This window comes from Populus alba, chromosome 14 (genome assembly GCF_005239225.2).
Source record: "Populus alba chromosome 14, ASM523922v2, whole genome shotgun sequence".
Taxonomy (NCBI): Eukaryota; Viridiplantae; Streptophyta; class Magnoliopsida; order Malpighiales; family Salicaceae; genus Populus; species Populus alba.
The window spans coordinates 8,656,012-8,726,589 of NC_133297.1; the positions used below are offsets into that span (position 1 = coordinate 8,656,012).

Here is a 70,578-nt window from a genome sequence, read left to right on the forward strand (position 1 = left end):
AATATTAAAAAAAACTAATTTTTAAAAATGAAATACTTCGTTAGCAGATAGAATGCTTAATCCAGGCACTCCAGTTGAAAATAATAATGATATTTCGCAAATCTAGTTACCCTACTTATCCATCACACTGCCAAGTAGTTACTGTTACAAGCTGCACGGCTGCAGCATGCTCCCCCTCTCATATGGTGCCACGTGACCCTCACACAACAGAGACGTCACCAATCCCGCGAAAATAACGGCTGGGTCTTCTCTCAGGTACTTGTAATTATATTCTGGATCCGTCCCATCTCTAGTCTCCTAGTCTTTTTATTTATTTATTTATTTATTTTCTAACAAAACAATACAAATACCTCTCGTTGAAAAGCCTATTCAACTACTACGCTCACAATATCTACTTTGTTTCTCCCTCTCTGTCGTTTTACTCATGGATAAACAAGGCCGTGAATTGTTGTTCTTCCACTCCGGTGACTTTCTCCGGCAAAACCCAGGTGTTTCCGATCACTCAAATGACCGTTCGAGTGATCATACCAGGCCCATAATCAAAGAAGTTGACTTCTTTTCTACTGATAGGACTATCGAATTGCCAGGTACTGATCAAGAGAAGAAGATTACTACTATTGGATCATCAAGTCTAGTTGGTTCTAGCATAAACGTAAGGTTTTCTTTATTATGTTTATCTAGCTCTTGATTTGTTTCTTTCCTCCTACTTTTTTCACTCGCTTTTAACATGTCACTTGCCAAAGGCTAGGTTTTGAAGGCCATGGCCATGGCCATGATGCTTTATTTACTATTTACCAACATGTGTGTGTAGGAGGTATTTCATACTTGTGTTTACTTGTTATTGACTCAATTTAATGCGTTACAGACCGGATTGAATCTGCTAACTTCAAGCTCCGGGATTTCAATAATAGCAAATATCAAGAACCCCGATAATAATGAAGTGAGTTTTCACTTTAATACTCTCAGAGTCTTTTGTGTTTCCGATGCCATTAATTCAAAGGATCTTGGATTTCTTAAGTAAGCGGATTTGGCTTTGCAGCTGAGTGGATTGCAAGGAGAGTTAGAGAGACTGCATGATGAGAATAAGAAGCTGAGAAGCTTGTTGGATCAGATTACCAAGAATTACAAGGACCTGCAAGCCCAATTAATCATGGCAACGCAAAAACAGACACAAGGGAATCGGATGGAGCAGGTGATTGATTAATTTGCTTAAATCAGTTACGTGTGTGTATATATATACAAACACACACACACACACGAACTCCTAGAATGGTGAGATAAATAATTAATCAGCTTGCAATTAATTAAGGGCCCGTTTTATCTATAAAAAATGAGTAACGTGCTTCCCTTAATAAATTGGAAATATATCAAGTGCGATTACTTGATCCAGTATCACCTTCTCAATATCTCAATAGACATGTTCTAGCCCATTTCTGTTCCAAAACCACCTAGCTGGATAGGTTGATAACGAGACAGTTCCAAGTTTCTTCACACATCTTAAATAGGTAATTTCTATTTGCCAATCATCGAACTTGCTTCCATATGATCATGTGTTTGCAGGGGTGATACGCTTTAAAGATTTGTCCCAGATCTTTTTGATACTGCGATCACCAGCCTCGCGGTGATTGCAGTTGATTATATATATATATATATATATATATATATATATATAAAGAGAACACTACTGCCTTTTCTTTTCTTTTTTTCTTTTTTTCGCTTGGGCAACTCCCCCCCACGCTAGTTAAGAAGCATGGCATTCATTGGATGCAACCAGATGGTCCAAAACTTGAATCTCTCGCTAATTTAGATATCGAGATATTTATCTTCAATTAATGGGATATGAGCAAAATATGAGGATCAGTTTTTTTTTCGTAAATGGTTGGCGGAACTCTTTGATATCTTTTTCATTGCATTGAATCATTTTAATGATTGATGCAGAAAGGGGAGCTAAATGACACACCAGGTTCCATAATGTCAGCTCAACATTTAATGGACCCACGGCCACGGCCATCTGTCGCTTTAGATGTCAATGATCCTTCGGTATCCGACGACAAGACGCAAGAAGTGTTGGTCTCTTCAACAAATACAGCGGGAACGACGTCTCAAATGTTAGGGAAACGAGCTTCAGTTGAGGATGGCCTTGATCAAACATCCCAGAGCTGGGGATCCCCTAAAAGTCCTAAACTAGAACATGAGAAGCCCGATGAGCAAGTACCTGAGGTGCCTTTCAGGAAGGCTAGAGTGTCCGTTCGAGCAAGATCGGATGCCCCTTTGGTGAGCATTAATTTACATTTATTAAAAAAAATTATTGTACATTTCTTTGCTGCAAAGTAATCACAATTTAAATGAATTAATCGGATCAGTGAATTTTTTGGGTTTAAATATGTAGATAAGCGATGGATGCCAGTGGAGGAAGTATGGTCAAAAGATGGCCAAAGGTAACCCTTGTCCCCGTGCCTACTATCGTTGCACCATGGCTGTTGGATGCCCAGTCCGGAAGCAGGTAAATAAGTGTCAACAACAAATTAATTAATACAACGACTTTCAACTTTCAATAATTAATTAATGTTATGACGGTGCGGGTTACTTCATAGTGTTCACTTATTGGTCAATAAATACTGATGGTCGGCTTTGGTAAGCTGTATTTTCTTTTAGTATAAGATAAATTACATTTCTTGTGGGCTTAATAACTAATGGAGGACCATCTAATTAAATGGATTTTTTTTTTCAATTTTCCCATTTCCTTCTAAATTAAACAGACCATAAAGTGAAGAATACAATTTTTTTTTTTGGTGCTCTAGCTATATTCTGACCTCAATTAAATATTGATCAACCGTTTAGGTTTGATCGCTGGTTTACTGATATTTTTCATGTTTTTATTTTAACAGGTGCAAAGATGTGCAGAAGACAAGACCATTCTCATTACGACATATGAAGGGAACCACAACCACCCTCTTCCCCCAGCAGCTACAGCTATGGCAAGTACTACCTCAGCTGCAGCAGCGATGCTCCTATCAGGTTCAACCACTAGCAAAGAAGGCCTGTCCTCAAGTAGTAGCTTCTACCCTTCTTTTCCCTACGCATCAACAATGGCTACCCTATCTGCTTCTGCACCATTTCCCACTATAACCCTGGACTTGACACAAGGCCCAAACACTACAATGCCATTTCACCGCACCTCTCCTTCTCCAGCCACGTTCCCCCTTCCTCTACATGGCTTCCCACAACTCCTAGGGCACCCAATGTATGCCTCTCCTAAGTTACCTGCAATTCCATCCGTGCAATTAGGGCAGCGGCATGCTTCAATGGTTGAGACAGTTACCGCAGCCATTGCTTCTGACCCAAATTTCACAGCAGCCTTAGCAGCAGCTATCTCAACATTTATGGGTACACCAAGGAGCAGTGATGGAGCTAACAACCTTAATGCACCTAGTGGAATACCTGGATCTCCACAGCTTCCTCAATCTTGCACAACCTTTTCCACCAACTAGGGCTACCACCGTCTGCGGCTATGGCCTTCAGTAAGGTGCATGCCCTAGCCTGTCATTTCACTTTTTCCCAAAATCTTATGAGTTATGCTCGGCTTTTGAGAGGATTGAGGAAACAGTGAGATGTTAAAAAAAGCTTGAAGTCATGGGTTGTCCAACAAATTACTAAGAATGATGTTTTCCAGCAACCTTGGATGTGCATTTTGAGAAGCTTCTAGCTTTGGTTTTAAGGTATCGCTGATTCAGCTTGTTTGGAGTGTTGTTATGATGAATTAGTACTTTATTGTTACTACAAGTTGGGCTTATAGATAAATTTTGACATATACAGACAAGCTGAAAAAGGAGATAAATTAAAATAGGATATATATATATATATATATATATATATATATATATATATATATATATATATATATTATTTGTGTAAAGTAATCTATACCTTGATTAATCTATTAATTGTCGGTGGAGATAAATTTTTAGAGTGCTGTTACTTGGAGTTGTGAGCTTTGAAAAGCTTAGAGTGGGGTGTAAGAATGAATTTGTGTACATGATGTGAATGTGATGTATTTGAAGATTAGGATAAAATATATTTATGATTATGTACAAAAACAAAGCTCAATTAATGAAGATTAAAATACAGCTTATGATGGAGAGATTTTGCATGCTTGAATTTCTGCAGGCTAAGTTCATAATTAGCATGTATAGCTTTTTCCAATATACCATTCTTTCATAAGGTAAGGAATTCATAGTTCCACTCATTTGAGCTGATCAAGGTGTCTCTTTCCTCTGATTAATTGATGGAAGATTGAGGTTTAAAGAGAATCCTACTGTATTAATCTCCCGTGTACTTCGTCTTCGGGAAGGCACTTTAGAGACCGCCACGTTCAAGCTTATAGGTATGGTATGGACCAGCTCCCAGCCGAGAGGTAGTCTCCTAAAAACTGCTCAGTTGTTAGAATTAGGTCTTTATATTATCTAAAATATTAGGTTCTAATCTTAAGATAAGTATATAAGCAGCAACTTAAAGAAATGGGAGAGGGTTAATTAAAAAAACATGGCAGAAGATTATCCTCTGAACGTATTAATGTCCTAAAATGAAACTTTCCATTGACACACACGAAAAATATTAAAATAAAAGAAAACAAATCATGAACTTAATTGAAAACCTTATTTTTCTTTTGAAAGACAATTGATTTATAGCGTTTTCTGAGGAAAGGAAAGTTACGAACAACATCGCACCACTGGCAGGGCATGTTGGAGTCAGAATCCTTTAAACACACAAATGAAGAGAATGGAAAAGCATTTTATTCAATGAAACAGAGCTAATATATATCAGCTATTACAACAGAAAATAGAAAAATATGCAACCCATGTTTAGCACTCCTACAAACGTGGTTTAGTAAACAAGGAATAAATCAAATCTTATATCTTAATCCTAAAGACTAGGACATTTATTAACTGACTTAGTTGCAACAAATCCTCCCTTAAACTGCATTGTGTTCAGCAGCAGCAGATTGATTAGGCTCATTTTCTTCAGTTGAGTTTGTTGAAGATGAATTTGATGAAGACAAACTAATTACTCCAACTGAAGAATTATTTACTTCATGCTGCTCTTGTTCTTGCTCTCCAAACTGCTCTTGATCCTGCTCTTCAATTTCAGCATCAAATTCTTCAGTTACATCGATCTCAGCATCTCCCCATTTGATCAATACATTGATGTCACCTTCTGTCCAGTCCCAAACTTCGTTTTCTTCAAAGATCACATCACGGCTAATCACAATTTTCTTTGTGATTGGATTATACATTCTGTAGCCTTTTGTTTCTTCACTTACTCCCAGTAATACACACTTTGAACTCATTGAATCTAGCTTTGTTCTTTTCACATTTGGAATATGAACGTGACCAATACAACCAAATACACGAAAGTAAGCCACTAAAGGTTTAACATAACTCCATGCTTCTTCAGGTGTGAGATCTTTGACTGCCAAAGTAGGGCTCCTGTTTAGTACATGTACACACCAGTTCACTGCCTCTGGCCAGAACTCTCTAGGAATATGTTTTTCTAACAGCATGCTTCTAACTAGATTCATGATTGTCTGGTTCTTCCTCTCAGCAACACCATTTTGCTGAGACGTGTATGCTGCAGTTAGTTGTCTTTTGATCCCATTCAAAAGACAGTACTCGTTGAATTCTTTAGAAGTAAATTCCCCATCTTTGTCAGTTCTTAAGCACCCTATTAAAGAACTAGCCTCCTTTTCTGCTAAGCTTTTGAATTTTTTGAACATAGTAAAAGCTTGTGTCTTTGCTGAAATGAAATAAACCCAACACTTTCTACTAAAATCATCGATGAAAGTGATAAGGTACCCTTTTCCACTGTTGGATTATGGAGTTACAAGTCCACAAATATCGGAATGCACAAGTTGCAGTTTGCATATTGCTCTCCAATAGCTTTTCTGTGGAATGCTGCTTCTGTGTTGTTTTCCCGCTAAACAATCAGTACACACTTTCATTGGAGCTGAAAGTAATGACAACCCTTCAACCATCTTCTTGGAATGCAATGTTCTTAAACCTTTGAAATTAAGATGAGCAAACTTGCTGTGCCATAGTTGTGTTTGAAAGAAAGCCACAGGTTCCTTTGAAGGCATTACTGCAGCTATGACAAACATTATGTTAGAAGTCATGGTTGTATCCATGATGAGACCTCTAGTTGGATGGAACAATTTGCACGTATTGTTTTGAATAAGTATAGATAAGCCTTTCTCCTGTAGTTGACCCATACTTAACAAATTGTTTTTTAATTCAGAGATATAGTAAACCCCATCAATCTTTTGCATCACTCCAACTATGTTAAGCTTCACACATCCCTTTCCCATCACTGCCATTTTATAATTGTTGCCTAGCTTAACTGAGTGTCTGAACCCTTCATCTAACTGTGTAAACCACAATTTGTTCCCTCTCATATGACTGCTACAACCGAAGTCTAAAAACCATACCTCTTCTTTGGTGGAATTGTTAGGTTCCACGTATGACATGAGCAACATATCATCTTCTTCTTCTAATTCCACATAATTTGTTGCCTTTTCCCAACTAAGACATTCATAAGAAAAATGTCCTAGTTTATGACAACGATAGCACTCAATGAGAGCTTTGTTGAAAGATTGCCTTCCTCAACCTCTGCCTCTGCCTCTAAATCCTCCACGGCTTCTGTTTTTACTCCTAAATCTATCATCCTCCCTTGCTTCAAACCTCTCCCCACCAGTAAATTTTAGAGCTTGCTCTTCCTCTTTGTGGCCCTTCATTCTTTGCTCGTGCACAAGCAAGCTACTTTGAAGTTCATCAATGGTCATGATAGCAAGATTATTTGATTCTTCGATGGAGCACACAATATAATCAAACTTTGCTGTCATGGATCGCAGAATCTTCTCAATGATAACAGTTTGTTCCATGCATTCACCTTGAGATTTCATCTTGTTTGCAATGGTAAGAGTTCTACAGAAATAGTCATCAACACTCTCTCTTGCTTTCATTCTAAGAAGCTCAAATTCTCTCCGTAATGCTTGTAGTTGAGCCCGTTTCACCTTAGTAGATCCTTGATACTTTTGACGCATGGAATCCCATATTCCTTTTGTTGAATCTCTATTCAAGATTGTCTCCATAATGGTACGAAAAGACTAGGAAATTTATTAACTGACTTAGTTGCAACAGGGCAACACGGTAGAGAGCAAAATCAAAATAGACCTATAGTCATTCTGAAGACAAACTATATATACAAATGTAGAAAACAAAGGCCAATGCTTGCGGAGGAATAAAATTGAAGAGGATCATCACTGGAGAAGCTGCAGCCGCGAGATCTAGCAACAAGATGTCGCATGGTAAAAGTAGAGCCCTTGGAAGCAAAGCTGACAGAGACCAATATCCACATGAAGATTAGAACCTAATGAATGGTTTTCTGATTGGACTTGTTCTAGGCCCTCTGTTTAAAAATGAGAGCGAAAAAAAATAATGAACTATAAAAACATCCAACAATCAGGACAATTAATATAGGAGTTTGGCTTGGTCGACATGCATTCATTTTTATTTTAATAAATTTTAGTGTATAGAATTTTACGGGTTGGGGTTGTAAATGATCGATCGTAGTGCAACTGATTTTATTTTATTTTCAGCAGATAGTCTAGCTGAATTAACTCTGTCTCTTTTGGGAAGGTGCCAATATTTTGTATAAGACAAATTCTCCTTGTAGTATGGTGAAATACAATTGTGTTCCTTACTAAAGTTACTCAAGTCCCTTGTTAATGTTTGTTTCCCATGGAATTTAACAAGACCTAAAAGTAACAAAAATACAGAAGAATGATAATGGATACGCTCTTGTAAAAAAGCATAAAAATGAGTTTTGGGTTACTCTTAAAAAAGTAATGCTCTTGTATTTAATTTATATAAAAACATAAACTTGTCACATTTTAGGGTAAGATTTATTTATAAATGCTTTCATTCTCTATATTTTGTGGTCATAAAGAGTTGATAAAAAAATGAGTTTTGGGTTACTTTGAGATTTTAGATGAGAGAGCACTTTTATGTTACATCTTATAATGTCCTATATTTTTATCATGAATCTCTCTAGCCGTCTCGTCAGTAAAGTAGATTTAAGTTATCGAAACACATCAATTCTAATGGAGTTTTGAAAATTTAATTATATTAACACTCAGTTTTGAAAGATGTTGCACACACAAATTGCAAATGTTTATATGGAAAATAAATAAACATTTACAAAGGCTATTTTAAGTAGGTATCCTAGAATTAAAGCTATTAATTACAAAGTAAAAACATAAAATACAATAGTTGTTACACTCTTGAATTAAGGCTAAGGATTTGCAATGTCTTTAGTTGCGTGATTTGAGGATTTTTCATGATTTGAGGATCCTTTTGTTATACACCTCTGTAAGATTGAGCTGCCATCAGATACACCAATCTTATCTCTTGGAATTTTAATTTATCCTTTATCATGAAAGAGGTTATGCTAGGAGATAAGATTAACACCAATAAAGCTAGTATATATTTATGTGGATGTCCAATCATCATAGTTACTCGGCCAATTTGCATTAGAGTATGTAACGAGTTCAAATTTGGATTTTTTGTTGATATAAATTCCATAAAAGATAGTTTGCTTTAAATAACAAAGAAGTTGCTTAGCAGTTGTCCAATGTGTCAATATTGTAGGCTTGTGCATAAATTGTGAAAGTTTATATACTAAGAAAAAGATATCAAGATGTGTGAGTGACATGTATTGAAGGGCACCAATAAAACTTATAAAATTTGTACTATTTATGGGTGAAGACCATCAACCACTTTGAGGGATGTGTTAGTTGACAATGGCGTAGAGATTTTATTTCACCAATCATATTGGTTTTAAGTAGGACATCTTGAATGTACTTATGCTGAGATAAAAAAAAATGCTAGATTTTGTTGAAATAACCTTCATTCCTAAGAAAAAAAAGAGTTGCCTCATATCTTTTAAAGAAAATCAATTGCCAAGTTGAGTAATAATCTTAAACACAAAAGCAAGTGTTATTAAAGCATGTAACATAATTCACATATACTAATAAATAGCATGTAACATAATTCTAAATATATATGAAAATATATAAGTTTGATTTGGAGTTATGAAAGCTAAGACCTATAATTGCTAGTTTAAGAGCTGAATACCAAGCTTTTGGGGCCTGTTTAAGGCCCTAGTTGACTTTACATAACCTGCAAACATGATATGGCTTGGTAAATTTTTAAATCCTAATGGTTGTACCAAGTGTACCGTTTTAGTCAATTTGTCATGCAAAAAGGCATTGTTGAGATCTAATTATCTTTGTTGCTACCCAATTTTTGACCCATGTTTTTGATATATTTTCAAAAAATCCAAAAATAGAGAAAAACAATGAAAATCCAAAAAATATGTTTTTTTAATATATTTTCATCATTTTAGCATTTTTAACGTCGTCTAAAAAAGAATTTAAATTGTTAAAAGATTTTCAAACGTGTTCGACTTTTCACGCATCATTTTTAAATCATTGATTTTCCGCATTTGAGTCGACGTTGATATTGCTCGTTTCAAAAAATACAAAAAAATAAGAAAAATCAAAATTTACAAAAAGAAAGAAGTTGAGGGACCAAGTTGAAAAACCTAGCAACATTTTTGCCTATAAATACTGGTCTTTAACTCAAACAAAGGGGGGGCAATTTTGACACATTCAAAAAAAAAAACACAAAAAAACCCTAAAACCCACCTTTTCTCCCTACTCACAAAAAAAAAAAAAACAGCCGGCGGCGCCCCCACTGGTTTTGAATTTTTGTTCCCCGGGGGGTCCTTGGATTTTGCTCTCCCAGCACCAGAGAGCCAAGGACCCCCACCATTTCTTTCCCAATTTACAGCCGCCGTCTCCCCTGGCTTGGAGCCCGTTGGGGTTTTCCCCTTCGTCACCATTTTCCTTCCTTAGCCGCCAGCCATCAACACTCGGCAGCTGCTCACTCACCCCTCACCCATAACAAATCAGCACCGGCCACCCCCTTTTTCTTTGATTTTTTTTCCAGCCGCTCACCAGCAACACACCTGAACACCCCCCCCCCGCCTTTACATTTGATTTTTTTTTATACCAGCCGTCGCCTCAAGCTTCAATCCGGCGCTCCCCACTGTTTTTGATTTTTTTTCCAGCCATCTGAACCTCCACCAAAACAGCATCAACCCGATCTGACTTTGATCCTCTCCCAAAACAGACACAAGCTCTTCTTCTTTCAGCCGGCCACCATCCTTTTCTTCTCCCTCAGGAGAACCGGCCGCCACCCCCTCACCCTCCTCAGCCACGACTGCTTCCCCTTCGATTTCCTTCCTCAGCGACGGCCGAACAGCAGCGCCGGGGCAACACTTTCGCCCGCTCCACTGCCTTCAACCGGCCACCGAACAACAACTTCAGCAGCCACGGAGCAACCGCCCGATCTGCCACCCGAAGCAGAGGAGAAGAAGACGAAACCCAGCGACCACCGACAGCTCCTCCTCCACGACCGATCTGCCACCGGAGAAGAAGAAGAAACCCATAACAGACCGATCTGTAGAAGAAACAGATCCGAAACCGAGAAGAAGAAAAGGAGAAGCTGATCTGATGAAAAGAAAAAACCGAAGCAGATTTAAAGAAAACGGAAATAAAATCTAAAATCTACTGTGGTTGCGTGTTCTTGACTTTGCAGGTGGCTTTACTTCACACCGCCGGCAACGAAAGGATGATGGGAAGAAGTCGATCCAGCCCCACTGTTGCAGTGTTTTTTCTTGCGGCGGCGCGTGAACCCACGCGCCGCCAGTGGCGGGGGCGCGTGGGAGGACGCGCCGCCACTGTTCCTGCACACTGCTTCGGCTTGCAGAAGGGTTTGCCTGCAAATTTCTGGAGTTTTAAGGACTGTTTTGTAATTTTTAAATTAATTAATGTAATTTTTATTTATTTAATTTGAATTTGTATTTTGTATTTGTATTTGTATAGTGGATGTAAAAGAAAAGAAAAAAAAAAGAAAAAAAAAAGAAAAAAAAATAGTGAAAGTGTATGTGTGTGTTTGTATTTGTTTTATGAATTTGTTATTTTATTTATTTCTTTATGTATTTTTTAGGATAAAATTGCAAATCTATTAAAGAAGAATTTAATATTTTGATCGGATCACGGTTAAGAATTATTAACTTATACGTAAGTGATATTTCTAATTTCCGATGAAAAGACAATTATTAAAACTTCTTTAACACGTCAAAGCCACGAAGCAGCTTACCTCAGGTAGGGTGCGTTAGGGGTGATAATACCTTCCCTAACCACAACCAGTCCCGTACCCGCGAATCTCTGACAAGACCAGTACATCCGGTTTCCTAGTAGCCCGAAATCAATTACTAGGTGGCGACTCCAACGAACCAAAAACGAGCAAAAACAACGAGACTTAAATCGCCAGCCGATGCCGCGCGCTGATATTTTTTTTTTGGGGTGCGACAGAATGGCGACTCCGCTGGGGAAGGTATTTTTTCGATTATTGGACTAAGCTTTGTGTATTTGATGTGTTTAAGTTTTTGCATTTTTATCTTTTTGTTAATATTTATTTCCATGCATTTTATAGAATTGTCTCATGCATCACCTGTATTTATTTTTAAAAGCACACACAAGCTTCTAGGTTAGGTGGGGAACTAGCGATCTGCCCTAAGACTATTGGTCAGGGTTCAGATGCGTGAAACACCCAACTCATATCTGAGTGCCTGCTTGGTAATGGTGGGTATATGTGCCTTAACCATTCCTTGCAACGCCCCCATATTGTCTTTACGAAGAACGTCACTGGGCAGATATGAGACCCTTTTGAGACCAGATAGAAAACCTACTCATGTTCACATAATGAATAGAACCTGTCCTTAGGTTGTATGTGCCATCGTTTTTTTTGCATAAGGGCAAACCCTTCTTGAAGCATCTTGACCTCAAGACTTGTGGGTGACACATTGGCCGTTGCTCCGAAAATTTTCATTGTAGAGTTTGGGCAAAAATCATGATTCTTGTCCATCATACAAGAGTTACGACCATATTGTCACCTCTCGAAGGGTGAGTTCATCATATAGATTACATATTCATACATTTATCATACATGAACCGGGTTGAAAGGTAGGTCCCCCGCACAAGCTGTGCTGCAAGTGATTGGAGAAAAATGATGGAGGTGAAGAAAGATGTCAGATAGAGGCGAATTATCAGATTAAGGTTGAGAGCATTAAATGTGAAGTAGCTGGACTCAGATCTGCTCGAACAAGTGTTGAGCATCAAATGGAAAGAGAATATCTGCACAGTCTTCTGTGGGAACCCTGCTTGTTCACATCTAATTGAAGCTGTATCTCTCCTTTTTCGTCATGAACAAAAGCAACAACGCCTTCAGTCATCAACTAATGACAACTCTGGTTCTTATCCAGTTGCATTGTTAAATGTTCATCGCCTCCACATCATCTAATGGAACCAAACAATTACCGGTCTCCTGTACATGGTGCATTAGTCTTCTTTGAAGCTACCCCAATTATGAGCTCAATTCCATTTCAGCGGCACAAGATGTTGGTCTGAAAAACCATGATAAGACACTGAACTTCTACGTGTGGCACGAGCAAAACTTTGTAGTAGACAGAGGAGTCGAGTTTGGTTTGAAAAACATGAGCAGACATCAAATTTCAACGTAGTAGAGATCTCTCGACCGGAATCTGTTTGTGGATATGCAAATGGGAAATCCAAGAAGGGATGCAGTGGTTTCACATTGTCCATAATTGTTTCCTTCCAATATCGGCATTAAAACACAAAAGGGTTGTTTGCTGCACCATCAGTAAGGAATCAAAGAGGAAATAGAAGATGTTGTAGATTCACCGGGTTCTCTTCCAATTTTGACAACGTGGGACTCCACATGCTTTTGTTCTTTGTGCGCTGCCAAGATTTACCTAGCTATTGAGGGGTTTCCAACAATCCTAAAACAACAACATCGGAAGATTGACATGATGTTGTGAGGATTTATCGAAGAATTGAACATGTTATGAAGAGGGGAAAGATTGAAGGTTCTGTCATGGATTCCATAACAATGATGAGAGGTGAATCAAGAGATGACTTCGACGGTGTGAACCCTTAATTATGTGGTATAGCCGGGTCTCACGGTAGTATCAATTGCTCAAATGTGTTTGCCAAGATGGGACATCCCTCTGCCATTTAAGTTTGTCGACCAACATTTGCCAGATTCTAGAATTTTTGCTTGACTCCGACAAATCCCATGCAACCACCAATTTCTAGGTGGTATAATCCAGATAAGAGATGTGATGTCATGGTGGGGTCCTCAACCATTTCAAGTGAACAGTTTCAAGAATTGCAAGAATGGAGTCTGAAAGTTGGTGAGCAAGAGACAGGTGGAGTCGTTGAAGAAGGGTGTCACTGTCTATATTGTTCCCCGAACAACTTCAGGATCACATGTGATCGAAAATGCTTTGCTAAACACAGATATTGCTAGAAAAGCTTATTCGAGAATGGTGATGAACAATCAATCATATTGTTATGGAATTCTGCATTTTGTTTTGGGATCACCTCTAATCCTTCAACGAAACATGCCTTGCTTTTGTCTCTTTGTTGTTTTGAAATCAACAAATGTTTAGCATTTTATCCTGACAAAATATTTTGATCAAACTCCAACATGCGATAAAGGTTAATCAATCCGGAAGATTAAAAGTGTTTTGATTACAGAAATGACTCTATACTTGAAAATGACATGAGGTGACTAAACAATTTTGAACTCATACCTCCTGAAATTGAACCACACATCATTTAGCTAAGTTTTAGCAGTATGCATAATGACATGTAGTGGATTTGGTAGTTATGGACTCGTGAATCATGATTCTTACAAGTCCCAATCATTACACTGGATGAGGTCAAAATTTATCGGTTTTAACCGACCTTGCTTGAAATGAGAAAAGGCCATCTTTGATATCCCTTCACTTTCTAAAGATTATATCCCTTGCAGTCCCATTTTGAGCCTGGTAAAATATTTTCTTTCAAAAAAGAAACCCTGACTAGGATCACACCCCATACTGGGGGCAAATGAGAGATATTTTGAAGACATTGATATAATTAATGGATAAAGGGGAAGGCTTAGAACAAAGGTCCAATGATTGAGAGAGAGCTAAAAGAAAACACATAGACTAGGGGCATATAAGAAAATTTTGAGGAAGGCTATGAAAAAAAAGAAAGAGAATGGAAAAAAAGGAAGTTGAAATTGCCCTCACTTAAATACAAGTCAAAGATAAAGGAAGGAGAACGCCTATCAAGTCTATGAAGAGCAAAAGAAATTTCAATCAAGGAAATGCACAACAAAAGTCAATACCAGAAAAGACTAAGCTATAAACGTGACTTTTGGTGTCCATTATAAAGCTTTTGATGTTATCAGATGATTAAGGTTGGTTATTCATCAAGGAAAGGTGGATTTGCATTATAACTTATGTTAAGAAAAGTCTGAACTTTGAGGTTAACAAGGTTATATGTCGTTTCCTCTACAAAGACAACAATAGAAAAGAGTTGATGAATAGTTGATGTTGATCCTAGGTCTTTGAAACCCTCAAACACCTTTTGAGCCTGTGAAATTCCTTTCTTTCATAGCCATGAACCATAGCCTGCATTACGTGCTTTTAAAAGCCCTTTTTAATCAAGCAAGCAATTTGAACCGATAAATGGCGCTCTCAAAATTTGAAGAGTTTTTCCATAAGGGTCGTGACTTCATGAATTAAGCTATTGGTTATTATGCATGCTGATAAAACAAGTTATAAGAAGAGAAACAACCTTTCTTGATAAAGCCGGAGTTTTGACTTGAGCATTTTTGTTTTTTTGAAATTCATGCAAAGGTCACCTCATCATAGACTATTAAATGATATACCCAACATCAAGGATTCAAATTGATACAAAGAACCATGGAAAAAAGCCATTCTTAATCCTACATTGGGTCAATTTCTGTTTTCAAAATGCATGACAATCAAAGGACTATATATTTCGAATAACGTGTGTTGGGTCTTTGATCAAAAAGCTTGATTTTCAAAAGATTTCCAAAAAAGGGCATCTTTGATTTCATTTCAACAAACTAGACTTTGAATAGACATGATCTTTGAAATATGAGAGTTGATTCCAGAACAAGGAAGATTATCAAACACAGAAGAACATCGATTGAGTATGCAAAATCGTTGATAGAAATGACATTGAAGTCCTCGACACTCCTTGAAAAGTTGAGCAGCTGGGGGCAATACAGTGGACCTTAAGAAGGAAAACAAACAGTATCCAGATCAGCTGGGGGCAAAGAAAGAATCAGATGATGAGTCATCAAAGTCCCGGAAAGTTATGATTATCATCTGACAATGACAAAGGAAAACATCATTGAGTATAAACTGATGAACGAGCATTCATATCATTGCTGGGGCAATGTTGTTCAAAGACAATCCATGATTCAGTGAACTTCAGCAGCAATTGATGAGCAACGCTGCACTTAAAGGATATTTTCATATCTCCATCTTGGGTCACCCTCTGAAACATGGCTATGACTCCTGACAGATGTTATCGGGTGAGTGCATTTGAATGAACATCGAACATATGCACACCACCAAGACTGACTGTGGAACAATGATGCACTTGAAGGACAATCTCATATTGTCATCCTTTGAAACATGGTTATCGACAGACGTTACCACGCAACTGCATTGAATGAATGTCAGAAAGGCACCCACCCCGAAGACTGACTGTGTGGGACAATTTGTTTTGAAGCCAGATGAGCACTTCACCGCATGAGTATGGGTGATAGAAGTAGCATCATTGATGAGGCCGAGGCATTTCTTTTCACAATCTGATTAGAAGAGTTGAAAGGAGTCTATGAGAAGAGCACTGAGCATACAACCATGAGCCTTTGTACTGCAAGCTATGAGATGCATGACTGGATGACTGAATGAGTTCCAAGAAGGTTGATGATAACATGTACTTGAAGAGTACTGTTTCAACTAGAGGCAAGTTCATGATTGATTAACAATCTTGATGGGTATTAGCATGATGCACACAATCAATCAGAGGATAATTCTCAGAAGAAGCCAGGAGAGAAAATCCTTCATAATGAATCAAGCAGTACCACACTTGGGGGCAGGGTCAAGCTTGATGAACGATGCAAGCAGTAATTGTCAAAGACAGCCCGGGATGGGCACTGCGTTTACAGCTGAGTGGATGACCAGTACATGAATGAGTCAATGCCTCGGAAGAACAAAGAAAGCCTTGGGATGCAAACAAGGGAACCCTATGACGATGGAGCATCAAGGAGGGGGGGACCTATATTTTTCTCAGGTAAGTATACATGCATATTGATCATAATGCATTGCTTTTAACATTGTCAGGTCGGTGTTTCATCATCATCTTTTGGTAGTGTGTTTTCTAACCCTACCTCATTTTGAGTGCGCCTTTGAGCTCTCACCTCTTTTTGTGAGCGCCTTTGAGCTATCATCTCGGGTAGTGCGTTTTTCTAACCCTACCTCATTTCGAGTGCGTCGTTGAGCCCTCACTTCTCAGGTAGCGCGTTTTCTAACCCTACCTCATTTCGAGTGCGCCTTTGAGCCCTCGCCAACATTTTTCTTGGGTAGGTCACCCATTACAATGAGACCACACTTCATATTCTTTCCATCTGGGTAGGTCACCCATCATAATGAGACCATTTTTTTTTTTTTTTTTCACTTTCTTTCCACCTGGGTTGGTCACCCATGACAATGAGACCGCGTTCTTCATATTTTTTCCATCTGGGTTGGTCACCCATTACAATGAGACCACACTTCATATTTTTTCCATTTTTGGGTAGGTCACCCATTACAATGAGACCGCACTTCATATTCTTTCTATTTGGGTAGGTCGCCCATCACAACGAGACTGTTCATCATATTTTTTCCATCTGGGTTGGTCACCCATTACAATGAGACCACATTTCATATTTTTTCCATTTTTGGGTAGGTCACCCATTACAATGAGACCACACTTCATATTCTTTCCATTTTTGGGTAGGTCACCCATTACAATGAGACCACACTTCATATTCTTTCCATCTGGGTAGGTCACCCATCATAATGAGACTATTTTTTTCACATTCTTTCCACCTGGGTTGGTCACCCATGACAATGAGACCGCGTTTTTCACATTTTTTCCATCCGGGTAGGTCACCCATGACAATGAGACCACACTTCATCATATTTTTTCCATCTGGGTAGGTCACCCATTACAATGAGACCACACTTCATATTTTTCCATTTTTGGGTAGGTCACCCATTACAATGAGACCGCACATCACATTCTTTCTATTTGGGTAGGTCGCCCATCGCAACGAGACCACCTTTTCATATTCTTTCCACATGGATAGGTCACCCATTACAATGACCACACTTCTTCACATTTTTTCCATTTTGGGTCGGTCACCCATACAATGAGACCAACATTTTTCTTTGGGTCGGTCACCCATGCAATGAGACCAGCATTTTTCCAGGGTTAGTCACCCGTACAATGAGACCAGCATTTTTCTAGGGTTCGTCACCCGTACAATGAGACCACCATAGGGTTCGTCACCCGTACAATGAGACCACCACAGGGTTAGTCACCCGTACAATGAGACCAGCATTTTTCTAGGGTTCGTCACCCGTACAATGAGACCACCATAGGGTTCGTCACCCGTACAATGAGACCACCATAGGGTTAGTCACTCGTACAATGAGACCAGCACTAGGGTTCGTCACCCGTACAATGAGACCAGAATGAGGTCGCCAGATGGGATCTCATGTAGCTTTGGTTAAAGGGAATCGCCAGATGGGATTTCAGGTTAACCGAGTTACACATATTTCGTTCCATTGAATGAGGTCGCCAGATGGGATCTCATGTAGCTTTGGTTAAAGGGAATCGCCAGATGGGATTTCAGGTTAACCGAGTTACACACAGTTTAGCTCCAGAATGAGGTCGCCAGATGGGATCTCATGTAGCTTTGGTTAAAGGGAATCGCCAGATGGGATTTCAGGTTAACCGAGTTACGCATATTTCGTTCCAGTTGAATGAGGTCGCCAGATGGGATCTCAGGTAAACCCAATGTGTGGGCAGGTCGCCCGTGAAAATAGACTATTGGGAGAGTGTGGGTCGGTCGCCCGTGAAAATAGACTAGGGTGAGTATGTGTGGGCAGGTCGCCCGTGAAAATAGATCAGTGTGAGTGTGTGGGCAGGTCGCCCAAGATAATGAAATCATTTTCCTTTTGTTTTCTTTACAAAGCTTACTATGCAAAATTTTGAGGAGTTTTGCTTCGTAAGCATTGTAAAGAGGGGGCATCTGTTGCTACCCAATTTTTGACCCATGTTTTTGATATATTTTCAAAAAATCCAAAAATAGAGAAAAACAATGAAAATCCAAAAAATATGTTTTTTTAATATATTTTCATCATTTTAGCATTTTTAACGTCGTCTAAAAAAGAATTTAAATTGTTAAAAGATTTTCAAACGTGTTCGACTTTTCACGCATCATTTTTAAATCATTGATTTTCCGCATTTGAGTCGACGTTGATATTGCTCGTTTCAAAAAATACAAAAAAATAAGAAAAATCAAAATTTACAAAAAGAAAGAAGTTGAGGGACCAAGTTGAAAAACCTAGCAACATTTTTGCCTATAAATACTGGTCTTTAACTCAAACAAAGGGGGGGCAATTTTGACACATTCAAAAAAAAAAACACAAAAAACCCTAAAACCCACCTTTTCTCCCTACTCACAAAAAAAAAAAAACAGCCGGCGGCGCCCCCACTGGTTTTGAATTTTTGTTCCCCGGGGGGTCCTTGGATTTTGCTCTCCCAGCACCAGAGAGCCAAGGACCCCCACCATTTCTTTCCCAATTTACAGCCGCCGTCTCCCCTGGCTTGGAGCCCGTTGGGGTTTTCCCCTTCGTCACCATTTTCCTTCCTTAGCCGCCAGCCATCAACACTCGGCAGCTGCTCACTCACCCCTCACCCATAACAAATCAGCACCGGCCACCCCCTTTTTCTTTGATTTTTTTTCCAGCCGCTCACCAGCAACACACCTGAACACCCCCCCCCCCCGCCTTTACATTTGATTTTTTTTTATACCAGCCGTCGCCTCAAGCTTCAATCCGGCGCTCCCCACTGTTTTTGATTTTTTTTCCAGCCATCTGAACCTCCACCAAAACAGCATCAACCCGATCTGACTTTGATCCTCTCCCAAAACAGACACAAGCTCTTCTTCTTTCAGCCGGCCACCATCCTTTTCTTCTCCCTCAGGAGAACCGGCCGCCACCCCCTCACCCTCCTCAGCCATGACTGCTTCCCCTTCGATTTCCTTCCTCAGCGACGGCCGAACAGCAGCGCCGGGGCAACACTTTCGCCCGCTCCACTGCCTTCAACCGGCCACCGAACAACAACTTCAGCAGCCACGGAGCAACCGCCCGATCTGCCACCCGAAGCAGAGGAGAAGAAGACGAAACCCAGCGACCACCGACAGCTCCTCCTCCACGACCGATCTGCCACCGGAGAAGAAGAAGAAACCCATAACAGACCGATCTGTAGAAGAAACAGATCCGAAACCGAGAAGAAGAAAAGGAGAAGTTGATCTGATGAAAAGAAAAAACCGAAGCAGATTTAAAGAAAACGGAAATAAAATCTAAAATCTACTGTGGTTGCGTGTTCTTGACTTTGCAGGTGGCTTTACTTCACACCGCCGGCAACGAAAGGATGATGGGAAGAAGTCGATCCAGCCCCACTGTTGCAGTGTTTTTTCTTGCGGCGGCGCGTGAACCCACGCGCCGCCAGTGGCGGGGGCGCGTGGGAGGACGCGCCGCCACTGTTCCTGCACACTGCTTCGGCTTGCAGAAGGGTTTGCCTGCAAATTTCTGGAGTTTTAAGGACTGTTTTGTAATTTTTAAATTAATTAATGTAATTTTTATTTATTTAATTTGAATTTGTATTTTGTATTTGTATTTGTATAGTGGATGTAAAAGAAAAGAAAAAAAAAAGAAAAAAAAAAAGAAAAAAAAAATAGTGAAAGTGTATGTGTGTGTTTGTATTTGTTTTATGAATTTGTTATTTTATTTATTTCTTTATGTATTTTTTAGGATAAAATTGCAAATCTATTAAAGAAGAATTTAATATTTTGATCGGATCACGGTTAAGAATTATTAACTTATACGTAAGTGATATTTCTAATTTCCGATGAAAAGACAATTATTAAAACTTCTTTAACACGTCAAAGCCACGAAGCAGCTTACCTCAGGTAGGGTGCGTTAGGGGTGCTAATACCTTCCCTAACCACAACCAGTCCCGTACCCGCGAATCTCTGACAAGACCAGTACATCCGGTTTCCTAGTAGCCCGAAATCAATTACTAGGTGGCGACTCCAACGAACCAAAAACGAGCAAAAACAACGAGACTTAAATCGCCAGCCGATGCCGCGCGCTGATATTTTTTTTTTTAGGGTGCGACAATCTTAAGAACCACCCCATAAATTATCACCATTGTCAAGACAATTCTAATGGTAACAAGTTTCATAATTAAGCTAAACGTTTCTTTGTAATCTAGCCTTTTGTGTTAGTGAAAGCCTTTAGAAACAAGCCTCGCTTTAAAATAACCAACTGACCCATCCGATTTTCATTTCACATGAAATACCCATTTTCTCCTAACATGATTGCAATTCTTGGGTGGGGAAACAAGGCTCCATGTACCATAATAAATAAGGGCAATGAGTTCATCTGATGTAGCTTGTTTCTAGTGTGGATTGCAAAGTGATTGGGTTATACATGTTGGTTTAATAATTGATAGTAGTGGGTGTTTAGTCACTGAATTTTATTGTTTAGGTTCATAAATGTTATTCATTGATCGATTGGTCATTTTATGGGTTCAGTGAGAATCAAATAGAGGTGGATCAATGTGATATGCATCTTAAGCTATCATGTTTTCTAAGGCTTGAGTGGTGTGTGAGGGTAGAGGAGAAGGAAAATATTGACATGACTAAGAGGAATTATGGCATGAATTTAAGGATTGTATATCTTGAAAATTAAAAGAATGGGAGGTAGAGCAGCTTCCTGAAGATGATGTGGAAATGGTGTTACCTCTTGATGTCACTGGTGGTGATTTTGACAAAGATTACATAGTGATGAGTGGCATAACTGTCGTGGATGAAGGAGATAAAGTTGGTTCATGTTTTTCAATTCAATAAGAGTGAGGATGTTTTTGGCTTTTTTTTTTTAATAGAACATGCCTAGATAGAAGGAGTTTTTGGGTTTTTGGGTCAAGGCATTTATATGCATTTTGGGTTGGGGAATAATAATTGCCTTAGGCTGCAACTTATTTGTGTTATGAGGCCCGATGAGGGAGAAATATAAGCAAATTTTTTTAGTTTAAGGTAGTTTGGTGGTTGATGAAATAATGCTTCAAAGGGTGATTTGTTATATAAAAGGGGTGTTAGTTATTTGTTTATAAGGTAGGTTATTGTTGAAAAAGCATAAAACCAATATGAGAGAGTTAAAGATGCATCATGTGAAAGGGTAGGAGCCATTTTTACCAAATGACAATGAAAATGCAAGGATACATCATTTTGTTGTGTTGTGTGATGAGTAGTAGTGTAATGATTTATACCATGTGTGCAAAACCATTTATTTAATGCAACAAATTTACCACCATAATTTGAGTATATGCTTTTTATTTTTTTTTATTGAAATCTATTTTTGACAAAATACTTAAATTGAGGAAATATTATGTTGACCCTAGATTTCATTTTCATTGGATAAAACCATATACATTTTGTAAAATGATCAACCAAAATCAAATACTACCTTGATCCATCAACACCAATTGGATTTGAGGGACCCTAAACATTAGTGTAAATTAAATCAAGTGAGGCATGACTTTGAAAACTATTGGTCTGAAATGGTTGTTTATGTGCTTTATTAATTGAACATGAGGTACAAAGATGAGAGCCATGTTCTTCTTTTTTAATTACAAGTGAAAACACTTGTAATAAGATGATGAATAATTTTTTAAAGCGAGTGTACAAGACATTTATGTCACCCATCTATTGATGTTCATTCATGCATATTTACAACCATTTTAGCAGAAGTCTTCACTAGTGATTTCAGAAGAGTGTAAACACCATTTTCACAAGTGCCTTTGAGTAGAATCACCCTCATGATCCGATCTTTAATAAGAAAAAACAAGGGATGCATTTCAACAAAAAAAAAAAACATTGTTTTGTGAGGTAAATTGATGGACTATAATGATATTTTTTTTCTATATTAGAAAAACAGATAGTATGATTTAATTGAAAAGTACGCGTGGGAGATAAGCAAACTTGAACAGTCACCTATGATAACTTCATCAATATCATTATATTCAGAGTGAACAAATAAATTAGTCAAATCACCAGTGATGTTGTGTGAAGCCTCTGAATCAATAAGACATTTTATGTCATTTAAATGTGAAATTGCAGCATAATTGGCAGTGGGTTCAAAAATATATAGACGTGGGTGATATTTGAATATGTTGTCTAACTACTCACAAAATTAACACTTTAAAGTGTATTTTTAATACACTACCTATCAATCTTATATTTATTATTCGGGCCTCTAGATTGATGATGAGATTTTTAAGTAGAGTCTTGTCGTGGAGAGCCATCATTTTGACTAGACCAAGTTTTTTAATAACCTTTGGAGTCTTGGCCATAAAATGAAAATCTAGGTTGGCGATTTAAGTAGTTGGCCGATGCAATTAGTTGTTAAGTTATGAATTCAAAGCGGAAGAGGCAAGTATCATACTCAACAAGAAGATCATAAAGTTTCTTGAATGCTAGTGGCTTTTCTCTTGCACGTATGGGTGTTACGATTCTATGGGATTCATTTCCCAGTCCATTAAGGATGTTCAAGGTTAAATCATCCTCTAAAATGGGATGATCAATAAGAAAGATTTCATCTGCTAGAGTTTTTACTATATGTGTATTCTTTAATTGTCTAATTCCATTTCTTAATTATTATGAGATTCTTCTTCAATTGTATTGCCCACGTGCGAGATTTGCTCGTATACATAGTATGAAATTTTTGTCATGCTTTTTGAAATGTTGTTGCAGTAAAAATAAATAGGGTGATTGTGGGTGCAGTAGATGTCAAAATGGCACTTAAGATAAGTTTATCTTGTCTTATATAATGAGTATTTTAGGGATTAGTAATGGAGGAATCGATTAGATATGGGTAATAATTATCACATGTGACATAATCAAGTAGGTTATATCCAATTATAAAGGCTTTAAATTGGGCACGCCGTTGAGAAAATGTTAATGGTGTGAGTTTTTTGTTTATTTGAGTAGATATATTAAGTGTAATACAAGATTTATTTGTTGGAGATGATGGAATGGAGATCAGATGGCAGGGGTTAAAATTTAACTATATTACTACTTAGTTTTGACAGATGTTTCACACATATAAATTACAATTATTTGTATGAAAAATAAATAGGAATTTACAAAGGCTATTTTAAGTAAGTATCCTAGAATAAAGGTTGTTCGTTATAGAGTAAAAACATAAAATACAATAGTTTTTACATCCTTGAATTGAGGCTAAGGATCTGTAGTGTCTTTTGTTGCTTAATTTAAGGATTTTTCTTGATTTGAGGATCCTTCCATTAAAAAATTTATATGTGCTCTTGTGTAATTGATTGTATTTGTTCTTTTATATTTCCTAACTTGTCAATTGGTTCGAGATTTTAGGGTTGTTTTTGTATAATATGATTTACATATCATTAATTAAAAACCTTATTTCCTTATATTAAACTTATTGAAAGTTTTTATTATTAGTTTATAAAGTAATTACTATTTCTGGGTATTTAATGCTGTTATGCCACATGCATTAAAGGAAAAAATAAATGTATAATAAAAAAAACATTAATATTTTTTTCATAAGTGATTTTAAAAAATATTTTTTGTATTATTGTGTCTACTGAGAGAGCTCTTAGCCACATGGATAGTTCAATATGTTCATCAGTGCCTGATTCTGAGTTGTGGATCATCCAAGGCACATTAACATGGCATGCTTCTCCTATTCAAACCAGGGTTTGAAACAAAATTTCTCTTCAAGAGAATAGATGGCGGCATGTGATTAAGGTAAGATCCAATATAAATTAAACTTTCTATTCGCTCATAAGATCTGAGCCATCTGAAGGACCACCAGGCTCCTCTCTTACATTGTCTTTTTGGTTCCTAAATACTTCTTCAACAAATTAAAAACAAATCCAACCATCTTTTTATATTTTCTTTTATCTCAAGAAAATAATATTTCTTGATAATTAAATTAGTAATTGATTATGGATCAAATTTATCAAATAATAACATAAATATCATAAACACCTTAAAAACCCAAATTATAACAAAATAAGCAATAGAATCAAACCTTCACACCAAAAAGTATATGTGTTGTAATAGATTTTCTTTCTATAACGCAAACCCATAACCTAGATTAGCATGGAAACTTGCTCAAAATTTAAAATCTCTAAATTGTTTATACACCTCCATCTTTTTTTATCAATTATCATGTAATAATAATAAAATAAAAAAAAATCTATATAAATATCAAATCAATTGTGATGCATCACAAAAAAAAAAACTCAAACAATTAAGACTGATTTACAAACGCAATTGCATTTTCTTGAATAATCATGATAGGTACCCTTAAAACTTCATTTAAATCCAAACAAAACTTCTCCTCTTAAACAAATTATGCATAAGTGGGCTTGTGAGATTGGGGATGTCATTTTTAAAATAATGTAGTTAGTTTGTATGAATATGGGAATTTGGCAGCCTCCACAATCTTTTATTATACTTAAATGACTTAATTAATCTCTCTCTCTCTCTCTCTCTCTCTCTCTCTCTCTCTCTCTCTCTCTCTCTCTCTCTCTCTCTCTCTCTCTCTCTCTCTCTCTCTCTCTCTCTCTCTCTCTCTCTCTCTCTCTCTAATATTAATGAACTTTAGACATAACTACTAAAATTCTAACACTTAGGATCCTTGATAAGATTTTATTTTTCTTCTCTTTTTTTTAATTAGCATTTAAATGATTTTTTTCTAAGAAGCCAAGTTTAACAGCAATAATTGCCAGATTAAGTTCCAAAATCTATTATAGCCAGAAGGCTAATGGGTTATCAACCATAAAAAGTCCACTAGATGATTAAAAAATTATCAAATCTAATATAAATTTGCAAACTTTCTTTAGTGATAGAAAAGAAAACCCTTCTCGACTTGTACAATTGATGAAGGAGACTCAAAACATTCTAAGAATATAAAATTCTAAATTATATCAATATAGATAAGCTTAAAACATGTTAAATAATTGTTTTAGTGATGACATGAAAATGCTGATAAAGGCTAACTTGAACAAGGAAATACTTAAAATTCCATAATTTTTTGCAAAATGGTTATTGTTAAGGTTCACATATTGACCAACTCTTAGAGTGAAGCAATCCAAAATGAAATTCCATGGCTGATCAACTTAAACATCTAGTAAATTAGACTTATAATCTCATCATATGTCCATAATTCTTTATTGTTGTAAGTTAGAGATTTCACCTCAAATGGGAAATAAAAAGTATTCATTTAAAAGGACAACATATAGTTCATAAATGAAATGATAGGTGAGAGGATTGCCACTGGTTGGTTGCAGATCTAAGAGTTGCACTCCTAGGTCAATTTCAAAAGGTTTTTTTTTTTTTTTTTCTTAACATTGATGAGTAGTAGTTATTTAATAAGGCATCAGTTTTTTTAACGTTAATCGAGAGTTGTTTCACCTTATTCTATGGTCTCAGGTTGGATTGATGCTTATTAAGGATAGTAAAATGTGAAGTTGAAAGTTAAGAGTTTGTTTCTAAACCCTCAGACTCGTAAAGCTAATGTTGATATAATTAAGGACCATCCATTTATCTTATTATTTGGTAAACTTAAAACATTATTTTCAAGTAACCACTAAAGGCATCTCCACTATTAAATCAAACGAGTAAGGAATTGTAAATTTTTTATTCGATGAAGTATAGAACCCATCTACTACTGCCCCAACAGGCCAACACTGACCATCCTTTCAAGTCGGACTCTGCAAATTACGAATAAGTCTAACATACAAGTAATGTTGGTTCGTTATAAAGAAATGGATTTGCTAGATATATAAAGGAGGTGTCAAAAGGAAAGGAAAGGGGTTACGGAATGGGTAAGAAATGAAAAAAAAAAAAAAAACTCAATTGATTCAAAGAGATGCAGAAGAATAGAAAAATAGGAAGCATTCTTATATTTTTAACCTAATTTATCTTGTTTTTGGGGATAAATTAACATATTTGGTAGATCTCATATATTTTGTTTATAAATTTTGTACTTAATGGAATAATATGTGCATGAGTTATTAAATTTCTCCCATATTTGGTCTTTTTATTTTCTAATAGCATGAAACTAGATTTTTTGTTCGCACTACACCACCATCAATTTTTTTCTAACATAAAAAAGATATTCAAATGATGATAACTTGAGTGAACGTTGGTTAACTTAACTAGTACATGAACCAGGATAACCCCAGAGGAAGGAAAGAAAAAAAAAAAAAAAGTTCAAGGCCTAACAAGGCTAATTTCAAATGATAAAACTGAAAAAAAAAATATAATTAAAAAAAAAACATGAAAGGAAAAAACCTAAGTCAACTTAGCTTCACTTTACTAATCCACCACCCACAACATAAGATTGGAATAAGAGAATTATTTTTATTTAAAAGGACCTAGAAAAAAGGATCAAAACTAAATAAATAAATAAAAACAATTGATAAAAACTTGAGTCACACTAAGTTAACCTACAAAGCATGTGACTTGGGATAACCTTATAGAAAAAAAATAAAAAAATAAGAAATCTCATGACCCAATAACCCAACGTCAGAAGATGAAATTAAAAAAAAATAAAAACATTGAAAAAAATGTAAAACAACCCTTGTTAACTTAACTAGCACATGACCGGAGATAACCCCGGAAGAAGAAAAAGGAAAAAATAGAAAGCTTAAGATCCAATAATCTAATGTGAGTGGTAGAAATTAAAAAATATATATATGTAAGAAAAAAGTCACAACTAAATCGGACTAATCTTCGAAACCAGTAACTTTAGTCATGAGACCAAGATGTCCCTATAGAAAACAAAGAAAAAAATCTTGAACAAAACTCTTAACCATCAAAAAATAAAAAAGAAAACAAATAGTAATCCAAACAATGAGGACTAAATTTTATGTAAAAACTAATGAAAGAAAATAATAAGAGACTTAATCAAAAAATAAAATAAGTAAATGATAAACAAAAAGAAACTAAGAGAATGATGACCAAAATTGAATTAAAAAAGCAAATGAAACAAAATGTTGAGGGAGAAATTGAAACAAAAAAACAAATTTAAAAAATCATATAAAAAGAAATAAGTAAAAGAATGAGGACCAAAATTGGATAAAAAACAAATGAAACAAATTGTTGAGGGACTAATTGAAAGAAAAAAAATTTAAAAATGATAAAAAAAAATAGCAATTAAAAAAATAAGTATTATTCTGGAAAAAAAAATGAAATAAAATGTTGAAGAACAAAATTGAAAAAAAAAAAACAAACCAAGAAAAGATTAAAAAAAAACCAAAAAATTAGTATCAAATCTGATATAAAAACAAAACAAAATCAAATGAAAAATGATGAAATTGAAAGGGAAAAAAAAAAGCAATTTAAAAAGAATTCAAAACAAAGAAAGACCGATCAAAAGAAAAATGATCATAATTGAAAGACAAAATAAATGAGAGGACAACCTTGATTTTTGGTTAACCTAGCACAAATTTCAAGAAGTGAAGATAGGAAATAAAAAAAAAGAGAGAGAGAAAAAACCATTATAATGTGAGCAACACGCACCACCTCATAAGCTTCACCATCACTAGACGTTTCGGACAACACAATGGTTGGGAAATTTTGGTTGTTGCATATATCGTCTGATGGGTAATGATAGAGTCCATTTGTTAGTGCGCCAACGAATTTTTCTTTTTTATTATTATTTTTATTTATGAAAATAGTAATTTTCCCTTAATAAAAATAGAGTATAAAAAAAAAAAAAAGCCATACAGAAAATACTGAAATAACCTTTGACTCATCTTTAATTTTCTTTACTTTCAATTATACATAAAAGCTCTTGAGCCTTTCTACTTCGTTTTGCCTTTTAAGGGCATTTATATAATTCTACTGTGCATAAAAATATAATCTATTAAAATATTCATAATCAATTTACAAATAATATTTATATCTCATAGAAAATTATCATTATAACCCTGCAAGCAAAGCAAAAACTTTGTGCAGAAAAGAGCAAAATAATAATTACAATGTTGAAGTCCACAGTAAATTACCTTATAGTCTACAGTAAAGTACTGAAGAGTTAGCTGTTTTTAATAATGTAGAAGTGATTTATATTGGGTCCCATATTATTATTTTTTTATCTCTTTTGTTTTTTGGGTTTTTAAGTTAGCTGCTGAGAACCGTTTGATCAACCTAGATCTGAAAGTAGCCGCTCAAATTTCAAATACCCTCCCCAATAGTCGACCGTTAGAGAAGAGAGTTGTTCCGATTTTTTTGAACTTTGAGCGTCAACTTCAAGCAAGCGATCTAAATCTAAACAGTAATAGGGCTTAGCTCGCTCAAGGACAAAAGTCTGTAAAAAATTCAATGGATCACAGCTTAAACTATACCCCAAATTTCTCTGCTTTTACTTCGGATTAAAAAACTTCAACAAGAAATACACAACTCCAAACAGAGATGATGTTCATGAGGCGCCATGGCTGGCAACGCCCTCTCCACCCTTTACAGGTGCATCTCACATTTTCTTTTAACTTCAACCTCTCTGTATTCTGAAAAATTAACTGTTTAAACTATATATAAAATATTATAAATATATATATTTGTTGGGTTCTTGAATGAATATAGAAAGGCTCTTCCTTTTCTTCGATCGAGCAACCCATAAATAGTAACACTAGTTTCGTACTACTCATTTACGGAACTTGTTGTCTTTGTACTTGAAAAATGAAAAAAATATGAATATCCCATCTGCTGAATTCCTTAATTTTTGAATGCCACAGTGCAGTTTAAAGTTTAAACCATCCAATTATTATATTCATTGTTGCATTGCAGATGGTGGGAATGGCAGTTTACAGTTTTCTGGTTGTGACCTTCTACGCATTCCTTGGACTTTTCCTTGGAAACAGAATTGCTGAAATTACAGTCACTGCAATCTTTACTTTTGTGGTAATGTTGATGTCAAAACATGCCTAAAATCTGTCCTTTCTTTACAAACTGGCCGAAAAATTAACTCATGATTCATTTCTCTCCCCCTTTTTTTTTCAGGCAGTTTCGGTTATGTTCCTGTTTATTAGGTGCATTGCCATTGATCCAACTGATAAGACCAGGTTTAGAAAGAAGAAAAGAGCTAAATCAAATGGGTTTTCAAAGTTAAATTATGGGTTTATAATGAGTCAGATATTTGTGAGGTTTTTTAGAAGGATAGAAAGAAAGATCCTTAAAACTTTTATAAGGAGAAAGTATTTGGACCCTTTAAAGGTCAGTGCTCAAATGGAGCCATTGCTTCCATTTCCACTTGTCATGAAGGATGATGCAGTTTCACCTGATCCGAAAGATGATGACATATCTTATTGCTCGCTATGTGATTTTGAGGTCCGGGCATATTTACATTAATTAACAATATCTCATTTGGATAATACATTGCTGACTGCAATATATATGTCTCAGGTAAAGAAGCACAGTAAGCACTGTAGGACCTGTAACAGGTGCGTTGAAGGATTTGATCACCATTGCAGGGTATGGATTTGGGTGTTTCTTTAAGGATTGAATTAATGATCATCTTCTGCCTTTGTTTCTCATGAAGTTAAATTTTTGTGGTCCAGTGGCTAAACAACTGTGTTGGCAAGAGGAATTACACAACTTTCATTCTTCTGATGATATTTGTCTTGTTAATGGTCAGTAGCTTTGTGTCATTAGATTGTTAGAAACAGCTAATTATGTTTGTGTCTTTAGATTGCTAGAAACAGCTAATTATGTTTCCTAATGAACTTGCGCTTTTTCAATCAAATTGTTATACAGTTGATTATAGAAGGAGGAACTGCCACTGCCATATTCGTGAGGTGTTTTACTGATAAGAAAGGAATAGAGAGGGAGCTGGAGAGGAGGCTGCAAGTAGAGTTCCCAAGAGCGGTTCTTGCCACAGTATCAGTAATATATAGCTTATGTTACATTCTTCGGTGGATGTTTTATAATTTTTTATCTGATTGTCGGTATTCATTAGTTTCTACTTGTCACAATGTTACAGGTTTTGTTGGTTTTAATGACAGCTTATAGTTCAGCAGCCATGGGACAACTTTTCTTTTTTCACGTGGTTCTCATACGCAAGGTAATTATAATGTTTGCCTTGGAAACCATTACTGAAAACATCATTTATGTTGGGTTAGTGAGGCAAAGCAAGGACTTGATGGCTAAGAAACGTGATCCACCTGGCTATTCTTTGTTCATTTCTACTGCCTGCTTCCAATTACCCCCACTTCCTTCAACAAGAAACGAGTTGTTGGGTTGGAGCCTCAAAAAACGAGCACTTGTCTTGGTATTAGGAACGCAAAAATGTGTTTCTAGATGCAAGATACAAGGAAAATGACAATTTCCATTACTTTCATAGTTCTGGCACATGTTTAGAAGTAACGGCAACCCAGTTTCTTTTGGCAGATTCATGCATCGCATGATAGATGCAGCTACCTTAAACCATACAAGTAGACTGGAAATCAATTCCTAATTTTTATCTGGTTGGTTGGCGTTGAGAATCATGTCAAATATAGGTGCGAGGACTCTCTTGATTTGCCAACCTTCTACATAGTAGTTTCTATCTCTGAGCGAGATTTTAAGGATTAGGATTGTCATCATGTCAGGTGACAACATGTTCCATAAGGGATTGATCTACTGAAAGGATTACCTTCTGAACACTAAAGGATGCTAACAAATCGGGGCCCTTTTGTGCTGGTTCAGATTTAGAAACAACACAAACCAAAACTTTTTTAGTTCGTCCTGCACTGCACTATGAAACTTTTATGTTAATTGCTTCCCTAATCTAAACTAGTGTTTTGATTATTTATTGCTGCAGGGAATGAGAACATATGATTATATCCTGGCTATGAGAGAGGTGAACGAATCAATGGAACTAGATCCATTTGATGATTCAGATTTCTCTTCAGACTCGGATTTTGACTCTCCTAAAAAATCAACAATTGTTTCACGCTTTATTTGTGGTCATAGGGAAAATCAGGTGCGTGTTAGACTGCCTACCTTGATATTGCACTTTGAGAAGAGATAATATCAACCTAATACATGGTTCATCTTTTTTCAGAACCCTGCAAGTCTGTCAATAAGAATTGATAGAGATCCCGAGTCTTCTACCTTAACCAAGAAACAAGGCTTTCATGCAAGCATCAATCCATGGAAACTAATCAAGTTGAGCAAAGAGAAAGCTCTGCTAGCAGCCGAGAAGACCAGAGAAAGGATTATGAAACAGAAACCAGTAGAGCAACCATTAAGGCCCCTACCCTTGGAGTCAAAATGTGGACCCTTGATGAACCAAGAGAAGAATATGACCACTATGGAATCAGGTTCAACACCACTCGTTTCCAAAGGGAGGGCCCCAGTGTCACCCGGAAGGTTCTCAAGTCCAAGAAGGCGATTTTCTGGCTCCCAGAGCATGTTTTCTGGCTTCATACCTTCGCCAAAGAACAAGTATAGAAGTAGTTTTGATTTGAAGTTGACAGAAGTTTCCAGGGAGCTTGAAACCTATATTTCGAAGCAGGTTTTATGTTCTGTTATGAAGGAAGATGCCCATGAGGCTTCCCCAAAATAGTTTATGCGCTTGATTTCTCGAATTCTCAGCCTTTGAGAAAGATTTGTCGATTAATTAAGTGTATTATAGACGAGTTTCTAAGTGAAGTGTTTAAATCTATACATGTGTTTTGTTCCTTTCTTTAAGAATTTTGTATTACCTGGAGCACTCAGTACAGATTCTTTTTTTCATTGGAAAGCAGGACACCAAGTGTATGATCCTTTCCCTGGAATATTTTCTTCTTCTCTCAAATGTGCTTCTCTATTTTTAGTCTGGGTCCTTCAGTTTACAGGTCGTACATTTTTAGGCGTTTACCTGCTCCTATCATGAAAACTGAAGCACTTGGCTCTTTTCTGTCAAGCAGAAGTAAATTCCAAAATGATTCAGAAGTACCAGCCGTGCTGTTGTTCTTTCGGCATAGTTAGGCATTAGGCAATTTATCCAGAGTAATTGAGATGGTTTCTCAGTCCTGTTCTTATTCTAGAGAGACCAGCCTAATACTTTCGCCTTCTGCAATTTCTTCAACACCAAAAGATCACAAAACGAGAAATGTCCAAAATGGTGTGAAATGCTCTTTTCTTTTTGTTGTTTTCCACGCTTACACAGAGGGTTTTGAAGATATAAGCCCGTTCTATTATCACTTTATGATGAAAGAAAAAAAAAATCACTGGATTATTTGTTACTGCACACAGAGTTACAGGAAAAATCATCTCTCGGGACTGTTTTCACAAGTCAACAACCACAAATCAGCAACTTCAAGCAACTTTATATGTCAGGATTTCCTCTTAAAGGTAATGAGCGGCGGTGTGGAGAATGGCAAGAATCAAATCTTGAACTACGTTGAACGTTCACCGTAGAGCGTGACTTAATCACCAAACAAATGCTATTATGCCACCATTAATTTACCATGACAATCAAGCACCTCTGTTTCAGTACTTGAACTTTGCACGTGATGTGATGGATAGTAACAACCTGAGTAATGGTCAGGGATGATTGTCTCCCTGAGAGGCTCACAAATTTCTGGGGAAACAGCTTCAGAATATCCTTGGATATATGAACAATTCCATGGAGACTTGGAGGTCACACTGAGGTTTATGTTCGATAGGCAAATGTCAAGAAAAGTATCCCCTTCTAAACCTTCTAAAAGGCCAGCATATTTAATGTTCTGTCCTGTGACATCATCAATGGTTATCCGTTCTATTAAAGGGAGAGCCTTTGGATCATAAGACTCGTCTGGGTGATCTCCATATTGACCAGTGAACCTTATAGCTGTTTTGACATCAGTCAAGCTCATATTTGATATATAGATGTTCCTCACATAGCCCCCCCTTCCGGGAGACGTTTTTATCCTGATACCTGTACTCGAATTGTAGAAGGTAAGATTTTCTGCGTGAACCTCTGACACTCCTCCAGACATCTCGCTTCCAATTGCAATCCCTGCACTAGTAGTTTGTCCAACAAGCCCGCGAATGGTAATGTTTTTGCTAGGACGATCATACGATGTGCCATACTCGTCCCACCCACTTTTGATGGCAATTATATCATCGCCGGTGCTAATATAACAGTCTTCAATGCAAACATCATCAGAAGAATCTGAGTCCATTTAAACACATGGGTAAGAGCCCTATGAAGTATTTACAGAAAGTAATTGAAAATGGGTAGGACAATGAGAAGGTAACTTGCATCTTGCAGAGATATTTCTAACTTTAAAAACCAAGCAACAAAATAGCCGCATTCTATGACAGTACATGAGGGCAAGAAAAGTAAAAGAAACTTACTATTACGAACTCGTGAGTTTGATTTTGACCAAAGAGAAATGTGAACTTTCTTATTTATAATTTGCATCTCAAACTATAGATTTCTGATTCATAAACTACAGGTGAACATTTTCCAGCCTGGTAGAGAAAGCTCACCTGGATCAATCCCATCGGTGTTTGGTGAATCAAGAGGAGCAAGGATCGTGACATTCTGGACAATAACTTGGCTGTTCATCCAGAAAAACAGTCTCAAGTCTCCCCCTAATTCATAAACGCTTCACTTTTGCACAGTTTTATATGATAATGTAGATACTTCAAGTCTAACAAACAAGGAAGAGATATGCAATATAAATGATTTGGAGAGGACAGACCTGCAGTAAACAGGGTGAATGGTCCAGAAAGGTGAATTTAAGAAGGTCAGGTTTGACATGACCACCCCAGTAGTGTTCATCAATTCAACCAGATGGGGCCGGGTGTAGTCCAGGGTTTCATTTCGGAACCAGTTCCACCATATGCTGCCTTGACCATCAATAGTCCCATTGTCACCTGCATGGTGAAACCAGTACCACTACTAAAGCATACTTAAATACTAGTACTCATAAAAGGAAATGAACACTTGTAGATGTCACTGACCTGTTATAATAACATCTGTTAAATTACGACCATAAATGAGGCTTTTGTGTCTCCTCCCAGGCAACTCCCTCCCTCGGCCATATGATGGTAGTGAATCAATAACTGGCCAATCATCAGAGTTCTGGAATTTTCAGGTTAAGTTATTTAGTACTATGGCTAAAATATCATACCTATAGACCCAGAATCAAAAGAAAAGGGCACCGCACATTTAAACTGGGGGGCAATTTGCACAGATGGACTAGCACTAAGGCACCACAAATCATAGGTTAATTATCACTCTTGCATCAATTAGTAGATCAATCCCATGGAATATAGATTTTCTCATATTCAGGTAAAGATAACTTTACTGTCATGCACAGCCTAATGACCATTTTATCAAAACAATAGTTTCTATCTTTTAGATTAACACCGTCCAAATTCTACAGATAGAATAACAGCAAACAAATAGACTGCAGATAACTGGAAACGATTTTAAGGAACATTTTGTGCACATATTCTCCGGCATGGATGTTAGGACTCACAGTTGATCCAAGAATGATGGCATCCTTATCCAACCACAAAGTCAGATGACTGATAAGATCAAAGCTTCCTGTAAGCCACTGGCCAGCTGGGACAAAGAGCTTGGCCCCACCCTTGTCAGCAAATGAATTGAGATAGAAGATGGCATTCTGGAATGCCTTTGTGTTGAGAGTGACCCCATCTCCAACCGCACCAAATTCAGTAATAGCAACACTGTGAGGTCGAATCACTGCCGGGTTGCCCCGTTGGCAATGTGAGTTGCCCCTGATAGCCCATGGAGCATCAATGAACAACGCAAGTAACAGCAGCACATCCACTAGCTGAAAAATATGGTCAGAGATCATTAAGTAGAGTTAAGAGATCTGAATTAAAGTCTTTTCGTTTCTCTCCTTGTGTTACTAGCTAATCATAGTGAGCAATGATGAATTCTTATATACAAGTGGGGTAATGTTGGTATCCTTGATCATCTTAAAAACTCAGAAGCTAGCTTATACGGAAACAGGATATAAAGAAGACAAGTCATGTAAACTACAATGTAAATCAAAATTGGAAGAAATACTGAAAGATATATGTTGAGTAAAACACTTTAAACAGGCGAGAATGTATCTTTATACCAATTCATAAGCAATTAAGCACGGATTTCATGCCATATCAGTTACCGATGGATAGAAAAGCTAGCCATTTGAGCTACATTTTGCCAGAAAGATATTAAACTGGACAACAGCCATAGTTTTTGGCCAAGAAAAGGAAAATAACAAACAGTTCTGGGTCAACACTTAATAACAAAGAAAGAGAAGGAGGAACTCTTCTCAATCAGATCCCAAGCAAATGATTTTCGTTTCAATTATGTTAGACTTCATGACTGTAATTTCTGAGTGAAATAGGCTGGGTCAGGCAATGCTTTACATTTTCTTGAGATCATACACTAATTTAATTATCTACAGGGGAAAAAGAGGGTCTAAACAAGGAAACAAGAACAAAAGGAGTTAAATTAAGAAATGATCAAGCAACTCACAGTAAAAGATCTCCTCATATGACTAAGATCTGCTGTTTCCTTTTTTGAGCCCAAGCAGCTTAATCTTTCCACCTTGTTTACCAGATAATAAAACCCAACAAACAAATTCCCTCAAAGTAAGAGAGCTTGATAAAGATGAGGGGCGGGATCTTGATGATCAAGATCTCTCCCTAAGCAAGAAATGCAAGTGTCTGCTGTCTGTGAGTGTGATAACTGATTAGATATTGAGACAAACAACCACCAACAATACCATCCAAAGAAAAAAAAAAAAAAAAAAAAAATCATTGAAAGTGACCGTTGCTGCCAGCCAAAAATCAAGCAGTAGGTCCCCCTAATTGTTCCTTCACTTAGCCTGCTACTCCATTACTTCACTCACTCACATGTTCTTCTTCAAAGAGTACCACTACACTTTGAACTAATTAATGAACACTCGAAAAAAGCAAATTAAAGGGGCTGAAACACTCGATGAAATCGAAGTTGGGTTGGTGTTTAAACACTGATATTCGAGCTAAAACAGTGGTGTCTGTTTTTCACTTTGATGGTTTTAGTTCTTCTGTATTTCCCTTGATGGGAGCTAATTAACACTGACGGGAGTTGATATTTCCTAGAGAGAGATAGTGTGAGTGTGTGTGTGTGTGCATGGGATGAGGAGGGGTATATCTCTCTCTTACTTTCTTTCTCCGTCTCCCTCCTCTCTATAGGCCTGTCTTCTCATGTGACAAACTCACATTTTTAGTTTAAGGTTTGGAGAATCTAATCCTACAACTCACCTGCCCTGTGATTTTACTTCTTCAATCATCATTCACTTGGCCCCCTTTTTTTAGGAAGCCTTTTCGCCGAGAGGGAAATCTTTTTTTATGGGATTTCATGAATTAACCTTTTTCTTTGGATAGAAATTTGACTGCAGATTTAAATATCGTAGCACTAGAATATGAAAGATTTTAAAAAAGAAATTATTCCATTATTTTTATGGATGGATTCGTATATATGATCCTATCATGTTCTCATGAAAATAATACAGGAATGTCTATATATATATATATATATATAACTTCCCTTTTCCCAACCAAAAAATCCCAATATATGCAAAAGAAAAATTACACGCATGTATTTACAAGTCAAAGATTGTCTCGTGAAGTATAATTTCCCTTTTTTGACATATATATGGTTGTAGGCAATGGAAGAAAATAGAATATGGTCACGTTGTTTTATGAAAATTCAAATTAATTTTGGTTATATATTTCCATCAAAATACAAGGAGGTTAAGGCCATGAGGATCAAAATCTTCATGAATTCCTTGGTCTTGACATGAAATTAAAGCGTATATATCTTCGACGAGGTAAGAGAGATGGAGTCAATTAGTCTAAATATATGAAAATTATTTTGAAAGATATATAGTATAATTAGGCTCGTTAGCAATCAGCTATTTCGTTTTCAGACGTTGTATCGAGGACCAACGATCGGTAAGGTAGTTTAGGCGAAGAGAGTGGTGCATTAACCAGAAAACCTTGAGCTCGAGATTTTTAATCTTTCCCTGTCGATACATTAAGGGGGAAAAAATGCATGCCCTTTCAAAAAAGTGCCATCTTTTCACCTGTTTCTGTTTTTATTCCTGTAGTTTTATGGAGTTGCGATCATAGCTGGAAGGAGGAGGCGGAGGGAGGGAGGGAGGAGACAAGGACAAGAACTAGCTTATGGAAACACAGCTGTGCTGTGTTTTTTGGGAAGTGATGGGCCCTAGCTCCATGAAAACCATTGCTTGCGATTTATTTATTGCCCGTTGCCTGCATTTATAGAGAGAAAACACAGCTGTGCTTAGCTATTGTAATTTTGCAACTGCCAAAAATGTTTGAACTGCGAAAACACGAATCCCCATTTCATGATTTCAAGAACCGTTAAAAACTAAAAAGGTTAATTTTGCTTTAATAAAAAATCGAAAGAGCACGCTTGACCTTGACTGATCCTCGCACCAGTACTGATTAAACTCCAACAAAAGAGAAAAAGCTGAGCTGTGACTCCATGTTTACCCGAGCCTCAGAATTCAATTCAAGTGTGGACTCTTCTACTCCTTTGGCTTTAAAGCTTGGGACCATTCAACAGCCTGTTTTGTTTTTACATTATAAAAACGTTTCCAAATAACTTTAATTTTTTTTTTGGTTTAAATTTTTTTTTAAATCATTTTGATTTATTAATATCAAAAATAAATTTTAAAAAATATTATTTTAATATATTTTTAAACAAAAAACATTTTAAAAAACAATCGTTATCATAAATATTGTTCATCACATTTTAAAACCTAAAAATACAAGGAATAAGTGGTAGTTATACCCTCTATATTTCACGAAAAATATTTTTTATGTGGTAAAAATATTTATAATTCAATTATAAAAGCAACCCTAAATCTGAATTTGTTTTCAGGTTGTGCTGAAGTTTCCCTTGATAATTTAGAGTTTTTAAGATTTTGATGAAAAAAGATTATCAAAGTTAAAAAGAAAAGGCAATCTGCTTCTGCTTTTGTAATAACAAGTTCTAAATTGGGCATCAATTATAGCTATGGACTCAAGATTTGCATTTTCACTTTGATATATAGCTAGCATTGCTCCAAAGACTTAAAAAAAAAAATTCATTTGAGAGTGTATATGTTATTGCTTTTCAATGTAATTTTTACTTAAAAATATATTAAAATAATATTTTTTTATTTTTAAAAAATTATTTTTTATATCAGTGCATGAAAATGATCTGAAAACACCAAAAAAATATTAATTTGAAGCAAAGAAAAAAATAAAAAAATTTATTTTATTTTTAAAATGCTTTTAAAACATAATATTCTAAATTTAAAGATTTGCTAACATCATGATTGTTAAGCTATACAAGTAAAAGGGGAAAGAAATTAAAGAGAAAGAAAAAAAAAATAAAGAATTCAACAAGAGGATTCGCATACCAGACAAGAAAAACCTAAAACCTAATCAATATACCAGTTAGGGCTTAAAGTGCTAAAACCAGACAGCAACAGGGAGGATGTGTAAAAAGGGCAATAAAGGTAGTCATTATTCATTGCTGCACTTACCAAAACACCCTCAGGATGCCATCGAGTTTAAGAACATTTTGCAAGCTTTCAAAGGGCAGAGGGGGCCAATCCATCGAGTACAGATAGTTTCTTGACCAATTAAGAAAATTTGTCCAAAAAGAGGGGGGCAGAGTCCTAGGCAGTACAAGGAAAAATACAACGCAAAGAGAAGTCTCGAGTCTTGAGCAGCACTGCAAGGGAGAGGAAGGAAAAAAAAAAGAGTTAGGGTTTCCAAGGTCAGGTATCCAATGATCCCCATAAACTAAACACAGTTAGTGATTTTTTAATATTAAAAATAATTTTAAAAATATAAAAAATATATATTATTTAAATATATTTTTAAATAAAAAATAATCGATAACACATTCTTGTAGAACCTCATCGACATGAGGGTCCGCATATTCTCCAAGTTAACTTTCCTTTCTAGGATAGTTAACTGCATTTTACCTCTTTAAATCTTTCTCAGATCTTCATAATCTCGTATGGTCTAACCTGGTACAAACAATGTTTGAATTTTGGGCAACCTTTTATTTTGTTTGTATCAGTCTCATGTCAAAAGATTATGATCAACTTAATAATAATGTCTAATGAAAGACCATAATCTCTGTGGTCTCATTCTTACTTATTTTGTCAGCAATTTTTACTGTCTTTTTATCATGTTTTTTTTTTTTTCCAATGATTATATATAAAGGCGTTTAAGATAGATCCACTCTGACTTTTACTGACCTGGGAAGAAATTCCAAACTTGCCACAATAACTGAAATTTCAGTTCCAAAATGAATTTTAATTTGAAAGTAATTTTTTTTTTCACTATTGTGTGAAGATGTAGCTCATCATTTAATTCATTTTATTTCAAATTAAATCAAGAAATAGTATCAAGGGGTTAACTGGTAGTCAACGAAGTTTGTTCCTTCTTTTATTATATATTTTTTTTGTTTGAATCTTTGAACTAGTATTTAAGAAAAATGTATTCAAGTGTAAAAAAGCAAATATAATAGATATTGTTTGGGAAAAAGTATAAAGTTTATGTTGACATAAAGATTAGCTCAAGAATTTTTTTACTGTTGAATAAAAAAAAAAATATCAAGATATTTGATATCAATCCTACCATAAGTGGAATTATAAAAGCATGTCTCAAACCAGTCAATCAATAAATCTATTTTAGAATTAAACTAGTTTTCTTAGCTATCATGATGCTGTGTGCCGAATAAAAAACAATTAACTTAAAAAAATTAAAAAATTATTATATTTTAAATAAATAAAAGAAAGCTTAGATAATTGAGTTAAATATTGGTTAATTTAATAATACAATAAAAAAAAGTAAAATAACAACAAAAATAAAAAAAATATTGTCATGAGTAAAGTTAGGGTAACACGTTAAATTTATGATCTAAACATAAAATATATCCAAATTAAATGTTCATCAGAATTAAATGTTTATCATGATGAAAAATAACGTTTGATATCAAAGTTAGATTTTTGAATATTAAAAAGATTGGTTATTTATGAGGAAAAAAAAAATTAAAATGAAAATTTAAAATAAATTTCAAAATTACTAATTATTTCATCTATGTTTTCCACTTCAGTCGTGATAATAAAAAACTATAATTGTCAAGGGAAATAGATAAAAGGAATGTCAGACGGAATTAAAGAGATGGGTAGGTGCTCATTGTTTGATATTTTCAAATTAAAAAGATTAAGAATTACAAGTAAGAGTTTTTCTTGAATCTCCATAACATTCTTCTTCCATTATTCCCAGAATCCACCCCCGTTGACAAGCAGAGAGGACGACTCCCCCCAGCCGCTGTGAAAAAGAAAATGACACGTTTGAAATTAATGTGCTCTCATAAATGCTCTCCAGTAGAGGAGATAGCAGTGACACGCACACAAATTAATGTCCATGTCTGTGTTGTCACCGGTCCGGTCCCTCGCAGATAACACCGGACATCTACCAAAAGCGAATTATTGCTTTTCTGCAGCATGAGCTATGGATTTTTTTTATAAAAAAAAACTAATTCATTTAATCAAATGTCTAACTTGACACGCATAATCATACCTCGCTAATAATTGGCTGCCATGTAAATCTTCCTTAAGAGCTAACCAAGTTAATACCAGCATTTTTATATAGCTACTTGCTATGTAATTACTAATTATATTAATCATAACATCTTATTTGGGATGTTTCGGATGTTCGAGAATAGTAGTGGTTGTTTTTTAAAGTATTTTTTTTTAAATACACTAAAATAATATATTTTTTATTTTTAAAATTTATTTTTGACACCAACACATTAAAACAATTAAAAAACATTAAAAAATAATTTATTTGAGAAAAAAAATTAAAATTTTTTAAAAAACTCTCATTGAAACACCCCTAAGCAATTCTTTGTGCTCTCAATTGTGAATCACTATCCTATGTATAAACACTAATGTATTTCACAATTTATGTATGATGATTGCATGGAGCCACTTGTTTGTCCTTGGCATGTTAATATCAATTATACACTGACTGACCAATTCTCAAGCCTCCCAGAGGAATTCACAGATGACTTCATTGGAGGTAGGTAGGCAGTTAGCCAGCCAGTTAAACTGTACAGAACCCACCCCATCTTGTATTTAATAAACAATAGCCGGATAACCTCCTGAGATGAGTATTTAAGTTTGTTTTTGATAAAATATTAGTTTGAGTTTTATAAATTTTAAAATTATTAAAGATTTATATAATTATTATTTTTTAAGCTAATAAAATTAATCAATATATATTTAAGTTGAGTAAAACATCCACTTTAATTAAAAATAAAATAGATATACATGGACTTTGACTAGAAATTAAAGAGCCGAGGAGTGCACATGGGCTGTCTGTTGCTTAGTTTTATTGTCATCGCATTCCTTTGACCTCCAAGTTCATGACCAGATCAAGAGAAAACATCGCCCACGATCAAAATATACATGAAAATCACTCTCTAGCTCTCAGTTCATTGGTTGATTGTTTGCTTGCTGAGGATATTCAGCATAATAGAACGCATCCCGAAATTTATATTATACTTACTCGTTTTTTTTAATTCATTCTATAAATAAATAAATAAAAAGACATTAAAGGATAGGATCACTAAAGTCACAAGTCTGGTCTATTTTTCATATATATATATATATATATATATATTTCCAGTGGCTTGCCTTGCGCGTATTAAATTAATTGGGTGATAAAAAACAAATATTCTCTAACTTTATGTAAGTTATTATTGGTCCAATTTCGGCATCCTTCGAATAATAATAAACCTGCTCCACACACATGCTAGGAGCAACCTAGTCTGGGGACCATCGTAATTTTTTTTTATTTTTTTTGGAACAGATTGAAAATAAAATCATTATGTTAAAAATACTCGCATCATCTCGTTGTATTTAGTGGAATAATTCTAATTATAAAATATAGCGATTAATAAAGCACTAATAGTAAGCTTCATATGTCACGCGTATGAATGTATATATTAAAGTTCATGTGATTTCTATTTTCATTTATTTTTTTTGGTAAGGACCATTTGAAAACACAATCTAATCCATATTTTTAAAAAAATCAAATTTTTTTTACTAAAAAAATAATATATTTTATGTTTTCATATCGTTGTATATTAATATTAAAAATAATTTTTTTAAAAAAATATATTATTTTAATATATTTTTAAATAAAAATATTTTAAATTATAACTGTAACCACATACATTCCATTAATAAATGAAGCGACGGGCGCTGTGACCTGTCACTCGTATCTTAGTTAAAAAAATAAAAAATAAAAGAAAAAAAGAAGGCCCTTGTAGCTGAATGAGTGGACATCAGTTCAGGTCCAAATCGACCTCATTAATGGGCTTCAGAGAAAATCGTGGGCTTGTCTTTATTTGACCCAATCCATAGCTCTTTGTCCAAAGAAAACAAAAGAAGGCAACTAAACCTCTTGCCTTAACCCCAATCAAACAAAAAACAAGAACCCGTGCTTGAACAATCATGCGAAACAGAAACAGAGCTCCAAAAAATTCAGTTACTCAGGAGAAAGTGTAAGTTGGTTCCTTTTATTTTGTTGATTTCTTTTTCTGGGTTTTTTTAATTCTTTCTGTTTTCTGTTTATATGGTGGGTGCTTGATTGTGTATGTAGTAGTAGTGGTAGTTACTATGAAGGGGAACGTCTTGCTCGTTTGCTCAAATCAATTCACAAGTAAACATTACTCACTCTTTTCCAGTTTTTTCTTTTCTTTTTATCATTAATGAATCAATAATTAATGTTTTTTTTTTTTTAAATGGTAACAGAGAAATAGAATCAACAAAAACTTTGGAAGGAAACTCGCTTCCCGAGAAATTTTGGTTCAAGGTAATCACTTATACAGCATTTACTTTGATGTTCTTTTATGCTTTTAGTTTAGCTGTGTGATGTATTGTAATTAACATGGATGGTGGTGGTGGTGGTGTCTTTTTGTAGCAACAATTTGCAATTGGGGTCAATGAAGTTACTCGTGTTCTTGAACGTATGTCGCCTGTGTCCGAGAGTGGAAGCTCCCTTCAACGGTCTCATATGTGCAACAATCACAAAGGGCCTTCTGTTCACCTTCAGGTTTTTGTTTTGTACTTAAAATAATTGCTTCAAGTGATTTGTAGAATTCTGGTTTCTGGTTTTCGTGTTCAATCAATAATTTGAATCCTGGGTTTGTAGATGACGGGACTCGTGAAATGCAAGATGTGAATTGTATATTATAATCTCTTCTATGTTATGCTAGCTGCTGCTAGAATGAAAGCAAACTTGCTTGTAGCACCTTTTTGCTTTTTTGTTTGATGTAGATATTCATTGAAGGGAGAATTTTGAAGGATCTAAACCATAGTTGTCATAATGCCTTTCATATTACAAGGACAATTTTCCAAAGTTTTCTTTTCTTTCCTTTCTTTTATTATGTTTTTGTATGGCATTTAATCAATTTTTATGACTCGGAACTCTATCCTTTGATTTGTGGATGTTTAGGAAAGATTGAAAATAGTGAATCTCTAATCGTGTGTGCAGGCCATATTAATAGCTTCTGATTGCAACCCAAAATGGCTAACAAGACATCTACCAAGTTTGTCTTCGTCAAGGAAGGTGCCACTGATCTTTGTCAAAGATAAACGAGGAGGATCCTTGAGATTAGGTGAACTTGTTAAGCTAAAAACTGCGATTGCCATTGGAGTGAAAGTAAGTGCTATCTTTTGCAGATCGCATATTTTGCATTCCTGCCAAAGTAATTCTGCTTGGGAATATTATTCGGATTTTAATTGATGGTTTTATTTCATGTAGGCTAGAGGAAATGCTATCAATGAAATTGTAGAGGGAATTCTTTGCGGAAATGAAACAAACCTTGATACAGATTGCTAAAATTGAATGAGACGCCTTCCACGCCCTGTCAATGAGCTTGCTGTTTGTACAGCCGTGCATTAAGTCAGGGTAGAAGGGCGGGAACAATAGAACTGAATTGGGAATGAGCTACTGCTATCACAAAGTTTGGCTTATGGACATTTTATAATTTTAGGCGAATGTTTTCTCTCCCAAGATAATGAACAAGGTTGGCAATCGTTGTCCATGCTTCTTGACGTGCTTGCAGAAGAAACCTTGAGACAAAGGCTTCACTTGGTCACTTTGCTTACTATTTCGCACAATCCTTTGTCGGACACTTCAACATGTCTAGTGTTAGATCAAATTACAATCGATCCAGCATGCACTTTGAGTGCACGAGTCGACTTTCCACTAGATATGGTAGTTTTATGTACATGTCCTCTTTTATCCTAGGCAGTTTTCGCAATTACATGTTTATGTTATGTTCCTTGTTCCAGCACCGCTCTCTAGCACTTACACATGCACGGACAGTCGATAGCTATCAATCGCCACTACGAAAGCATATCCCAACATTACAATGATGTGATAGCAGCCAACACGCTCTACCGCTTTAGTGGCAAAGGCGTCCAACGGTCTTCTTCTCTCCTTCGGAGAATTTTGGTTCTATCTTGATCTTGTGCTTCTTGTTGAAAAGCATCCGAGTCAAAATAAAGATGATTGCAGGTAAGGCAAAACTTTAAAACATCCTAGTATAGCATATCATGACTAACAATGGTGGAAATTAATTAGCTTTGATCAGAAAAGTGATAGCGATCAAAGAGGACGTATGCAATTCATGTTCGATTCATTTCGCCTCGTCACAAAAGAAACGGATTAAAATAAAATTCAGCTCTAGTTAGTGTCACAATTCCTCCCTCGTTTAAATCGTGTGGTGTGGTTCCTCTATGGTACAATTAAATATACGTTCACTTTTTTTCACAGTATGTGCACGAATCAGGTTTACAACGAATGATTTCAAGCTCCTATCACTGTTTGAGAAGAAGATGTTGTACGTATTGTTCATATCCTTCAAATTCTGGCCGAAATCCTTTCTTGATATAGGCCTTATGCACTAGCCTGAGGGCTGGCAGCTGATGACGGCTCCGTGGTGCCAACTGGATTGGGTTTTTTCTTACCACCCCTACCATTTCTGACAACTTTGGTTGATTTGTCATTCTGGCTTTGTTCCTGGTCTTTCTTTACCATCACAGGTTGGAACTGCCAAAAAGAAGAGTAGCAGAAACACATGCACGTTATTAAGAAGAAATAGCACGTTCTTAAACATCCAAGGATGCAGTAATTTAGTACAGACCTGATATATGGAGTATATAACATTTCTTCTTATCTGAGCCATCATCTCCAGGAACAGATTGTAGCCTTCAAGCTTGTACTCAATAAGAGGATCGCGCTGTGCATAGCCACGTAAGCCTACAGCTTGCTGAACGAACTTGATTGCTTGTAAATGTTCCTTCCACAAGCGGTCAATATTGCTCAAAATCAAGAACCTCTCAGCTTCCTTCATCAAGCCGGGCGCTTCTTTCTCCACAATATCCTTGTAGCACAGGTTAAACAGGAAGATAAATACAAAATTCATGTAGTATGTCTCTAGGTATTTTAGAAAATCGAAGTGCTGCACTTTGCCACAGCACACACTTAGTGATGCTAAGCAAAAACAAATAATCTACACTCAAAGTTTCCAGCTTATGCTGGAGATCTCCCAGGGTAAACCTCCAAGCACCACCCAAACATCCAGAAACTCTTCTTGCAATGAATAGCAAAGAGCAAGGTTAGGTTAACAGTTGCTAGACTGATGGGTTGCTTTTAGGCAGGATTTGGGCCACATAGTTCAGCCATGGCTATATGTATTAGACTTATTAGGATTCATTGAAGATCTTCTCTTGTTTGACCATTTTAAGGAGTACGGCCTAGATGAGGAAGGATTTCGTGATAAAAAGGAAAAGCCATCTGAGCCAACAAGACTTTACTAACCCTTTTCTGTAAATATGCTTCACGACCACGAAGACGAAGGTAATCCTGCAAATCTTCATAACTTGAACACTTACTTCGCAGCAAATCTGGAGTCAAATCATTTAGCAAATAGCAGTACCTAAAATTACAGTAATACATGTCAGAAAAAATTATTTTGGAGAGACATTAAACGAAAGGGAGATCCGCTATATTGAGATCTTATCCGTGGGTGCCTCTTTGTTTAATCTACATGTATGATTGATCTGATTGTGAGCATGTTACTTTCAACACAAACAGAAATAGTTCTGATTCATCAAAAATCCATACAGAATTTGAGTTTCAATCTCGACAAGAATTAAGCAAAGAGAATGAAGGAAGCCTCTTACTGCTGAACTTTTGCAATAAGCTTTTCAAGATCCCAACTTCCCACCGGAGCATCAGAACCAATATTCGCCTACTCATACATTTAAAATAACAATAGTCTCAGTAATACTCAAAACCTGAGGGAAAAACAGATACGATGTGACCAATGAAGTTCTCAAACAGGTTACCTCTAAGATGTCATCCATTGTCAGTTCAGCATATTCAATAATAAGAGACTGGAGGTTGTCAGATTCAAGGGCTCGCCTTCTCTCAGAATAAACACGGTCTCTCTGGCTGTTCAGGACTTCATCATATTCAAATAGTTGCTTCCTGATATCAAAAAAATAGTTCTCCACTTTCCTCTGAGCTTCATCAAGTGATTTCGTCAACATATTGGACTCAATTGGTAGGTCTTCAACTCTAAAAGCTCTCATCAGACCCTGAGTGGCAATGTTGAGAATGTTTTAACAGGCATATCTAGGGGAGCACTAACAACTAGACAACGAACAACAACCACAGGTCAAACCTGGATTCGGTCTCCTCCAAAAATCCTAAAGAGGTTATCTTCAAGACTTAGGAAGAAGCGGGAACTTCCAGGATCCCCTTGGCGACCACTTCGACCACGAAGCTGCCATATACAACATTCAAGTTCTGGTTTAATACATTCTAAATTTACACATAACATGTATTGTAGAAAGAAGATTTTTCATTTTAAAAGAAAATATGAAAGGAGAACTAAGTTTAAAAAAAATAATCAAATTTAACCTGATTATCAATCCGGCGGGATTCATGCCTTTCTGTTCCCACCACATGTAATCCACCAGCAGACACAACCTGCAGTATGCAGACATAAATTAAGTTGCAAGTAACACTAACCTGTAAAATTCAGGGACAATTTTACTTTTGGGAACTAAGCTAACCTTCTTCCTTTCTTCCTCAGTGTACTCCTTAAATTCTTTAACAATTTCTAAAAATGCACTACGCAACTTGGCTATGACTTCATCCTGAGCAGGGCCCTAAAACAGAAAAGTTATGACACTCATGAGCTGTATGCATTTGGAGGATAATATTTTTAAATAAAAAAACAGAAGGAAAATAGCATGGTATAGTTATCACAAAAAATGCTGAGCATTTGGAATAAAATTTAACGGTCTGTCAAATTGATTTGCAAATGTAAAATTTATTCTCTATCTATCATACCTTTTCACAGGAGTACGATAGACGCTCCTCTGCTTCAAGCTCAGTTAATGATCTTTGGCCCCAAGATCCTACAGCCAATTGTACTGCTTCCTCAGCCAATTTAGTATTCTCATTGGATAGTTTGCATGGAAATAAACTTTCATTCACCTGATATATTGCAAATAACAAGTCCCATACAGATGAGACATATAACACTATAACACCACAAACATCATTTTAACCCAGTATGTGCTCATAGGCAAAGCCGATTTCTATGTCAATAAAAAGACAAATCAAACCTTCCATGTCTTCTGAGGAAGGGATTTCTTAACTGATACAAAAACTCCTTCAGCTGGCCTAACAACTCTGCAATATTTATATCACATTAAAGATACTTTAACCAACATAAATTGCAATAGGTGTGCATATCATTTTAATAGATCCTCTTTCAGATTGTGGTATTCAACACATGCTAGCGCTGGAGATGAACAAGAAGCCCTTTGTAGCCCCTGTAGTAGATTCCTTAAATTCAATAATGAGAAGCATTGCCTAGTGCAAATGGCTTCTCTTTTACTAATGCATGTTACTCTTATACTTCAGAGTAAGAAAAGGTGAGCCAACATAATTTAAGCTAACAGATTTTCAAAAATGTATTTGATGGTGTTACACCAGTTTAAGTCTCCATATTTGAGTGTCTACATGTTATCTTAAATTCTTTAGGCATTATTCATCTCTAGTTTTTTTAATAAGCATCAGGAAAAATAAGTTAAAGTGGAAATATGAGTAACAATAAGTTAACAGTTCTAACCACTTGGAAACTGGGCTGCAGATATGTATGAGGTTTTTTTTCTTTTTTAGTGGTGCGTATATGCATGGTTTGAAAAAAAAGATACCTTGGCATAAGCATCTCACGTAGCTTCAACCTGGCCATAAATTCTGCATTTCCACCGAGAATTATATCTGTTCCACGACCTGCCATATTTGTAGCGATTGTCACTGCTCCTACACGGCCACTCTGTGCCACAATTTCCGCTTCTCTCTCTACATTCTCTGGTTTTGCATTGAGAACCTTGAGGAGAAATATTTTTGTTAAAATTCCTCACCCAGAGAAAATTTATCCAATAGGTCCGTTTGTGCTTCCTTCAAACTTGGTCACAAAAGGCATGCGTAGAGAAAAAGAACATATTCACCAGGGAAGAGAAAAAAATAGGTAGCAAAATAACACAAGCAACTTCATTTCTTATATATTTGTTTGTCTGAAATTCACTTTCATGTTAAATTAACCTAATTCTACTTTTATTCCTCCAGGTGAGTGGATGCCTCACCTCATGCGGAATTCCAGCTTCTAGCAACTGTCCTGCTAGTGCATCACTCTGCTCAACACTTGTTGTACCAACAAGGACGGGTCGACCTGTCTTGTTCATTCTAGAAATTTCTACAACAACTGCTCGCCATTTTCCAGAAGTTGCCCTGAAAACTACATCGGACTCGTCCTGAGGAGGAATTGAGAAGATGTTGGTGTTGGTGAGCATCAAGCTATCTAAGCAAGTTGTGCATTAAGTTAACTGTGCACAGGTGCTGAACAACTCATAGACTTCCTATGTTCCAATAAGAATGATAAAATCATCCCTCCTTTCACATATTGTTATTAATTTACACTGGAAAATAAAAAAATAGTTACAAAACTATACATCATCTTCCACGTCTGCTGTCTTCAATTATTGCTGTGACAGCAACCAGCATGATTCTAGAAATATAAATATGGATAGAATGCTAAAACATACCTTTCTCATCATGGGCTTGTTTGTAGGCACAATTGTAACTTTAAGTTTGTAAATACTTTCAAACTCTGTACTTTCAGTTGCTGCAGTGCCAGTCATTCCACAAAGTTTTGGGAACTGCAGCAGTGCATATGATGAGAATTAAGAGGTTAAGAAAGAACAAATTTCAAAAACTGTTTCATACAGTCAGCAGAGAAATGACCTGGAGAAAGAAGTTCTGGTAGCTGATTGATGCCAGGGTTACAGTTTCATTTTGAATTGGCAAACCTTCCTTTGCTTCAACTGCTTGGTGAAGTCCATCACTCCATCTCCTCCCCTTACAGAAAAATCAAAAATAATGTTTTCCTTTAGTCATTTATAGTTAAATACTATATTTTCATAATTAAATTCATCTGATAGATAAACAATCAAATCAAACTACTTCTAACAGTAACCTTTACTGCTTAGGTAAACAAGATCACCTGCATAACTCGACCAGTAAACTCATCCACGATAAGCACCTCTTTGCCACGTATGATATAGTTGACATCTCTAAGAAATAGTTCTTTTGCTTTTATTGCATTCAGAATATACGAAGCCCACTGTTCTCGAGGATCATACAAATCCTTCACATCCAAAATCTCTTCAGTATCCCCATAACCCTGTTCTGTAAGGAGCACTGTTTTCTGCTTTTCATCCACCTGCAAAAATAGCCTGGGTAAGGAAAATAACTAGAAAAAAATTGCCTTTCATCACCATCAGAATCTGCACAGCTACTGTTTCAGGTTATTGAAAACTTGAAATTATTTTGACTCGTGAAGAAGTTTAAAATTCTCTCATTCTCAATCAATGATGTTCCACGCACAAGAATCAATGATTACAATATTTTCACATGTGATGTTGCATATTTTTTCATGATCTCCTTTTTCTTTTGTTTTCCTTTTCATTATCTTGATAAAGGGTTGACCCAGTAATGAGTCTCTTCCTTAATTATTCCACCAATTGATCCATCTCACTTTCCAGAATAATATACCAGTTGTAAGTTATAAAGCCATGTCTCCTGGACATAGGCACTGGACACAATCATGCAGCAATTTGATATTTTAAAGGTGTGTAGTAATTTTTCTTCTCATCCTTTGAATAAAACTGATAAAGATCACCATTTCAACCTGGCTATAGTTCGGATGATAATTGTGAGAAGGCAAAACTGAAAACATGAAAGAAGAAAGAAACCAAAATATTTAGATTTAAGATTTGATCTTTCACACGATTTGATGAAGATTTTTCATCCTATTATTTCATTTTATTTTTTGATGATCAATATCAGCCGTGCATCCAAGACAACCCACCTCCCAGCAAAAAAAATAAATAAATACAGAAAAGCCCCTTGCTGACCACTTGTTCCACGTCCAGTCATTCTAGAAAGACTTTCAGTATAGCTATGACTAATCAGCCAGTCCTGAGAAACATACAAGGAAGGACAATTTATATCTACACATCGAATATTCCAAGCATGAGATGCACCCAGCCTATAGCTTCTAGTCCTATACTGCCTCGTCTTAGAAAATTCCTTAATAAGATAAATGTTAAAAAGTGGCTATGACATATTTGTAAGTATTTGTTACATGTCAGGTGCCTGAAGCCATTTTATTTACAACTCCCTGTAATGGCTCAGTCCAATTTTTCAAGAGCCACAACACAAAACTGTGATTGTATACTGTGCACTTCGAGTAAGCAATAAAAGCAAATCACTTAACCTTTTCAAAACTTTGAGTTTTTTTACAGTAAACAATAACAAAAACTAAAAAAAAAAATGAACAAATATTCTGTTTCTGTTTTAAGAAGATAAAAAAAAAAAAGAGGAGCTGCAAAGGATACCAAATGGCAGCAAAAACTCCAGCGGGAAAACTAGTTATTAAAACAGAGTCTTACAGTGTAATGTATGTCTCGTTCAAAGGCTGTAGCAATTTTTGCAGCTTTATAATACCGATCACTTGGTTTTTCTGCTGGTCCAGATATAATGAGAGGGGTCCTTGCTTCATCAATAAGGATGGAATCAACCTCGTCAATTACACAGTAATTGAAATCCCTCAAGACGAGCTCCTCAACAGTCTGTACTTTCCAAAAATAGTCAGCTTTGTTAATAAAAAAACGCATTCAGCTAGGAAAGAAATGATACCTACAAAGCTTCACTGCACAAAATCAAAGTATTGATAATAGAATAATCTAGAACTAATTATAACATAAAGAAACAATTACTTTCCATGGCAAGATTATCTCTCAAGTAGTCAAAACCAAGCTCACTGTTGGTAACATATGTGATGTCACACATGTAATTCTCTCTTCTTTGTTCACTTGTCATATTCTCTGCCAATGAAAACAAACATTTATGTTATCCTGACAATCAAATTCACAAGCTAAAATGAAGAAGCAATACCCAGAGACTAAAAAAAGGAAGATGACTCAAGCTTCCAAGTACAAGAAGAGAACAACAGATGCAAATACAGTACACCTCCTCGTATAGGCAGGCAGGATTAATTGAAAACAGTTAAAAAATCAAGACCTGAGCCATGCCCATTCCTTCATGTAAGAATGAAAAGTGCATAATCTAGACATACACACACACACACACACATAAGTGCACGTGCTTGTGTAGTAAAGGAAATGGAACATGTAGTAAACACATGTAAAAGTATGTGACATACGTTGGATTAGGCCAACCTTCAATCCAAGGAAACGGGGAACTTGACCAACCCATTCACAATCTCTCCGAGCTAAATAATCATTGACCGTAACAATATGAACTCCTTTCCCACTTAATGCATTCAAATAAGCTGGCAAAATGGCAACAAGCGTCTTTCCTTCTCCAGTCCTCATTTCAGCTATTTCCCCCTTATGAAGAACCATGCCCCCTGCATGACAAGATTACGAAACCATGTTCACAACAAGATTACTTCCCACGTAGCCTAATAGTTTGGTGGAGCAAACCCCAATGCACAGAACCTTTCCACCGTTTGCACATATAAAACTCAAAGAAATTAAACACAATACACGCATAATAGTTTACCTATCAGTTGCACATCAAACGGGCGGAGACCAATAACCCTTTTGGAAGCCTCTCTCACTACAGCAAATGCTTCCTGCAATACAGGCACTTTTATGGTCATAGTAATAAGATAAGCTATGCCACTAGAACTACTTACCAACGGATAAAAACAACGACCAAGTAAAGAGCTTCATTTACTCATGTACCAAACATTTAACTTCCGCAATTCTAGTGCATTGAGTTATAGCCAGTTTCTACCCACCCCATTTCAAAATTCCAAAACAACTCAAGGATTAAATTTAAACAAGTTTATAAAGCAAGAAATTGAATGGAAAAAAAAATCTCTTACAGGTAAAAGGGAATCCAAAGATTCACCGAGTTGGGCACGCTCCTTTAAAGCAGCAGTCTTGTCTCTCAATTGAGAATCAGACAATGCAGACATCTCAGCTTCCAATTGATTGATCAAACTCACAATTGGAGCATACTGTTTCCTAGTGGACTCACCTGTATCCGTCCCTTTAAAAATCCCACCTAGCAAACCTCCTAATGAAGCCACTGCACACATTTTCCTCCTTGTATTACTTACCAATCTAGACGTCTTGGCTCCATAATTTAACATATTTAGGGACTTTTCACCAAAAAATGAAGAGCACGGATTGGTCTTTTTGTAAAAATCTTGATGGGGTAGTAGTAGAGAATTAGAAGGGAAAGATGAGATAGAAGTAGAGTGCTTCACTAGAGGTGGTGCGGCCATTGTTTTTAAGGGTGAAAATAGAAAATCAGACGCAAAAACAAGATGGGAGTTATTACAGAGTGGGGTTTATATAGTTGGAGGAAGTGGTGAGAAGGGAACTATTATCGTAAACATGTTTCAGTTAAGAAGGAGAGAGTGTCTGTTTTTGTTTTTGTTTCTGTCTCTGCTCATGGGAGATTGAAGAGAGAGGGTAGGGGGAGGGGATAAGGTAAGCTAAAAGCGAGAGAAATCATGACAAGTGGGGGAAATCTCGCTTGTTTTTTTTTAAAAAAAATAACACATGGAAGGGAACCACGGTGGACGACTGGCTTAAATTCTAGCAAACAAAATTTTTAATTTTTAATTTTGTTTTAAAAGCGGTTTGAAAAAGTTATATTTTTAAAAAATGACTTTTTTATTTTTATTTAAAATTAAATTTTTTTATATTTTAAAATTATGCAAAAAAATATATACTTTAAAAACCACAATGGTTTGTGCACTCTCAATCACCTTAACTTCACATTTATGTTTTTCAAATATATTTGAGCACTTTTTTCTTATTAAAATAAAAAAACATGTATATTAAACCTTTTGAGTTCAATGAAAAATTTATAATATTAATATTGAAATATCTTATTAATTATAAAATATAATATAATAGCAATTTTGTTAATAAATCATTATTTTTATCGATTTTTTTTTTATGTGTCAGCGATATAATAAACCAACGTAAGTTTTTTGTAATTATCCCCAATCATAATTATCTGCGTATTGATCAAAACCAATTTACTTCTCAAATGATTTTACAAACAATGCTCATTATCAACTTAATATTTTAAAAAATAATTATAAACTCTTTGAACCCATGATTTGAAATTTTAGAGTAGTTAATTAAGTTACAACATGATGAGATAAGTTCTTATGGTATAAAAAAATGTACTTTAATATTTTTTTTCACATTTTTCTAGTAATTTTTCCAAATCCATGGTCATGAACCGTCACAACTCTCCGACTATAAATATATCTTAAAGCGGTTTTTTTGATCCAGTTAGTGATAAAAATTAATATCTTACATTTAATATATACATAACATGAATATATTGCACTGATGGTATATATATATATATATATATATAAAATTATGCCCTTCTTATAATAATAATAATAATAATAATAATAATAATAAAACTCTGAGAGGTGTAACTCAACCGGTCAGGTTTTAGATTTGCTCTCTAGAGATCACTAGTTCGAGTCTCATAAATCTCTGAGCTATTAAAGTCTTACATGATCGTTAACTTTAGAATCCGTGAAATTAATCGAGATACACGCAAGTTGGCCGGACACTCATGTTAAAAAAAAAGAAGAAGAAGAAAAGGCATGTGTTTTTTTTTTATTTTAGAAAAGATAAAAAGAAATAACTTAAATGATAAAAAAAAAAAAATACAATTTCAGTGTCTAACTTTAAATTTATGTTATGTGTGAATGGCTTACAATTTTATTTTTTTTATTTGAGTTAACAACATTTGATTTTATTTTTTTTTTCTATTTGAGTGCATTCCATTATTTAAGATTTTTAAATACCTAAATGGATGATATTAACTACCACATGACCATTTATTTAATATTAATACTAAGCAAAGAATGGATCTCGCTCAAATTTATCAAGAATAATAAATATTGATTTTATACTAACTACGCGTGCTTTTATTACCTAAAAAATTAAATGGTCGGGTGTTTTTAGTGTAGTTCAATTCATTATAAAAATGTCTTGGACTACAATAAAATTATCTTTATACCTTTTGGTTCAAAGAAATTAAATCTCTTGAATTGGGTGTTTTAAGGTTTTTAAATTTAACAATAACAATATATATTTGCTCTTATAATAAAAAAATTATCATGCTGCTAGATAAGAATGTTTTAAGATTTTCAAATTTTAGTATATGATGCAATTACATCTTTAACTTTGAAAAAAACAAAACATAAGCTTAGCATTTAGGAGTATTTTTTATATTTTTATATGAGTATTTTGTGTGATTATTGAGGATGTGGGGGGCATTTTAGTATTTTGTTCAAATTTTTTAATGCTAAAAATTGTTGGAGCATGCTTGACATACCCCAGCACATATGTGTGCCACCTAATGGATGTAACTTGCCTTTAATCGTCTCCTTAAATACGTCGTTGTGTTCTCTTTCATTTAGAGTGGCGTGTGGCAATTTATAATGATCGGATCGTCGTCAGTAGTCGTTTGATTTTTTCTATTTCTTTTTTCTCTCCTAACATATTATGCACACCATTATCCTTTTTGTTTCTTAATTTTCAATTAAAATCCTCATTTTATTAATTTTTTTTTATTTCATTCCTTTTTCCATTTATAGAAGTTTTTGTTTTTTTCAATTTAGTCATTCAATTGCAATTTCTCATATGTTTTGTTTTTTGTTTTGGTCCTTAATTTTAAAAATTTCTAATTTTATCCTTGGCACTTTTGTTGAAGTTTTTTTTTTTTTTTCCTTTCAATTCCATCATAAAATCAAATTTTTCATTGTTTTATTTTTTTCAGTTTGACCCTTATTTTGTTGATTTTTTTTTATAAAAGTTATTTTTCAATTCAATTAAACCCTCCAATTGAAAATTTTAATCCCTTTAATTATTATTATTTTTCATCCTTTTGTGTAATTAATTTTTTTTCCCTGGTTTCATCTTTCAACATTTAATTTGTAAGGAATTCAATTTCATATGATTTTATTGTTCTGCATTAGTTTTTTTTTATATTGGTTTTATGATTATCATCAAGATTTTTCTATAAGTTTATCCCGGTTTCTTAACCTAGATCATGATTTTTGCATGCCTTTTTTAATATAAGGTTTTTAGTTGTTTTGTTTCTATTTTATTTTTCAATGTAAAATTCTAATTCATCTATATTTTGTTTTTATACAAATGAAGTTTATTTTTCAAAATAAGACATTCATTTAAAATTATATTCTTGATGCATTCAACCTTGCGTAATATTTTTTATAGCATGGGTTTATTTAGTCATATTCATCTATGTTTATCTTTTAAGTTATAGGTTTTTTAGGTTGTGGACTTTTATTTTATTTATTTAAATAAATAAGTTCAATAAACACAATAAGATGTATATCTTATTTTATGTTAAGGAATGTCTTAACCTAACTTGCATAAGCTTTTCAATTTATACTTGTAATTTTTTTATGTAAAAAAAACACATTGAAGCAACTTAGATACCATGTATTTTTTTGAAAAAAAAATATAGAACCTGCTACGAGCACGAGTTAAATGGCTAGTAGATTATTTGAAACCAAGTGTGGAATAATATATCGAAAACTTAATGAGTTGTGTCATGACCCTTTTTAACCCCCAAATTTTTTATGTGTTTTCAAAAATTAGATATTTAGTTTGATTTGATTTTTGATAATTAATTTAATTGTTTTCATGATAATAATAAAAAAAAAATGAAGAAGAAAAAAGAAAAAAAAGGTTTAGGGGTGAAATAAGAATAAATAGAGAACAAGTATTAACTAACAAGATGAGAGATTGTGCACACAAAAAATTAGATAGGAGGATCAAGCAAATTTGAAAAATTATTGAAAAATATTCCACATGTTAAGAAGGGGAAATTTAATTAATTGGGAATCAATGGTCAAGAAGGAAACAATATAATTGCCTAACATTATTTTTTTTAGTTTAGTTTTTATAAATAGAAAAGAAAACACAAAGAAAGGACATGCAAACAAAAATAACAAAGGAGAGACTTTTACAAAGAAAAATTTAAGCAAACAATAACAAAAGAACAAGGGAACAAAAAAAAACAAAAAACCTAGCCTCTCAAAGTTGTAGAAAGACAACCTATAAAAACTCAACAACTGTATTAACTTCTTGATGTCGATCTCTTGATAGAATGGGAGGTGGTATACATCACCGCCTCTAAAAAAAAAAGGAACTAGTTAGCCACCCCATAGAGTGGTCCACGTGCCACCCTGCCCTGGCGATGCATGATAAAACACCTTGAAAGCTAGATTGGTCATATGGCATATATTGTGTACGAGTCAAGATTGTTTCTTTTTCTTCAAGAAATCTTTTTCTTATTCTAACCGATTTCAATGATTCGTAAAGGTCAATTTTAATCTCCATATGTGATTTATTTGTTGTTCGAATAATACTTTTTAAATTTCAAACCTCAAATATATGTTGATGTTTTGGATAAATTCACATTGTATTCATGATTTTCTTTTCATATTTGATTATGCTCATTTATAGTAATTGAATTATTGGAATATTGGTAGTTATGTAAGGTGATTATGCTTGGTAAAATAATTCATTTATATTGGGTTAATATAAATTAGGTAATTAAAGGAAACAAGTCAAAACTCGAATCTCCATTCATCGTTGTTTCAAATCTCATCCCATAATCTAAAAGGCGAGGATTAAGCTTCATTGTCAAACCTAATTCCCAAATCAATATCTTATGATTTTTTACCTCTAATAAATACAAAGTATTTAGTTTAGACAAAACATTAGCATGTATGCACAATGAGTATTTCTATCATTTAAATAAAACAATAATGCAACTTATTTGAAGTATTTTTGTTTTAAAGTTATTTTCATCTTCTTTTTTTTAATATAATTAGCTCCTTGCCTAATCATATTTAAGAAATCAATAAGGATTTCTAGTTATTATAAAACTAGGTAACAATTGTTATTTTTACATGATCAAATCACTAAGAAGACACTAACAACAAATTATATTTTAACTTGAAAGAAGTTTAAGAATACCATAAAACCTTGCATTATATGAATAATATCATTTTTTTTTTAGTTTTTTTTATCATAAAATCATATAATCGGTGAATTGTTTTCATAGAAACAAGAAGTTTTTAAGAGCCTATTTGGATGCTAAGGAGATGCAATGTTGATATTTGAAAAGACAAACAGTGCAAACAAAAATATTTTTCGGTTAAAGAGATAAATATATAAATATATCTTTGAGATAGTTTTAAAATGAATTTCTAAATTTTCAAAAACATTAAATACATAGCGAATATATCTTTGGAAATAATATTTATTATGTTTACTGCTAAAATATCATTGTAAAAAACTTTTAATTCAAAAAAATATCCAAGACATGTAAGGATTAAAGTGGTTATTATAATAATTTAAAAATTGACCTGAGGCAATGCCCAGGTCCCAGTACATGACAGTCATCTCTAATTTTTTTTTTAAATATAAAAATAGCATCATTTTAATCCAAAAACAAAAATACAAAAGTCTAACAGGTTTTTCATATAAGATTTACCCTGGGTCGATTATGTTGTGGTCAACCCTAGTTTTGATTGGATCAGTCCAGACAAATCCTTTTTCTTTTTCTTTTTTTTCTTTTTTTCTTTTTAACTTGGACTAGTTCAGGACAATGCTCAAGTCATTATACAAGAGGGTCAACCCCGGATTTTTTTTTTAAATAAATAAAAAAACATCATTTTAATTCAAAAAAAAAATAAAAACAAGTCTAATGAGTTTTTAATATAAGTTTAACTCCGGTCATCCATGTTACGATCAACCCTAATTTTGATTAAATCAAGTCAAGTCAATCCTTTGATTTTTTTAAACTTGAACTAGTCTGGGCCTAGAGTTAGTTGGTCCCTGATCGTTCCATTGAACTAGAGTTATTATATTATTATTAATTTTAACATTTAATATAAACTAAAGATATAAACTAAAGTGAAAAAAAATATAATATCTAATTATTTTTTAAATATATAAGCTTATAAGTAACACATATTAATGATATAATATACCTTTTCAAATGATATAATGATATAAGTAACACATATTAATGATATAATGTCATCTTATCCCACATTATACAAACATGATACAAAAACACTCGGCTTCTACACCATTATCAAACACAATTCTCTTCATGTCTTGTCTTGCACACCACTAACACAATTTTATCTCCCTCTCTTGTTCTATCCTGTCTCCTCTGTCCTTATTGCCTTGTCTTTATCAGAACAATAGCCAAACAATACCTAAGATCGAACACAAACATCTAAGTTTTCTCTAAATTATATTGCAAGATGACGAATATTTGTAAATAGTTCGAAATTTGTTGTTTGAGGCGCACAGAAAAATCAAGCCCACATTTCCGTAAAGACTATTGATAAACTGCACGTTTTTATCACAAGAGACGTGCCCTCTCTTCCTTTTCCTTCTTGAACACTCTTTGCGAGAGGGAAGTTGGAATCTAAAACAAGATTTAAACATTGCGAGCATGTCTGGCTTTGACAGTGAAGCTGGGGTCCACAAAAGAACCCGATGAATCATTAAAAAGATTGTATACACTATGTGGCAACCTATTTGTTGTGTCTGATTTGAACTTCGCAACCCAACATTTCAAGTGGAATCAAAGTCAGAAATCGATTACAATTTCAAGAAACAAAACTTAGTATATTCCCCTCATTTCCTATGTTCTGCTGACAAATTAGTTTAGTATGTGCTCCAACTGAAGTACATAAGCACCTGAAATTCAAACAATTTGAAAATTGAGAAGGAAGATTGCACCAAGACCTGATAATCTAGTAACTCCTGCCCCAGTAGGTCCACTTTTTTGCCGGCTTTCCAGAAGCAAAGCATGTAGTACCTATAAATTTAACCAAAAAAAAATACATTAAGTAGTATTCAGGGATCAACATAGGATGAAACTGCAAGCTGCATATTTCTTGCTATGAATATTTGATTCATTGAGAGCACGGAGGCTTCCCATTGACATTAACTTGCTTAATTCTGCTAGATTCATCACCCTTAAGACATACTCACACAATGATGGAAATCTGTAGGACAAACCACACAACCACAGGCTTATACACTTCTATCTAAAATACAAGCCATTAGATTTCTAGCGCCTGTGCATTTACAACACTGTCCCAATGTCAAGAATTTACCAAACCTCCAATATGAAATTAATTTCTTCATATTGAAACACAAGTAGAAAGAAGCAGCTTTCAAGTTTGGTTACTAGATAAGTCTTTTCCACTATCACAAGTTTCTAAAGTAACAAAGAGCAGAATTGAAAAAAAATGACACAGCATTCTTGACTGAAATTTGGTTACAGGTAAAAGCAATGGTGAAAGGAGTGACCATGACATGAAATAAGAGGGAGTACTAGTACCTTCAGGGAGCTCGGGCTGGTCAAATGGGGAACAAAGACTCTTGGCTGCTCCCATTTCACCTCTTGTTCGATCTTTCACATCCTTTTCCACCTCCTGTAAAAACAAAAACCTGCTAGTTAGAAATGATATATAATTATGAAAAACATTATGTGGTAAATGAGATCTATCTATATCTAAAAGGGAGTTTACTAAATTTATTTGGCAAGTACAGAGCAAAAAACCAAACTTTACTAGACAAATAAATCCAAAGTATTGATAGAATGCATCACTATACAGACCTATCATTCAAATAATACAAGAATAAATTAGTAATGAAAACGTGGGGCAATCAAGTAGCAAAATATGAACCCAAATAACTTTTTGTCACAATGCTTGTGTCATAGCAATTCAAACTGGGACAAAAGTATGAAAAACAAATGCACACAACACTGGCATGGACTAAACAAAAGCATACGAATGAAACCTCATAATCAACAAAGAATTTTACAAAGAGAAAAAAATTTAAATCGTATGCAATGAAAAGGTTAGCAATGATGATATCATACCTCCTCATCACACCAAGGAGCTAAGATCATTTTCCTTTGACTGAGAGCTTCCTTGAATTCATCCCAAGTTTTCGCAACTTGAATGCAAGCATCTCGCTTTTGTTTAGCAGCATCGAACATGCTCTTTTGAATATCATCCAGCATATCCTTTACTTTCTCCACCAAATTGTCACAACTGATATCCACTTTTGCTGCATTGTCACGGCGAACTGCACGTACCTGTGAGCAGAAAGTAAATTACTATTAGCATTTGACTCTAGCAATAAACAGAACAAATTAGGTGAAACAATATAGGAAAGAGCAGTGCACATGGAAGACAATGAAACCAGTACAGTAAAATGGAGGGAAGGGATACTCACCTGATTATTTGCCAAATCTTTGGGCCCAATTTCAATCCTCAGAGGAACACCTTTCATTTCCCAGTGAGAGTATTTCCAACCAGGTGAGTAATTATCTCTGTAATCAGCCTCAGCACGAATACCTGCTTCACACAAAGTATCCACAGTTGCAGCACATGCATCAAAGATTCCTTGAGTATTAGCATCTTTGAAAGGCACAGGAACGACAATAACTTGGACAGATGACACTTTAGGTGGCAGAACCAAGCCTTTGTCATCACCATGAACCATCACCATAACTCCAATCTGTAAAAGGAAAAGGATGAGATGAAATGGCATCAAGATAAACGAACATTAACAAATGCATCAATGTGATAGCTAGGCAACTCTGAAGCATAAAAGGGACTACCTACGAATCATACCACCTAGAAAAGAAAAGAAAGAATATATTTTCTAGGTAATGAGTGGCAATAGTACAACTCCAGATGATAAAAATCAGAAAGTTTACCGTTCGAGTACTATAGGCCCAAGAGTTCTGCCAGGCCATTCCCTTCTCCCCCTTCTCATTTTCGAAGTTTATTTCAAACATTTTTGCAAAATTTTGGCCCAGACAATGAGAAGTTGCGCCTTGGACACCACGTCCAGTGTTGGGAATAAATGCCTAGTGGAAACACACAAATTTGAAACAATAAGATTCAGACTAAAACATGCTAGTAACTAGGAAATGCAAATACCTTAAAATTCAATAAATATGACATGGGATTTTTTGTCTGCGTTATGTTTTACATACCTCAACGCTAGTTGTGTAAAGTCCACCAGCAAACTTCTCCATCTCACTTTTCTTGCCCTTTATAATAGGAATAGCCAAGAATTCTTCATATATGCGTCTGTACAGTTCCAATATTTGAAGGACCTGATGCATAAAAAAAGACACCAAAATTACAAATGAAACTTTTTTTTAGAGAAGTATAACAACATCACTCATATTTAATGTATGGGTTATGAGATTTGATTATCAGAAACCAGACAAACATGCTTATAAAAAATACCAGAGAAATATCTTTATACAAAAGAAGTACTTCTTGATAAGTGGGTTGGTATTCACAACATCTCAAAGCTATCTAGCTTTTTTATAGTTAAGAGAATTATAATATGAGCAGCTAACAACAAAGGAAATGACTGCCCCCGAGCCCATTCGGTAATATAACCGCTTCAAGATTCAATGAAAGGTTAGAAATATGTGTTTCATGTGAACTACAAATAAGATGGCAAAGTAAAATGATAATTTCATGGAAAGAAAATATCATCACGTAAGTATACATGATCCAAACCATAATATGATTGACTTGTTTATGGATTGATTGGCTCCTCTAAAGATAAATGCACTTATCATGATCATACACCAAATCAACAAAAAAAAATGAAAGAAAAAAAAGGCTAGCCATAAGAAAGAAGAAAGATGGATGTCATTAATAATTTCAAGTTAAATTCATACCTCTTCATCTGCTTCTTGCTTTGTTGCAAAAGCAGTGTGCCCTTCCTGCCAGAGAAACTCCCGGCTCCTAAAACAAATGGATAATCCATCAGTATGGACTAATATGAGTTAAAATTCTTTCTGCAAACCAGGATTTTTTGGCAGCTAGCTTCCACAGATTAAATAACACGGTTTCTTTAAGAAAATGAATAAAAACATCTTAAGAGCTTTGCATGACACAACACAGAAGTGAGTTTTTACAATGTAAATCAAATATCTTACATCCAATTCATCACGGAAAAAAACAGTTAACCATGAAGAAATCCAAAACAAACTACCTGATAAATGGTGTAGGATTGCTGAACTCCCAACGAACAACATTGCACCATTGGTTGAGTTTCAGAGGCAGGTCACGGTGTCCCCTGATCCACTTAGAAAAATAGGGATACATAACAGTCTCACTAGTTGGACGGATGGCAATAGGAATCTCCAAGTCAGATTTTCCTGACTTTGTCACCCAAGCAACCTGGAAAAGACCAAGTTGATAAAGTAAGGACCTCTTTTTTTTCTGTATATAAAAAGTTGCTTTCTTGCACAGGAAAATGAAATGCTACAGCAGATAAAAAAATTTTGTTGGTTGAGTAACACCAAAATTTTAAGATCCCATTACCCAGTTATTATCGCAACAATATGGGTTCATGACGAGAATTTGGAAACAAAGCTATCCTACAAAAATTTTCAATTAAGCATGTTCTCTAGCAATGAACCTGCACTCTTATGGTGAGGTATGGTCCCAAACCAAACAACACCAATCTAAGAACATGAGATATGTTCCTGATTCTGAAACAAAAACAGTACAACTTAACCTCAATTATAAGACCATAAACTTTACTTGTACTCTGGACTGGATTTAAACTCAGAATCATTTCAAAAGGAACAATGAACTGAGCAGATGTGTTTGTACCTATTAAACCCTATATTTCATGACTAGTAACACTACAAATTTTCAATAAAATTTTATTTTAACTTATAATGGTTTATGGCAGAGTGCAATTTTACATACAAAACAAGGCGATTTTTAAAGTGACAAAATGAATGGCTTCCAAATTCGAAAGCATAGTAACCCACCTACCAAGTCAACAAACAAAGTTCAAATCCCGGATGGTGCAGAGAAAAGAGAGAGAAACACTGACCTCTGGAGCAAAGCCCTCAATGTGATCCTTTTCCTTTTCCAGAACACTAGATGAAACAAAAAGAGGGAAGTAGCAATTCTTAATTTTCATTTTCTTGATTTCTGCATCAAAGAATACCTGCAGATTGACATCATTGAGATTGAGAAATATATTACCACAATGACCTAGAAATTAGAAAGAACAAGGATTGATTAAATTCATATAACATAGAAAAACAACTGCTACTTTAAAAATTAAAAACCAGTAGAAGGATTCAAATGTCATCACCGGTACAATTCATAATAGTCAAAAGTACTTTCGGTAAAGGGAGAAGAAACAAGAGAAAATCAATCACCCATATAGTATAGAAGATGCTAAAATCAAGAAATAAACAACAGATGATATGTGAAGTACAAACTTACTTGCATAATCTCCCATATTGACATTGCCCATGGCCTCAGAATATAGCAACCAGAAATGTCATAATATTCAATCATCTCCCCATTCACACAAACCTGTACAAGCCAAAAGGAAAACAAATTCACAGTGAAAGCCGGGAATTTAAGTGTTCACTAAATCATTATGCATCATGCTCGCATTACTGAATAATTCCTCATAGAATGATCAGCAATTCATGATTGTCTACATAAATCTATTGCACAGAATAAACTAAAGATTCACTCACCTCTGAGTACCATTCCCCAAAATTCTCTTCCTTTTTGAAAGAGAGACCTAACCCAGTCTCTTTCTTAACCTCCTTCTTTTTACCACCAGCCATTTTTCACAGATTAAAAATTACACCTGCTCAGAAATTATTTACCAGAAAAAAAGCTTCAATCAGACAACTTAAACAGAAATCATAAACAGTAACTCGCATTTCACCCAATACTACAAAACCTTTACCGAGATTGAAAACAGGATTGAGTGTTAAAATTCGAATCCCAAAAAATAGAATAAAAAAAAAGAGAATTACTAATCTCCGATTAGTTGCTAATCAGAAAATCAGTAAGTCAACAGAAACAGCAGTGTTTCAGATCTGGAAAAATGAGTTTTAGGTTATGAAACCCAATTTGTGGTTTCATCAAATAAAATTATTACAGTTGATAAAAAGATAAGAGGGACAGAGAGAGAGAGGGAGAGAGAATACGAATCGGGTTGACGCTGTTGGTGGCGTTGTGTATCCACAGCAGGAGAGAACAAAAGCAAGTGCAGTGGGGGATGACAGAAAAGAGCTCTCTCTCTCTGTCTTATAGTAAAACCCTAGATAGCGTTGAAAAAAATCGACTTTAATTTTTATTTATTTATATATATATTCTTGTTCTAATTGGTCACTGAACCGGGTTTACACTATTTGCGGGTCGGATTAACAGAAAAATTCGTTTTTGGATCGGAAGCTTCTTTTTTCAAAATTAGATTACCCCACACTTTTAGCACAATTACAAATTAATTTCTTCTAATTAAAAAAAAATGTCAAGTTTCTACTTTAATATGTATGCCGTGTTTTTTTAAAAAAAATTAATTAATTTTTAAATATTTTTATATAATTTTAATATGTTAATTTAAAAAATGATTCTAAAAAATAAAAAAATTATTTTAATATATTTTCAAAAAAAAATATATTTTAAAAAGTATTTTTATTTATATTGATTGGTTTTTTTTCTTTATTTTTAACTGTCAACAAGTATCTACGTTACTCATTACACATTACACGTTACTCTTTAATCCTTAGCCTTGGGCTTCATTTATTTTTATGATGTGGTGTAATTTATGTTTTCCCTTACTATAAATTTAAAAATAATTAATTAATTAATATATGTTATAATTTTTAAACACTATTTTTTTATTGGTATGGTCTTGACATGTTTGACCCCTAACATGCAACGCCAACTATCAATACATGTTTTAGTTTTAGAACCATCTCTATTTAACTCAAGAGTTAAATTGATAAAATAATATTTTAAATAACATATTTTAATAAAAAAAATTATTTTGAAAAGTTAAGTGTATTAGAATGGAAAAAATAAATATTTTATTTTTTTTAACAAGTTTAATGTTATTTTTTTTCTACATTACTAATTGGTTTATTTTTTGTTGGGCACACTTTGTTAAATTTGATTTTTTTGAAATATATGTAAAAGTAATATTTATGTGGAAGAAAAAATATTTTGATATTTTATTTAGCATTCTTTTTAGAGTACACAAAACAAGCACGAAAGTGTTTAAATAATATGTATTTTTTAATTTTTAGTTCTTAATTTAGCACACTCCTTTTATTGCCTGTTTGGCAACTTGCACCTACAATGCAGCTTGTATTTTATATATAAAAAAAATTAAATATAATGTTTTTGCTCCAATAGACCACGTTACCAAACAATGCCCCATCAAAGCTCAAAGTGAAATAGCCCGCCTAGGTGAAGTAAATTACCACCTTTATTATAAAAATATATAAACAATATAACAGTGTTTTATATTTTTTTAATTTTATATTTCAATAACTCATTTTTTTATTTATATTTTTTAATTTCACTTTTCAATATTAAATTATTTTAAAAATTATATTTCATAATTTCTTTTTTTTGTTGTTGGGTTATATACCGGTTAGAAGTATTCGTGGATATAGTGGGTTTAGTTTTAACTCGTAATTATATCCAACCCAACTTTTTAGATTTTACAAAATATAAATCCAACCCCTTTGATTTTATTTTTCTTTAACTTGAGTGGGTTTGACATACTAGGGTGAGTTAAAATTTTTATGGATATTATAAATATTTGTGGGTTGGACATGTTAATTCTCTTATCTTGACAATCCCAAGAAAATTATCAAGTTGGAACTACATAAGACCCTTAAAATAAATATATTTGATAGTTTATGGTTTGAATATTTATTTTTATTTTATTTAAAAATGTTTAAGCTCAAAATTCCTTTTAATTTACTTCTTATTAAATTTATTTAACATAAAAAAAAATTATCTCTTTACTTGAGGGAAGGAAATTAGAATTTAATGATGGAGTAAGGTATAAAAATTATACCTAAGATTAGAGGTGTCATTGCACCTGCTTGCAGGTCCACCTCAAAATACAGACCTATAAAAATTAACAATTTACAAATTGAACCACACAGAGTTACATTTGATGACAAGAAAAAAAAGAAAAAGAAAAGATGAGGATTTCACTAATTAACTAGCCAAACCGTAGTTTTTGTTCAGCACACTGACCCCCCAAGCTTTAGCTCATTAGCTGGCTCACCTCAGCACCAAATTCATCAGGAAGTTCGCTGAAGACATCTCTTCAAGAACCCAGAAACCATGGCCGCCATGGTTCAAGCAAAGACCAAGACTGTAACAATGAAGACCAACCAGAGATAGATAGATACCTGACAACTGTGCCTTTTTCTTCATGACAAAGAGCTAGTTATACTTGTTTAGCAACCTTTCTACCTCACAATTGTATCTGGCAAATTGCTACACTAGTATTAGACATGTCAAGTAAACAATCCACACTTCTAGAATCAACAAACAAAAAAATATCTGGCAAATTGCTGCACTTGTGTTTCTCATCTCTTTCCAATAAACATGATTTAAAACCTGTTAACATTAATAATAATAATAAAAGAAAGACAAAACATTCAAAATAAATATTATCTATTTTTTTTTGTCACATATAGATTGATTAATGTCCGTCTATTCCATAAAAAAAAATCAAGAGGACAAATCTAACAATACAAAAAAAAAAAAAATCAATATTGACTAGAATGGGCAATATTTCATGTCCAAAGATGAAGGATGATTCACTTAACCTTAGCAGCAAATGTGGTCTATTCTGATTATCAGTTATGACCTTCTTGAAATATCTTTCTAGTGTCATGTTGATATCAAAATCAAAACTTTAATGTGTCCCTATAGTTTTTTTTTTTCCTCTTCTATCTTTTCTCATTGTAAATTGTGGCAGGACTTATGTAAATTTTTTTATATATAAAAAATAATATATGAGATACATGACATATGAATATTTGATCCTGGTAATTTCTTTTTTTTGCTTATCTTTCTTGTAAAAAAATAAAATAAAAATTATGTTGCAAAACAAGCCATCTTTCATTTCATTGTTTATCAATATTAAAGAAAATATTTCTTTAAAATAATGATTTGTTTTTTACATTAGTAGTGTGGAAGGAATGATAGAATAATAATAATGATAGTAGTGATAATAATATTAATAAAAAAAATTCTAGAATGTTCCAAGAATAACAAATAATATTTATTTTATAAACTCACTTAAAAAAAAAAAATATATAATAAAAGAAAAAAACTCGTTTAAACACTAAATGATAAAAATATTTCCATATAAATTCAGAAATACTTTTTTATCATTTTTTCTTTCTTGTTTCTCTCTCATCATTATGTCTCTCCTGCAAAATAAATATTGATAGTTACTCCTGAAACACTCTAAAATTTATCAAATAGTGTAGGGTGAAGCGGTTAGATGACAAGATTAATGATATATTATGAGGAGCAGTTCCATGATAAACAGTATCGGTAAATATTTTTTCTCTAAAAACACTAATGTAAGCTGGTGGCTCTCGTGTTTGATTCAGAAATGAAGAAAACCATTTCCTCTCCGACGCAACAGCGGCTTCACACTTCAAATCACAACTTGCCCTAGGCAAAGCGAAATGATTGGAGAATGTTTAAAAGGTCAACATCCAACACGTGGGGAATGACACCTGCTCTAGCAAATGGAAAACTTCATGAAGAATCATGCCTGAAAGAGGCGGAGCAAAGGAGATCCGATATGCCATCAAAATAACGGTGAAGATGGGACAAAACCAGGAAGGCTTTATTGCTCATCCAAAGCATTTCAACCGGGAAACAGTATAGGACGGGGACCATTTCAAACCTTTTCAAGTGACGGTGAGTACAGATGTTTTCTTTGTGAAAAAAAAAAAAAAAAAGCATGAGATGGTACCCACCGAAGACACCAACAAGGTCACACCCCCTCGACCACGGAAAGAACAAAAAAAATAGAGACAGGAGAAGATGGGTTTCCACGGGCGAGGCAGGATGCAGTTCCCAAGACTCCCTTTTTCTGGAAGTACATTAGCAATTAAATTATGTAAAACTAAAAATTAACTTGGTTCTGGGGGCACCACTTTCAGACTTCGCATCCACTCGCAGAAACTTGGATCATCAAAGTGAATAAAGCTGCTTTTTAGCTTTGTTCGTTGTTCTGCTGTCAGAGATCGAAGCTGCGGGAATCTTGCCTCCTGCAATCAAGTTCCATCAAGTTGGTAAAAATCCAACACTATAAGCCTACTAATATTATTGACCAAGAGCTTATTTTTCTCTTTTCCACCCTAACCTGTTCATAAGGTGGGTCCTTGTGTGCAGGTATCAGCCGAGAAACAAAATATCTAGCTTGAGAGCTTCCCTCCTGTCATTAACCCAAACCAACAAGTTGATCAGTTAGGCCACAAAAAGATAAAACTTAAGGACAAAGGTGCACAGAAATGGATTGCAAAGAATCACGGGAAGAAAAACCTTGAATGCAAGGATTCTAGGTGCTGGAAACCGCAATTCAGTTATCTCTTCAGCTAATGTTCTGCAGGCTGCTAGAGCAGCTGCACTTCTTCCTTCATCAGCGGCTAGCTCAGCACCCTGTAGTTAGCAGTTATTGAGAAAGTATCTTTGTATATCAGGACTTAAATGCCAGCCGACACAGAAAGAAACTTGAGAAATAGACTAGTGGACTCAAACCAACACTAGTTTGGTATATGCATGTGCATAGCAATCAGATATCCTCTCAGAAACAGGCAGTCGTGGTGAGGAAAATTAACATAAAAGCTGCCAGCTGAAAATATAGAAATTGATATTAAAATGGAAGACTGGCATCATTACAGGTACTAGAACGCTTCTTACCTTCAATCTATTACTTCAGAATTAGAAAAAAATGCCTCTAAATTTCTTTTTTTATTGAATCACAAAAGGATTCCTTTTTCTGAATCAATTATAAGCAGGGAAGCAATAAATGTTTTCCCTTTGTTTCACCTATCAATATTTCTGCCAGGAAATGTCGCGCTTGAATGTTTTTCCATCACCTGAAATTAGATCATTACATAAACCATAGCACAGTCAAGTGTTTGTCCCCTCCCTATATCTGCAATAAATTCTTGAATTTCCTTCCCGGTCACAAACTTTAACAGAAAATACCAAATTTTTTATCAATGACACAAAAGTGCTCACAAACCATGCAAAAACAGACAGCAGACACACCCACAGTTGAAGATGCTCAGTTCATGAGAAACGCAGGGGAAATAAACATACAAAATAAAAATATTCAATATTAGCAATATCAGGGAATTGCAAAAGGATGCCAACATAAAACAGCAAGAAGAAAAGTCAAGTCACTTACCAACCAAATGAAGACATCTGTACCATGGTCAAGAACAACAGCTGTATCAGACTGCATCGCAAGGTCAT

At 34.7% G+C, this 70,578-nt stretch overlaps 7 protein-coding genes across 10 annotated transcripts in view; 3 read left to right on the top strand and 4 right to left on the bottom strand.

Annotated features, from left to right (window-relative positions):
• The first annotated feature begins 321 nt into the window (after window positions 1–321).
• On the top strand, window positions 322–4,139 carry LOC118041134 (probable WRKY transcription factor 47). The gene is made up of 6 exons (XM_035048290.2): window positions 322–652; window positions 866–940; window positions 1,040–1,192; window positions 1,939–2,274; window positions 2,390–2,503; window positions 2,889–4,139. The coding sequence occupies exons 1-6, from the start codon at window positions 425–427 to the stop codon at window positions 3,489–3,491; spliced, it is 1,509 nt and encodes a 502-aa protein (XP_034904181.1). The 5' UTR covers window positions 322–424; the 3' UTR covers window positions 3,492–4,139.
• A 24,476-nt stretch (window positions 4,140–28,615) lies between these two features.
• LOC118041131 (protein S-acyltransferase 18) lies at window positions 28,616–32,331 on the top strand. The gene is made up of 9 exons (XM_035048287.2): window positions 28,616–28,913; window positions 29,235–29,348; window positions 29,448–29,774; window positions 29,850–29,918; window positions 30,005–30,076; window positions 30,201–30,329; window positions 30,427–30,507; window positions 31,246–31,407; window positions 31,489–32,331. Exons 1-9 carry the CDS (start codon window positions 28,863–28,865, stop codon window positions 31,990–31,992), a joined length of 1,509 nt encoding a protein of 502 aa, XP_034904178.1. The 5' UTR covers window positions 28,616–28,862; the 3' UTR covers window positions 31,993–32,331.
• Window positions 32,332–32,521: 190 nt separating this feature from the next.
• On the bottom strand, window positions 32,522–36,700 carry LOC118041132 (probable polygalacturonase). Its single transcript, XM_035048288.2, has 6 exons — window positions 35,896–36,700; window positions 34,883–35,200; window positions 34,362–34,482; window positions 34,100–34,274; window positions 33,885–33,955; window positions 32,522–33,564 (listed from the first exon to the last, which is right to left on the bottom strand). The coding sequence occupies exons 1-6, from the start codon at window positions 35,911–35,913 to the stop codon at window positions 32,858–32,860; spliced, it is 1,410 nt and encodes a 469-aa protein (XP_034904179.1). The 5' UTR covers window positions 35,914–36,700; the 3' UTR covers window positions 32,522–32,857.
• A 6,205-nt stretch (window positions 36,701–42,905) lies between these two features.
• LOC118041130 (uncharacterized) lies at window positions 42,906–44,802 on the top strand. Of its 2 annotated transcripts, none has more exons than XM_035048286.2 (6): window positions 42,906–43,008; window positions 43,110–43,166; window positions 43,259–43,319; window positions 43,428–43,559; window positions 44,001–44,168; window positions 44,271–44,802. In XM_035048286.2, exons 1-6 carry the CDS (start codon window positions 42,959–42,961, stop codon window positions 44,346–44,348), a joined length of 546 nt encoding a protein of 181 aa, XP_034904177.1. In that variant the 5' UTR covers window positions 42,906–42,958; the 3' UTR covers window positions 44,349–44,802. The 2 variants fall into 2 exon arrangements, with proteins under 2 accessions (XP_034904177.1, XP_034904176.1); XM_035048285.2 differs by having other exon boundaries at window positions 42,919–43,008; window positions 43,107–43,166.
• A 358-nt stretch (window positions 44,803–45,160) lies between these two features.
• LOC118041129 (protein translocase subunit SECA1, chloroplastic) lies at window positions 45,161–53,645 on the bottom strand. 2 transcript variants are annotated; one of them, XM_035048283.2, is made up of 20 exons: window positions 53,011–53,645; window positions 52,683–52,755; window positions 52,321–52,527; window positions 51,879–51,982; window positions 51,548–51,727; window positions 50,098–50,316; window positions 49,839–49,952; window positions 49,640–49,753; window positions 49,181–49,348; window positions 48,749–48,924; window positions 48,155–48,221; window positions 47,877–48,023; window positions 47,597–47,692; window positions 47,442–47,510; window positions 47,203–47,304; window positions 46,865–47,116; window positions 46,700–46,767; window positions 46,335–46,452; window positions 45,658–45,897; window positions 45,161–45,563 (listed from the first exon to the last, which is right to left on the bottom strand). In XM_035048283.2, exons 1-20 carry the CDS (start codon window positions 53,413–53,415, stop codon window positions 45,411–45,413), a joined length of 3,072 nt encoding a protein of 1,023 aa, XP_034904174.1. In that variant the 5' UTR covers window positions 53,416–53,645; the 3' UTR covers window positions 45,161–45,410. The 2 variants fall into 2 exon arrangements, with proteins under 2 accessions (XP_034904174.1, XP_034904175.1); XM_035048284.2 differs by having other exon boundaries at window positions 52,683–52,769; window positions 53,011–53,151.
• Window positions 53,646–59,126: 5,481 nt separating this feature from the next.
• On the bottom strand, window positions 59,127–65,404 carry LOC118041128 (proline--tRNA ligase, cytoplasmic). 2 transcript variants are annotated; one of them, XM_035048282.2, is made up of 13 exons: window positions 65,253–65,404; window positions 64,791–64,906; window positions 64,528–64,620; window positions 64,127–64,243; window positions 63,272–63,459; window positions 62,955–63,021; window positions 62,250–62,372; window positions 61,968–62,120; window positions 61,481–61,765; window positions 61,122–61,340; window positions 60,576–60,669; window positions 59,975–60,047; window positions 59,127–59,436 (listed from the first exon to the last, which is right to left on the bottom strand). In XM_035048282.2, exons 2-12 carry the CDS (start codon window positions 64,881–64,883, stop codon window positions 59,983–59,985), a joined length of 1,497 nt encoding a protein of 498 aa, XP_034904173.1. In that variant the 5' UTR covers window positions 64,884–64,906; window positions 65,253–65,404; the 3' UTR covers window positions 59,127–59,436; window positions 59,975–59,982. The 2 variants fall into 2 exon arrangements, with proteins under 2 accessions (XP_034904173.1, XP_034904170.1); XM_035048279.2 differs by lacking the exon at window positions 59,127–59,436 and having other exon boundaries at window positions 59,806–60,047.
• Window positions 65,405–68,917: 3,513 nt separating this feature from the next.
• LOC118041127 (protein transport protein SEC23 A) overlaps window positions 68,918–70,578 on the bottom strand; it is a 5,084-nt gene continuing 3,423 nt past the window's right edge. Inside the window, exons 3-6 of the mRNA XM_035048278.2 lie at window positions 70,511–70,578; window positions 69,640–69,756; window positions 69,461–69,532; window positions 68,918–69,365 (exon numbers count right to left, since the gene is read on the bottom strand). The exon at window positions 70,511–70,578 is cut by the window's right edge and continues 1,753 nt beyond it. Coding sequence (XP_034904169.1) covers window positions 69,228–69,365; window positions 69,461–69,532; window positions 69,640–69,756; window positions 70,511–70,578 — 395 coding nt within the window. The 3' untranslated portion in view covers window positions 68,918–69,227. The remainder of the gene's footprint in view (window positions 69,366–69,460; window positions 69,533–69,639; window positions 69,757–70,510) is intronic.

Coding starts and splice junctions, on each gene's coding strand:
- LOC118041129 (XM_035048283.2), bottom strand. CDS start 53,415: ATGGCCGCACCACCTCTAGTGAAGCACTCTACTTCTATCTCATCTTTC. Junction 46,768..46,864: donor CAATGGATGACATCTTAGAG/GTAACCTGTTTG, acceptor ATGTATGAGTAG/GCGAATATTGGTTCTGATGC. Junction 45,564..45,657: donor TTATATACTCCATATATCAG/GTCTGTACTAAA, acceptor TCTTTTTGGCAG/TTCCAACCTGTGATGGTAAA.
- LOC118041130 (XM_035048285.2), top strand. CDS start 42,959: ATGCGAAACAGAAACAGAGCTCCAAAAAATTCAGTTACTCAGGAGAAA. Junction 43,009..43,106: donor TCAGTTACTCAGGAGAAAGT/GTAAGTTGGTTC, acceptor TTGTGTATGTAG/TAGTAGTGGTAGTTACTATG. Junction 44,169..44,270: donor CGATTGCCATTGGAGTGAAA/GTAAGTGCTATC, acceptor TATTTCATGTAG/GCTAGAGGAAATGCTATCAA.
- LOC118041134 (XM_035048290.2), top strand. CDS start 425: ATGGATAAACAAGGCCGTGAATTGTTGTTCTTCCACTCCGGTGACTTT. Junction 2,275..2,389: donor CAAGATCGGATGCCCCTTTG/GTGAGCATTAAT, acceptor TTAAATATGTAG/ATAAGCGATGGATGCCAGTG. Junction 2,504..2,888: donor GATGCCCAGTCCGGAAGCAG/GTAAATAAGTGT, acceptor TTATTTTAACAG/GTGCAAAGATGTGCAGAAGA.
- LOC118041131 (XM_035048287.2), top strand. CDS start 28,863: ATGATGTTCATGAGGCGCCATGGCTGGCAACGCCCTCTCCACCCTTTA. Junction 29,349..29,447: donor CTGCAATCTTTACTTTTGTG/GTAATGTTGATG, acceptor TTTTTTTTTCAG/GCAGTTTCGGTTATGTTCCT. Junction 30,330..30,426: donor CGGTTCTTGCCACAGTATCA/GTAATATATAGC, acceptor ACAATGTTACAG/GTTTTGTTGGTTTTAATGAC.
- LOC118041132 (XM_035048288.2), bottom strand. Junction 34,275..34,361: donor AACAGATGTTATTATAACAG/GTCAGTGACATC, acceptor TTCACCATGCAG/GTGACAATGGGACTATTGAT. Junction 33,565..33,884: donor CACCGATGGGATTGATCCAG/GTGAGCTTTCTC, acceptor AAATGGACTCAG/ATTCTTCTGATGATGTTTGC.
- LOC118041128 (XM_035048282.2), bottom strand. CDS start 64,883: ATGGCTGGTGGTAAAAAGAAGGAGGTTAAGAAAGAGACTGGGTTAGGT. Junction 64,244..64,527: donor CAATATGGGAGATTATGCAA/GTAAGTTTGTAC, acceptor GTCAATCTGCAG/GTATTCTTTGATGCAGAAAT. Junction 61,766..61,967: donor GGGCCTATAGTACTCGAACG/GTAAACTTTCTG, acceptor TTCCTTTTACAG/ATTGGAGTTATGGTGATGGT.